Genomic DNA, 71,776 nt, shown 5'->3' on the forward strand with positions numbered 1-71,776 from the left:
CCTCACTTTTACTGCTCCAAGACGGATGAAAGCTGGGGACGCACGCCTGCTGGGTGCAGGGAGCGTCACGGCACCATGGATCTGCTTTCCTGCAACTCAGTCAGGACCCTAGTTCCTTCTAAGGGTGACAGGTGGACTATGGTGAGGTCTTGTGTGTAGAGGTTAAGGTTAAGGGCAGAAGATCTGGAGCTAGGCTACCCAGGTTCAGACCCTGGTTCTGCCACTTATTAATGTCATGTAAATGACATTAAATGTCATGTAAATGATCTTGGGCAAAGTCATGCCACCTCGCTGTGTCTCAGTTTCCTCATCAGTGAAATCGGGATGACCCGCCTCATAGGGTCGCTGTGAGGATTGAATTCACGAGAACTCTGGCACCTAGTAAGAGTCTAATAAATGCTCATTCTCATTTGTATTATTCTATGCAATACTTCCTACTGGTCGGTCTTATGAGTGAGTCTTAGGCCTGGGGTGAGCAGCGGCTCCACAAGCATTCACTGCTTTCACTGCTTTCAGAGGAGGCCTGGATCCGGGGTCAGCATCGTCCAGCAGAGCAGGTCCGGGCTTACGCAGCCAGGCAGACCTGGGTTCAAAGCTACTTACAAGGCATGTGACCTTGGTTAAGTGACCTCACATCTCTGTACCTCAGTTTTCCCATCTGTAAAATGGGGACAAATCTCATCTCCTAGAGAAGTTGTGGGAATTAGATGAGAGGATGTGTGGAAGCTCCTGGCTTACCATCTGTCTGGCATAGCCTCCAGATGATTAATGTGGTTTTGTTCCTTCTTGCCATTCAGAATGGCCACGACAGGATAGAATCTTCACTCAACCTATTTTTCTTTAACTGCCTTGACTGTTTGGATGGCAGTGATAATAAAGCCAGTAATAGTCATACCCACTATGTCTAGTAGTGTGTCAGTTGCGCACTGTTCATATATATTGTTACCTGTCCATCATGTGTGAGGGCAGGTTGTGAAGTATGTGACCTCATTACCCTCACTTTATTGAAAAAAAATTATTTTTTAGGGGCCTGGGTGGCTCAGTTGGTTAAGCGTCTGACTTAGGCTCAGGTCATGATTTCACGTTCGTGAGTTTGAGCCCCTCATCGAGCTCTGTGCTGACAGCTCAGAGAGTGGAGCCTGCTTCGGATTCTGTGTCTCCCTCTCTCACTGCCCCTCCCCCACTTGCACCCTGTCTTTCTCTCAAAAATAAATACACATTAAAAAAAAAATCTTTTTTTTTTTTTGAGAGTGCGAGTGGGGGAGAGTGGCAGAGGAAGAGAGAAAGAATCCCAGGCAGTCTCCATGCTCAGCGTGGAGCCAGACACAGGACTCAATTCCATGACCCTGGGATTATGACCTGAGTGAAAATCAAGAGTCAGATGCTCAACCTTGACCAACTGAGTCACCCAGGCACCCCCATTACCCTCCCTTTAAAGATGAAGTCAAACCACCTTGAGATAAGGCACCAGGCAGGCTCTGCAGAGGGAGACCCTCTCCAGCAAGCAGAGGCTAGGCTCACTGGGCTCTGGGGGGCCTCTGTACTTATGCAAATAGATGAGTGCTAATCTCTTTGCTAATAGAAAACACTTGGGGAGATAGGATCTGCAGCAGAGCGGAAAGGCCTTCCTGAAAAGCAGAGCTGGGAGAAGCCGAGAAAAATCTGGGAAGATGATAAGGTACTGCCCTGAGAACTTGCCATGCTGTGTGTGGGGGTGCGGGGCAGGGTGGGGCCAAGGGAGGTTGGGATGCGTGTAGTTAACTGGCTGTCTTGGGCCCAGAACAGTGTGGACAGCAGGATTCCACTTTCTGAGCCAGGCCTGCTTGCCAGCCAGCCTCGACAGGATTCTGAAACACCTCCTTTTTGCTTTGCCCTGTACTGGGTCCTGGTGTCACCTCCTGAAGGGTTCAGCATAGGAGTGCCTGGGCTCTAGAGCCAGACTGCCTGGATTCAAATCCAATTTCTGCCAGTTACTTGTTGTGTGATCTTGGGCAAGTCACTCAACCTCTCTGTGCTGCAGTTTCCTCATCTGTAAAGTGGGGGATGCTATATGTTAGTAATGATGGTGTAGTGAGGATTAAGTAAATTGATCCACGTAGGGAGCTTAGAAGAGTGGCTAAGACATAACAAGTGCTGGATGATAGATGTTGTTGTTATTATATTATTATTCTAGGAAGGTAATACAATTTCTTAAGTCCTTCCCTTGCTGAAGCTCTTTCGATATTGTGCCATTGCCCTCAGGGTCAAGAGCATTCTCCATGCTGTCCTACATCTGGTCCTTCCTCATGCTCCAGCTTTGTCATTCCTGATCCACTACCCTTTGGTAGCCCAAATGACCTGTGTTTTCCTGAATGTACCATACTCTTACCTCTGGGCCTTTGCATATTTGGTTTTCTTGGTTTGAAATTCCCCCTTACCAAGGGTGTACCCCACCCCTGACCATGTGTGTGGCTGTTGCCAAAGAAGCTTTATTTCTGATGCTCATCAGGTTTGATGTCCGCACCTGGGTCCTCCTGGCCTCCTGCGTCCCACGATCCCAGCACTTACCACCTGTTGTGATGGTTCAGGATTTGTTGTCCCCCGGGCTGTGTTGCCTCTCTGTGCCCAGTGTGCAGAGCAAGTCCTGACCCGGAGGAGGTTTAACAAAGACTATTTGCTGAATGAATCTAGACGGGGGCACAGACAAGTACACCAAGCTGTCTGTCCTGAGGTTCTGTGAGCTTCTACAGAAGAGACAGTGCAATCTGAGAACATGGAAGTTTGATAGGCAGTGAAGGGTGGTGGTTGCAAGAATGGGCTCTTGAGGCCAAGAGACGGGTTGGAATCTTGGCCCAACCACCTGTGAGGTGTGTGACCAAGGGCAAATTGTGTAGCCTGCCAAAACTTCAATTTCTTCCTTGGTAAATAGCAATAATAATAGACACTTGAGCATGAAATGAAATAATGCTATAAAGCTTTGTCCTATGTCTGGCACACAGTAAAGGCCATTAGGTGGTGGCCATGGAGGCAGAAGCCAGATGCGGCAAACTGCGTCCTGAGGTAGTAAACCATCTCTGGGCACTGCCTCTCACACTGTCATCCAGGAGAGGCCACCTGGAAATTTATAGTGGAGACAGGACCTGCTGGGTGAGCCGACAACTAGCTGTCTGCCCTGTAGGAACAAGCCAACCATTTCCAGAGATGTCTTCTGGCATTTGGGTTCTGAGGGTTGGTCCCGTGGCTTCTAGAATTTTGCTTTATTCTGTCTAGGATTCTACCGTATGGTTAAAGTCACCTTGTGGACGGACAAGTGCTGACATTCATTCATTCGCCACCTGCTGAGCACCTGCTCTGGGGCTGGGGTTGGAGATGATACCAAGACTGATTGCTGCTGGGAGCCTGTCCTCGAACTGCTCACAGTCTGGAGGGGCAGGCAGAGATGTAAACAGGAAAGTAAAGAGCTAGGTGTCAGGGACTGTGAAGCGGTCTGGGGCTGTGGCAGCGCTGACCCAGATACCTGATACTCCCGAGCCCTTTCTCTGTCTCAGATGCCATGCAAAGGGATCTCTACGTGGATGCTATTTATTTGGCCCTTACAAGAGCCCTGCGGGTAGACATGAGCGTTGCACTCATCTGAATTCCTTTCCTGTTGCTGCTGTCACAACAAATAGGTTTGTTTGGTAATCCACAAATTTAGTGGCTTAAAACAACACAAAGTTATCGTCTTACAGTTCTGGAGTCCAAAACCAGTTTCGCTGGACTGAGGTCAAGGCATTGGCAGCGCTGGTCCTTAATGGAGGCCACGAGGGAGGAATCCATTCCCCTGCCTTTTTAGCTTCTCGAGGCTGCCTGCGTTTCTCTGCTCCTGGCGCTTGCCTCACCCCAGTCTCCGCTTCTGCCGCCACATCTACTCTGAGCCACCCCCCACCCCTTCTGGGGATCCTTGTGACCACATTGGGCCCGCCCAGATAATCCAGGATAATCTCCCCACCTCAAAAATCCTTCAGTTAATCACACCCACAAAGTCCCTTTTACCATGTAAGAGTGACATATTCACGGGTTCCAGGGATTAGGATGTGGACACGGACGTCTTCATGGGGAGTGCGTTATTCAGCCCATCAGACCGTGTCACAGATGAGAAAACTAGGGTTGAAGAAGGTTAAGGGATTTACCTAGATCACTCAGCCAGTGACCAGCGAATCCAGCACTCCCCGGTGTCAGGCCTCAGGCTCTCAGTCTCAAAACAAAAGTTGTCTGGTGGAGGTGACTTCGTACCAGGTTTTGAAGAATGCATCGGAGTGAAAAGGGGTGTCAGGTAGAGGAATGGTGTGTGCCAAAGCATGGTGGTGAAAATAAGCGTGGTGCCGGTGTGTTTTGGGGCATATGCTGCTCTGATTGGCTGGAGCAAGAAGGGGTGAGAGGGGACAGGTCAGCAGGGTCTGGAGCGCGGAGACCCCAGGCTGAGGCGTCGGCAGAAGACCCACTGGGGTGGGGGTTACCTGGATGTCCTGGCTCACATCCCCTCCCCTCTCTGAACCTTTATTTCCAGGCAAGAGAAGTGGTGGGCCAGCTCCTCTGCTGGCACTGTGAGTCTGCCTCACCCTCCCACCCTCCCCTGCCCCCTGGCCTTCTGCCCCCTCGCTTGCCTGGCTGGGTCCCATCCGTCCCTGGGCGGAATGGAGGGCTGGATGAACCGCCCCTCCCCCCACATCCAGGACAGCGACGGTTTCCAAATATCTGTCTGTTGAAATAATGTTCTCCGGGTGCTGGGCCTCCCTCCCTCACATTCCTGGGCGAGCCTGCCTGTTTGGCTTGCTCGGACAAATATTGACTTTCTCTGTCCTTCTCACTCTGGGTCTGTTTAAAAGGCATCAATCTTTGCCGGGGTGTGAGCTCCCTCTCCGTAACCTGTGGCCTCTGAGGTCCTGTCCGGGCAGGGAGTGGTGGGGAGGGGCTCACAGGCCCCAGGGACACCCCTTTCTTGCTTGGCCGCACAGAGAGGCTTTTAGTAGAATGCTGTTACTGGTCAGGTGCCTTCCATCCGTCCCACCAGTCCCATTTACTGAACGTCTGCCACATCTGCTCCAGTGGGTCCTGCCTGTGGCAGCGTGGCAGAAACCCTGAGACCCTCCACACACCTTTCTCCAGACTTCATGAGAACCGGGCAGGATGGTTATATGATCTCCTGTCAGAAACCCTGTGGACTCTGCCTTCAAAAATGTCTTCACAATCCACTCACTTCTCAGCCTCCACTGCTGCCAGCCGGGTCCAACACACCATCGTCTTGCTCCCGACTCTTAAATTAACCTCCTAACTGGTCTCTCTGCTCCTGTTCCCATTCCCTCAGTCTGGCCTCAACAGTGGAGCCAGAATGATCCATGAGAATGGTTGTCAGATCATTCCTGTGCCCCAGCCCTCCAGTAGCCTCTCAGTCACTCAGAGTAAAAGTAAGATTCTTCCAGGGGCTTAAAAGTCCTCTGTCCCGCACCCTCCTGCCCTGCCCTCCCGTCCTCCTCACTCTGCTCTGGACACACTGGGTTCCTGGTTGTGCCTCAGCCCGAGAAACCTAGTACCTACCGTTCCTTCTGCCTGGAACAGTTGCTCCAGGGTCTGGCAGACCCCCTCCCATACCTCTTTGTTGTTTCTGCTCAAAGATTACCTTTTCAGTGAGCCCTTTCCTGGACAGCCCTCCATGGCCCCCATCTCCCCGCGCTGGCTTTGCCTCCTCCGGAGCACTCCCTGCCATCTAGCCCATCCAGCGCGTTGTCAATTTCCACCATGTGTCTTGTTTGTCGTCCATCTCTCTGCTTTACTTGTAGCTGCATCCCTGGAGCCCAGAACAACGCAGGAGCACAGCAAAGGCCCCGAGGGACCACGGGCATCCCCGCTCTGCAGGCGCGAGTTAGTGGGGTTGGTAGGGTAACAGCCACGTCCACTTACTCACTAATGCTCACAGCAACCATCCATAAGGTGGGCACAGCTACTGTCCCTCTTTCACAGATGAAGAAACTGAGGCACCAAGTGGTGTAGGGTCAGTCCTGGCTGCACTGCCACCCAAAGTCCCTCTCCCTGCCTCACCATGCTGCGTCTTACCCGGAGTGCCTTAGTGGGTCACGACATGGCAGCGGTGGGGATGAGCTGGTGTCCAAGCCCATGAGCCTTCGCCACTCCCTGCCCTCCTGGCCTCTCCGCCTGGACTCACCTGTGCGCGAGCTGGCGAGCCCTGCTTAGTCCATCCCATCCCGTGGCATTCGGCCAGGCCTCTTTTCCTCTTTGGTTCCTCCCTTCTTCCAGCCCCTCTCGGTCTCTCTGTCTGTCTGTATCTCTGTCCCTGTCTTTCTCTGTGTCTCCCAGAAGCACTGCCCCATCTTGCTGCCCTGTGAGTCGCCCTTAGACCTCATCTCCCTCCTCTCCTTTCCTCAGAGCTCTTGGATCGTGGCTAACCCCCTTTCTGGATCTCAAAGCCCTGTGTCATCTGGCTCAGGAAACCCACCGCCCCACACTCCATACTCCATACTCCGCCCCACCCATACTCCCTCAGTGAAGGCTGGCCCCATTATCTCCCCACCAAGCCTGGAGTCACATCCATCACTGCTTTGGGGATGACTTCTGTTTTCTCAGTCTAGCCAAACTCTTACCCCTATTTCATTCTGAAAAATTGTGAAGAACAGAGAAGTTGTAAGAATCATCAACAGACCTACCTATACCCTTCCTGTAAATTCACCTATCAAGGTATCCTCTCTCCTTCCCTCCCTCCTCCCCTCTCTCCCTCCCTCACCGTTTGTGAGTAAATAACAGCCCTCACCCCTCGGACTTCAATATGTAACTCTTAAAAAAGGACATTCTCCTACATGACCACAATATAATTATTGCCATGAAATTTTAACCTTGATACTATGCTATTATCTACTACTTACACCACATTCACATTTCCCCAGTTTTCTAAATGATGTCCTCTAGAACATTTTATTTTAGTTGTCATGTCTCCTCAGCCTCCTCTAATCTAGAAAAGTTTCCCAGCCTTCTTTCTTGTCATCTTTCACGACACTGACATTTTTTGAGTCCAGATCAATTATTTAGCGACATGTTGCCCGCTTTGGATTTGTCTGAGTGTTTCCTCATGATTAGGATCAGGTTCACCATTTTTGGCACAGGTACTCTCATCCCTGCCCCTAGCCTTTCTCTTCTCTCTCTCTCTCTCTCTCTCTCTCCCTTTTTCTCTGGATCATCCCACCCACACTGCTGCCCCATGCTCTGCCCTTGACCTCACCAAATCCTGCCAGTGCTTCTCCACCCAGCCCCAGCCCCACCTACCAGGTCAGCAAGAAGTTCTGCTCTGGCACCAAAGAATGGCATGAGAGGAGCGGGGAGGCCACCCTGCCCACCTACTAGGAAGGTGAGGGAACCGGGGACTCTTTCCTTGGAGAGGCTCAGGAGGTGATAGTTTGCTCCTCAGATAGGTTTTCACAGCAGAATCTTCTGTTCAGACACATGGAAAAGCAATGGAGACCGGCCCTGCTCTTATATGTATGTGCACACGTGTGTGCATGTGTGTGCATGTGTGTGTGCATGTCTGTGTACATGTACAACTATGTTCTTGGACTTGAGTTTTGAAACTCCAGCCACCCAGGTTCCCTCTCTGCCCCAGAATTCCCCCTGGAGGCTTTCATAGAGCCTTTGGGGCCCCACTGATCCAAGGAAACTGAGCCCCACAAACATCCATGAGATTTACTGTGTGTTGAGCCTGGTGCCAGGCCCAAGGGAGGAGGGATTGAAGGTGGTATAAACACACTGGCTTTGGAATCATGTAGATCCGGTCTCCAGTCTCTGCCCTGTTTCTTTCTGGATGTGTGGTCCTGGGCAAGTTACTTAACCTTTAAGCCTTGGTTTCCTAATCTGTAAAATGGGCATACTAATAGTATCTATCTCTGGACGTTCCTTGTGGAGATGAAATAAAAAGTGTCATTGCAGGCCTGGCACATAGTAAGTGGGTGCCTCCAATAAGCAGAGTGAGAAGAGCAGCGAGGGGTTCCTTGGGCTGGGATGCTGAGTTCCCCTACCCAGCAGGTTGAGGAACTAATTGTCAGAACAGTTGTTTTTGATACATAGAAGGCTCCTTGCTTTCCCCTCCAAGCCTGTCATTCTGTGGTGGGTAATCAAGTGGGGCTTTGATGGTAGCTGCAGTAGATTAGGGCTGGGGGAATTTCCAGGCCCAGCCCTTGGCAGTGACTTTGGCAGGAGAGACTGTCAGTGCCGAGGGAAGAAGCAGGGAGGCAGGGAGCCGTAATTCCCATCAGCCTCTGCCTTGGACCTTACCCCACCCTGTGCTTGGAGACCACGCCAGCTTGTCCAGATGTGGGAGAGGAATTGGGCCCATAGCTCAGCAGTTGGGGAGTCTGAATTCTAGTCCTGGCTCAACCACCAACTCTGTGTGAACCAGGGTATCACTTCCTGGCTCCCAGAATATTCTCCTCATCTGTATGTGTATGTGTGTGTATTGAATTCATTTATTCATTCATCAGTATTAGTTGAGCACCTCCTAGGTACTGGGTGCTGGGAACAGTGATGAACAATAGAGACAAGGTCCCAGCCCTTACGGAACTTACATTCTAATGGGAGAGATACACAGATAAGTACAGGTGGCCCTTGAAGTATGGGTGTGAACTGCACGGGTCCACTTATATGTGGATTTTTGCCCATAAATATAGTATCGTACTGTAAATGTATTTTATCTTATGATTTTGTTAATAACATTTTTCTCTAGCTTACTTTATTATAAGAATACAGTACATAATACATATAACACACAAAATAGGTGTTCATCAACTGTTTATGTTATTGGTAAGGCTTCTGCTCAATGGTAGGCTATCAGTTAAATTCTGAGGGAGTCAAAAGTTATATTGAGATTTTTGACTACAGGTGGGGGGAGGGGCTGTGAGCACCCCTAGCCTCTGCATTGTTCAAGGGTCACCTGTAACAAGAACTGTGATGAATGCCACACAGGAGAGGTACAGAGTGCTCTAACAGTGACCAGTGGTGGTGGGGGAGAGTCAAGGAAGCCATTCCTGAGGAAGTGACGTCTATGTGGGGCCTGGAGGATCTGTGGGAGTTGATTGTGCAAAGGGAAGGCAGGGGTGTGTTGTTAAAGGCAGGAGAGAGCTCCAGGTAGGGAAAACAGTGTGTATAAAGGTCCTGGGGCAGAAAGAGCACAAATGATCTACAAGGACTGTTTCAGTTTTGCCACCTGAGAGTGCTTGACGCTAACCCTCTCCATCTTACTCAATTCATAGGAAACGGCTCTCACAGTAGATGGGATGCTCAGAGCTCACCTTCCTTTCCACTGTTTTCTGTGGCCCCAAAGAGTGGAAGGACGAGGGAAGAAGCAGGGAAAGGGGGGTTCCGTCTTCCCTGCCAGCCTCACCAAAACATTTCTTGTAATTTGGGCTCTCCCTTCCATTTCCTCACTCCCATAATGACATGATAGTTGGGATTTTCTTATTTCTTATTTTTTCTCCTCTCCTTCTGCCTCTTTCTCTCTACTTCCTATCAATGCCTACTGGGAGGAGAAAGGCCTAGAGATTTTTGTTTATTTGTTTGCTTGTTTTGTTATTTGCGTTAAACTGACTCATTCTCCCGGCAGGTGACCCAAATGTGCATGTGTGTTTGTGCTCCATGAAGTCACGGCCTCCACAGAGTCCTAGGGAAATCCCACCCAGTTCTGAGAGTCGATGGGAGGAACCCCAGCAAAGGCCGGGAGGTGGTGACAAGACTGGGTGGTGGTGGTCACAGCCAGGAGGCTGCAGGGGGGAGAGCCCAGCCCTCAGCCCTGCTCAGGCTGTGGAGCTAGCATGTGGATGGCAGGAGGAGGGGCGAGAAGAGGCCCTCTGGACCTTGAAGTGCCCCCCTGGGCAGATGTGGCTATGATTTCGCTCAGGGCTCAGCTGGGAGGGGAGCAGGATGTTGTCTTGGGTTGGCTCATTCCAAGGAGCTGCTGCTGGTGCCCCGGGGCCGTCACTGAGGGCAAACTGCTCTAGCAGACCCTTGCTAGCATTCGAGGGAGTGGGGGCTGCTGCTGGGATCCCCACTGCGTGTTGCACGTGGTCAAGGAGGCTGAGTGCACTCTGCAGCCGAGTCTTCCTGAGCCTGGGGAAGCGGACGCCAGTCAGGGAGTGGATGGAGAGGCTGGCGAGCGGAGAGGAATCTGTGCACACGCAGCCTGTTACTATCTGCCAGTGTCTGTGGAAAGAGGATCAGGGTAGGGGACGGTCTACAGATCTGGGTTTGGGGACCTCCAAGGGACTCGTCTGAAATAGTGGTCAGAACGGTTTGAGGTTGAGGAGCTGGAGGACTTGGCCTCTCCCAGCCTGGTGGGAAGGCAGCCCTCCACGGGCTGCGGCCAGTTCCGGAGCACATTGTGAAGAGAAGGAGTGGCCTGTCCCCCAAGCCACCTGAGTCTGGGTCTGATGGCAGTGGCATTATTTCAGGACCTTGAAGGTCTGGGCAGCCTAGCTCAGCACTGATCCAGCTGTTCATACCTTCTCTAACCTGAACTCCAGCCAGCTTTCCTCAAGGCAACTTGACTCAATATGACCCAACTTGACACAGCTCACTCAGCGCAAACTCCCTCCTATCCAACTCAGTGGAGCCCTGTTTAATCCAACGTTACTCTGGACAATCCATCCCAACCTCCAGACTTAACTCTTGGGGCGCCTGGGTGACTCAGTTGGTTAAGCGACCGATTCTTGATTTCGGCTCAGGTCATGATGTCACAGTTCATGGTTTCGAGCCCCGTGTTGGGCCCTGCACTGGCAGTGCAGGGTCTGCTTGGGATTCTCTCTCTCCCTCTGTCCCTGGCCCTCTCCTGATTGCACATGCACACACTCTCTCTCTCTCTCTCTCTCTCTCTCTCAAAATAAATAAGTAAACTTCGAAAAACAGAAAAAACCCTTCACTCTTAGCTCAATCTATCTCACATCTCTTCAATTATTATCTTGACTCAGTTTAGCACAAAAACAGTTTTTTCAGCACAAATTGCACTTTCAGCTTGACTCAACTAACTCCATCCCCCCTCAGCTCAACCTGATTTAAATCAATGCAACCCAACCTAATTCAACCCAACATAACTCAGTTAACCTTAGCTTGGCTTGGCTCAGTTTTAAGTCCAGTCCAAGTTAACTGGGCCCAGACCAGCCCTGCACTGCCCAGGCTACCCCAACCCAGTCCAAAACAAGTCAGTTCAACTCGAATCAACCCACATTGACTCCATTAGGCTCAAGTAAAATTTTCTAGATTTGATTTAATCTCAACCCTTCAGCAGCTTTCCTTAGACCACGAGCTCTATGAAGGCAGAGATTTTGTATGTTTTAGTCACCCATGTATTCCAAATACATAAATGTAGTAATGACAAATATGGCAGGGTGCTGGTGGCCCTTGAGAAATGTGGTGGTCACAGAAACCCTTTCTAGGAGATGATGTGTGAGCAGAGACCTGAACAAAGGACCAAGAGCTTTGGTTATCTGCGGCAGGTGTTTCTCGGAACAGGATATAGCGAATGCAAAGGACCTGAGGCCGAAATGAGCTAGGTAGTATTCATGGGACAGGAAAGCCCGTGTGGCTAGAATAGTGTGAGATCCAAGAGACTTGTTTAAAGTTGGTCTCTCAGCAAAGTTAATCTGTTAACTTTGAGACTGTCTTGCACATGGCCGCTTTCCCTGCTTCTGACACACGCTGACACATAGGAAGCACTTAAAAACTATTTTTTGAACGAATGGATTCAACTGAGCATGATGCAAATGGATTTAACCCTAATCGGCATATTTAACTCAATGTGCTTCAGTTCAGCTCAATTTGACAGGACTTTTTTGTTTGTTTGTTTTCTGGATCTTCTAACCTCTGGAAACGAAGGCTGCGATTCTACACATTGAGGAAAGATTCTCTTAAGCTTTCTTAAACCTCAGTGGACTCATCTGTTGGGGGGGAATCTTAGCATTTGCCTTGCGTCTCCTGCGAATGCGGTGAGGCTTAGCGGGTTATGAGTGTGGAAGGGCTCTGTGGACAAGAAAGCACTGGGGGCCTCCCGTCCTTGGAGACGATTGAGTGAGAGGAAGGGAGGACAGACATGTGGTCTTCTGCTCATGACATTCCACAAATCTGTGTTCCTCTGAGAGAGGTCTCTCTGTAGTTTCAAGCCCCCTCGGGGATACCCAGGGGACAGAAGTTCCCCTCTGGCTGGCAGCTGGTCTCTCCGTGCTCCCTCCCCTGGCCCGTGGGCTCTCCTATGTCTCCTCCCACAGGCCTCTTTCCCTCTGGGTCTCTGTACCTAGACTCTGATTCCTTTTTTCTTTTTCCATTAAAACATTTTTTGAGAGAGAGAGAGAGAGAGAGAGAGAGAGAGAGAGAGAGAAAGAACGCGAGTGTGGGAGAGGGGCAGAGGGGGAGAATCTCAAGCAGGCTCCACGCTCAGTCCGACACAGGGCTTGATCCCACGACCCTGGGATCGTGACCTGAGCTGAAATCAAGAGTTGGATGCTCAACTGACTGAGCCCCCCAGGCACCCGTCTCTTTTTCCTTTTTCAGTCTCAGGTAGGGGCAGCAGGTTTAGTTAACAGCCCTTCTCCACGTGGCAGACCCTCGTTCTGGTCTTTCCCGCAAGTCCCGGCTCTACTGCTGCTGCATCGGTGCTTTTCTTACCCCTTCGTGGCCAGTTCTGCCTCCCATTTCCGCCTTCCCTATATGTCCCCACCCTCATGTGTTTGGTGTATGACCTTGGAAACGAACGTTTCTTTGAAAAAATATATAGTGTTGTTTTCTTTGTGTATGTTTTTAATTTATATAAATGGTATTTTGCTTTAGAGCACCTTCTGTTTCTTATTTTTTTCCACTTAACACATGTCTTTAAGGTCTATCCATATCATTGTATGTCCCTCTGGAGTCTGGTTCATTGCCACTAAGTGTGTGTGCTGCATGCCTACGCCACGTTTTTCTTGCCCACTCTCCGGTGACACCTTGCTCTTCAGGAGTGCCCTAATGAACACTCTCATACCTCTCCCCTCATGGACAGGGCGTGACACCCAGGAGGAGCGTTGCCCGGAGGGCCCTTATCTGGCTTTCATTTCCCTTAGTCCTGCCTGACTGTACCTCTGGAGCGCACAAGGGTTCAGGTTTCCCTAAGTCTTTGCCAGCATTTGGTATTATTCAACTTTCACGTTTACAGTCTGATGGGTGCAAAATGGCATCTTGGTTTTGATTTTACCAGTGAGGTTGAGTATCCCTCCTAAACTTCTTGGCCCTTTGGCTTTCGGCTTCCCTCACAGACTGTGGGGGGCCGTGTGGGTGGCATCCAGGTCTAACTCACCTCCGTGTCTCTGGTGCCTGGCATGGCACCCGTCCTGGGAAAGTGCTGGGGAATGCTTGACCAAGGACCGACCAAGAGAGTCCGTGCTGTGGTTGTGAAGGCGTGAGAGGTCCCAGGGGGCAGGGTGAGCAGGTCAGAGGGCCGGGACATTTATGGCTGGAGACAAGAGGGGGAAGCAGAGGAGACTATAAAGCTAGGTTCAGAGTTTGTCGGTTGAGCCACAGGCTGGAGACCCAGCTGGAAACTTGCCCCAGCTTTGGGGTATTCATTCATTTGCTGTCTCTCGTTGGAGAGCGCGTTGGCCTGGGGTGAGCACGCCGAAGGGACAGGGGGAGCCCTGGTGCCTCATGCCTGCTCTTTATTGCTTTTCTCACCTTTCCTGACCATGTGTCACTTCCTACCCAATTTCATTACAGCTCTTACTTTCTCTAGCCCCTTGCCCAAAGGTTCATCCCAGATGCATCTTCCTAACTCACTCTTTGCCTTTATCTTGGGACCAGAAGCTGCCGGGGCTCTTGGCAGGACCCGGCTTCGGGCCTGGGTCGCATCAGAAGCCCCGGCAGCCCCTGGCAGCGGGGACCGCGGCTGCTCCAGCAGGGGGACGGGCTCTGCACAGCCCACGGCCCCAGCCTGTGGCAGAGGGAATTCTCCACCGGAGTCTGCTCCCTTCTCTTCGGGGCCCTTCTTTTCCTTCCACATGGTTTGGCAGAGGCTGAAAGGCAGAAGATTATAGGCATGCAGTACAACCCCACAAACCAGCGTGAAACCCCGTGGTTGTCTTTTTCCACCCTCTGCCTCTACTTAGTTTTTCCTTTCTCTGAGGAACTGGGTTCCCAACATCTCCTCCTTCCCCGGGATCAATCAGTTGGCAGCCTGCTGCGGGAAATAAATTTGCATTCAATCATGCCCATGGCAACCGTCATAAGCGGGGCCTATGTTCCTGTCCTGGCTCCGTTCGGTTTAAAAGGCTTGGGGTTTACTAAACTAAGTGGACTAGAACCTAACTCTTAATAGCACATTTGAACAGAATTGAAGGAGGTTTTAGGACAGAACTATAAAGTGGCTTTTCTTCAAGGACTATTATTAATCATAAGAATAATTCCAGCAGTGCTTCTCGTTTTCCCGGCATGTTCCGACAGTCAAAACATGTTCCATTAGCCATCCTATGTGACACCTAACTCCCCCGGGACGACAGTAGGGCCGCATCATCTTCCTCGAGGCTTAGAACCGTGTTTCTCAATCCTTACCGCGCATGCGGATTACCTGGGGATCTTGTTACCCGGCACAGCCTGATTCAGTAGGTCTGGGGGTGGCCTGGGGTTCTGCATTTCTAGCAAGATGCCAGGGGATGCTGATGCTGCAGTTCTGCGGCCACACCTGAGTAGTGAGAACGAGTGGCCCAAAATATGTGTGGATAAATGATGTCAGAGCCTGAGTGTATTCCTTTCTTCTTCCTTCCTGTTTTTCTTTCTTCCTTCAACATACTTTCTTTTCTAAAAAAATTTTTAAAGTTGATTTATTTATTTTGAGAGAGAGAGAGAGAGAGAGAGAGAGCACAAGCAGGCTCCACATCATCAGTGCAGAACCCGATGTGGGGCTTGAACTCAAACTGCGAGATCATGACCTGAGCCAAGATCAAGAGTCAGATGCTTAACCGACTGTGTCACTCAGGTACCCCTCTTCCTTCAACGTACTTTCTTACTTTGTGCTAGCCGTGGTTCTAGCTGTGGGAGTGAGCGACCTTAAAAACACTTAGCAATGTTGGGGCACCTGGGTGGCTCAGTCAGTTAAGCATCCGACTTCGGCTCAGGTCATGGTCTCTTGGTTTGTCAGTTCCAGCCCCGTGTGGGGCTCTGTGCTGACAGCTCAGAGCCTGGAGCCTGCTTCAGATTCTGGGTCTCCCTCTCTCTCTGCCCTCCCCTGCTTGCACTCTGTCTCTCTCTGTCTCTCAAAAATTTTTTTAAAATAATAATATTATTAAAAAAATTTTTTTAAATAATAACAAATTTTTTAAAAATAATAATTAAAAAAACCACTTAGCAACACACACAAGCACTGCCACATCAGATCACATCACCAGCTTTGGCACTGGGCATTAATGCTTTGGTGGTGGATGGAGGCAGGTCCGGAGGGTCTCAGGGGAGAGTGTGGGTAGCCAGGGAGTTTAGGGGTTTGCAGGGGGGCTCAGTGCGAGAGCTTCTCAATATTCACTACCAGTTATATAAAAGCCCTGGGCTATTATACAACAAGAGAAGTATCAGGCAGGGCTTCTGGCCTTGACGAGCTCACAGTGCAGCGGGAGAGCAGACATGAAACCACAAGGCTGTAGAACATTGTGGTAGCATTTAGAAACGCTGTGAGGGTAGGCCATTGCCTTTATCTGTCACCTTCGCTGGTGTAGCCCCAGTCCTTGGGCAGTGGATGTCCTTCCTAGTGTAGAGTGGACATTCCATAAATGTTTGGGGGGCAGGGAATGAATGACTGAATAGGACACGGTGGGTGCAAATGAGGGAGTGGTCGGTTCTACCTATGCAGGGTGCAGTGAGGTGGGGAGGAGTTGTTGGGGAAGGCTTCCCAAAGGAGATGAGGTTGGATCCGGGTCTTAAGTATCAATGGGTGTCTGCCAGGCCTGGTGAGGGGGAGTGGAGAGATCTGGAACAGGAGCTCCTGCTCAGCCCCACTGCCGCCTTGGTGCAGGAAGCTGGCAATCATGTCCTGGATTTGGAATGCCGGCCACTCACCCGAAGCTCTCCTCCTTTCCCAGGTGCCTGGGCCTTCTGGGTATGACATCTGGGTTCTCCTGGCTCCCTAGGAAGTCCTTATTTTGGGAGACAGGGTCCTCCCTTTGGGGACTACCTTCCCTCCAGGAAGATGACTCAAACCTGCTTGAGCATACTGTGTTTGGCACGTGGGCTCAGGCCCAGGAAGGGATGTGTTGGCCGCTGGGGCCGGAGAGATGAATCAGTTGGCCCTCCAGGAACTCCCGGCAAGCCCTCCCCAAATTGGTCTCCTACTTCCTTCTCTCTCTCTCTGCTCCCCCTTTACATATTCAGTAACATTAATTAACTCATAATATAATAATTTATTTTTTAATATTTTTTATTAATTTTTTTAATGTTTATTCATTTTTGAGACAGAGAGAGACAGAGCATGAATGGGGGAAGGTCAGAGAAAGAGGGAGACACAGAATCTGAAACAGACTCCAGGCTCTGAGCTGTCAGCACAGAGCCTGACGCGGGGCTTGAACTCACGGACCGCGAGATCATGACCTGAGCCTAAGTCGGATGCCCAACCAACTGAGCCACCCAGGCGCCCCAATAATAATTTAATATATTAAAGAGGTTTATCAAAACTTCCTTTGCCTTTGGGAACGAGCAGCTCTTATACCCCCACTTTATAAATGTGAAGACTGAGGCTTTTTGACAGACAGAGTATTTGACACAGGACATAAGGGAGAATTAGAACTTCAACTCTGGACTCTGATTCTGAGTGCAATGAACCTGCCTAAGAGGCAGCCTTTTAATCAACCAATTAGTCAATCAATAAACAAATATTTATTAACTGTCCACTGTGGGCCAGGCTCTGTTCTAGGCTTTGGTCGGGGGGCGGGGGTGCTCATCAGTGAACAAGAGACAGAATCTCTGCCCTTGTGAACTTTCTCTTTAACGGGGGAGACAGGCAATTACAAATCTGACATAAAATATAATATGGCAGATGATGATCCTGTGAACAAAAATAAAGCTGGGAAGGAGGATGGGGGCGGGGGTGCAAAGGGGTTGTGTTTATAATTTTAAGTTGGAGTAGTTAGGGACTGCTTCCCTGAGAAGGTGACTTTTGAATGAAGACTGGAAGGCAGCAATGGAGCAAGACTTACAGATATCTAGAAGAAGAACAATCTGGGCAGAGGGAAGTGCAAAGGCCCTGAGGTGAGTGTCCCCTTGCTCAAGGGCTCTAGAGCTCCTTTTGCTGTGAGTCTGTCCTCAGGCCTGCAGGGACAAGATTCTTTGTGCACCTGTTTTCCCCATAGCGCTCGGCATGTGGCTCTGCTAAACCAGGGCTCTGGAACCTCTGCAGCTTCTGGAGTGGGTGGTCACAAGCCGGGAGGCTATTGAGAGGCCACGGTGCTGGGATGCCCACTCTCCTGCTGCCCTGGGACGTGTCTCTTGAGCAGCAGCAGTCGTATTGAAAGGTTGATCTCCCCATTAGAAGGGATTTGTCAGCACGAGCTAAGGCTTAGCAGCCTAAGCCGTGGGTCTCAAGGCTCAGACAGGTTCAGGGCCTGGAGGAGCTGACTCAGGCCTGGCTCCCCTGTGAATCAGGGAAAGGCCACCAGCTGAGACCGCTGGGGTCAGAGTCAGGAGGAATTGCTTGGTGACTCCAGGGGCATTGCCAAAGCCACTTGCATGGCCAGTATTCTTCCTGAGATCTGGGGGTAGCCCCAGTGCCCACGCCTGGCATGCGGAGCTGAGCGACGCCCTGGGGCTCAGCCGGGTGCTGGAGCATAGGACTCTGCAGTCTCCCCAGGCACGTCCTCCTCTTCCACGGCTCTGGATACCATCTGCACACCAGTCATTCCCCACCTTCCTCCAGACTGCTCTCCTGAGGTCCTGCCGCCCACCCGATATCTCCAAAGGATGTCCTTAAACCTCTGCAGCCGAACGCTGTCAAGATGGGACTCCCACCCTCCCCGCAGAGCTGCCCTTGTCAGTAGTAGCTAAGTCACTGTTTCATACACTGTGTAATGTATCCGGCTCACTTACGTACTTTCCACAAAGTAAGGTCCTGTTACAGCCGCATCGTATGGACTGGAGGACGGACGAAAGGAGGTCCAGTGACTGGTGCTACACTGCTTGACGCAGTCAGTTTCACCTCGGAAACCTACAGGAGGCTCCAAACCCCTCCATCTCCCCTGCCGTCGCCCCGTCCAGGCCACATGCCTGCTCGACTGAATTCCTCCAAAGGTTTCCTGCCTGCTCTCTGTGCTCATTCTCTCCAGTCCCTTCTCCCCCAGATCATTAGGAATGCACAGGGCTGATTACGTCACTTTCCACGGTTCTTTGGATAAACTGCAAACTCCTTACCGTGACCTAACAGGCCACGTGCAGTGTGGCTCCTGGGGGCCCCTCCTGACTTGTCCTCGGGCTCTGGCTCAGCTCACACCAACCCCACTGGCTCGCTTTTGGTTCCTTAAATGACACACTCCTTCCCACTCAGGGCCCTGCCACGCGTGGCTTTCTCTGTGCGCAATACTCTACCACTGCCTGGCTTGTCACTGTGCAGGTGTCAGCGGAAACGTCATGCCGTCAGGAAGCCTCTCTTGTCTTCTTTTCAGGTCTCATCACTGTGTCAGATGTTCCCCGGGCTCCCTGGACTCCACGTTGACGATCTCTGGGTAGACTGCAATTAGCCAATTACCTGGCTCCTTACCTGTTGAGTACCTGGCTTCCCTGCAGGGTGCTGAGGCCCGTGAGGCAGGGCCTGGGTCTGTGTTCCCAGCTGGATCGCCGGCACGCCGCCTGGCATGCCGTGGGGGCCCAGAAGATGCCAGAGAACGAGCCAATGGCATTTTCTTTTCACTGCGTTCCTTATCGTTCCCCTTCACACACCGCACGCTCGGCCTAAGCTGCCTTCCTGTTGCCCTTCACAGACCCCGCTCAGTCCAGCCTCTGCCTCTGCTCTTGCTGGACCTGCAGCCTGACGCCCGCCACTGCTCTTCTGTGGCCCACGGTCTCCGCTCTCTGGCCTCGCCTCCGGCGGGCCCTCCTTCCATGCACCAACAGGATGAGGGTCGCTGGTTCTCCCCGTGCTGTTTCTCCTCCAGGGCTGCCCGTGCCGGAACTCTTGACCTGAGCTCCGCGCAGGCAGGAACCACGTCCTGTCCCCAGTGCCCTCCCCAGAGGGGATAGGCTCGGGCCGGGTGCAAGCGTGTGCAGGGGAAGGTGCGCCGAGTCAGGCTGCGGGTGGCCTCTGCTGCCTCCATTTCTCTGGCTCCCTGGGAGGCGAGCCCCTCATCCCTACCACCTCTGTCTGGAGCATCTGAGTACAGCTCCTCATGCGGTAGACCCCGCAAGCGAGTTTGATTGTGAGAAAGAGACGGTGGAAACAGCAAGAGTTTTGGAGTCAGACAGTTCTAGACTAAAAACCTACTTCTGTTAGGTTGAACCACACGAAATGGCCCTTTGTAGGCCCAAAGCTATTGACTGTCAGTGGCTCAGTTTAATATGTACTCCGAGGCAGCTGATCTGATCTCTTTTATTTCTTTTTCTTTTTTCTTTTTGTTTAAATCCAAGTTAGTTAACATAGAGTGCAATAATGATTTCAGGAATAGAATTTAGTGATTCATCACTTACATGTAATACCCAGTGATCATTCCAACAGGTGCCCATCATCCATTTAGCCCTTCCCCTCACCCAGCACCCTGCCAGCAGCCCTCAGTTTGTTCTCTGTATTTAAGAGTCTCTTATGGTTTGTTCTTTCCCTGTTTTTATCTTAGTTTTGCTTCCCTTCCCCTATGTTCATCCATTTGTTTCTTAAATTCCACAAATGAGTGAAATCATATATTTGTCTTTCTCTGACTTATTTCGTTTAGCCTAATATACTCTGGTCCATCCATATTGCTGCAAATGGCAAGATTTCATTCTTTTTGATCACGGAGTAATATTCCATTGTGTATATATATATATATATATATATATATATATATATATACATATACATCTTCTTTATCCATTCATCCGTCGATGGACATTTGGGCTCCTTCCATAACTTGGCCAAAATGCTATAAACATTGGGGTACATGTGCCCCTTCGAATCAGCATTTTTGTATCATTTGTGGTCTGATCTCTTTTAGACTTAGTTTTTTCATCTGTGAAATGGGAGTAGAGCTTCATTTACAGAGGTGAGAAGAGGAGAAAATGAAGCTGTATGGCACTGTGGGTAAAAGCTTGAGTTCTGGAGCCAATTTTGAACCCTGGATCCAACCAACCATTGTATTGGGGTTCCTGATTGCAAACAACAGCGTCCATTATAGCTGGATTAAGCAGAGAAGAAATGTATTACAAGATCTTGGCCAGCTCACAGAATTTCTAGAGGGCCCCAGAAATGAGGTCTGACTAAACTATAGGGGAATTTTTAGTGAAAACACCACTGCCCCATCACTCAGTCCCTACGGCATTCAGAGATGGATGACAGAGGCTCTGTCACTGCTGTCCCCAAAGAACTGGATGCCTCTGCCACTGCCCTGGCCACAAGATCAGTCCTTCCACCTGGTGGCCTCCTTCTGAACCCAGGTTTCACATAGGTGTGTCTGATTGATGGCACCTGGGTCATGTGTCTGAATCTGAGCCACAAAGGGGTCTGAAGATGAGGCATTTCTGACCTTAACCTGGTGAATGTTGGACTCATGATGCAGAAGCAATGAAAATGCAGAGAGAGCATTCAGTGATGACAGCCATATGCTATTGCTTCTTACTAGCTCAGGCAAGAAATTTATTTTCTGTGAACCCCACTTTTCTGATCTACAAAATGGGGGATAATAGCAATATCTATCTCATAGGGTTGTTATGGGGATTAAATGTACTGACTTGTGAAAGACCCTTAGAAGAGAACCTGGCCTTTAGTAAATTCTGAATAGATGCTAGCTATAGTTATTATGATATTTATATTAATGGATTTGAGCTCTCTTGGCACAAAGTCAAGCACAGAGAAGATGCTGTGTAAACTTTTGTTGATTGAAAATCCTGGACAGAGATGTTAGTGTCCAGGATTTCTCTCAGCAAGCCCGGAGCACTGTAGTGCAGTCTGCACTGGCTGATTGTTAACTTTTTCAGGAATTCCACGAGCGGGTTAACGTCACGTTGGTAACTTGAAATATGCCATCTTGGGAGAATTTACACCACGGCAATTGGCAAAGGCTACAAATCAAGGCTTCCCTCTTGCTAGAAGCAGCTTCACTCACCAGTTAAGCATTTTCTGGCACACCGCAGACTGGGAGCTGGGGTAGGAGGGACGTAGAGCACCCAGCATTGTGTGCCATCTTCCTTGGACCTTTTGCATGTGGCCCTTCTCCCTGGTTAGCAAATTCTTAGCATCAACTTTATTTTCCAAATGTCAGGACACACGGATAAACCCCTGGATTCATGGCTTCTCCATGTTTCCCTGGGTGGATACCTCTTTTGCACTGACGAGTCCTCTGTCAGTACTCTGAGGGTGGCTCCAGCCCCGAGCACGAAGTCTGGCACATGGTAGTTCAGGAGGCATTTATAGAATGGCTAGGTGGACAAGGTCTCTAGAGCTGGAACCCCGCCCCCCTCACCCCCTACCCCCCCGGCCCGCCCACTGCTTGACAACAGTTTGCTCTCCTTCCCTGTTGCCCTCAGAAAGAAATCAGCACTCCTGACTTCCTTCCTCATGCCCTTCGCCATGTGGATCATGTAAGAAGGGAGTGTGGTAGAAGTCGGGAGGGGGAAGGGCCACGCCAATGTTGGTGAACCTTGTAAGGGAGGCTTGGGGGGGCTGCCTCCTGCTTTGGAAACATTCCTCTGATTGCTCTGCACAGCTCAGCAGGCTGCCCTGGCTTAGGAAGAAAAGGAGGGAGAGGCAAACACCCTTCATTTTAATTAAAGCCAACTTTACATTGTTATTCCATTTGCCTGTGTTATTGCACGAGCTTACAATAAAGTTATATGGTGCCCCCAGGGCTGCTGGAGTTGCGTGATAGAATGTGTCCAAGTTCAGCACTCCAGGACTGTGCTTGGCTTCTCTGCAGGGTGAACCAGAGCCAGCCCCGGTCCTCTTTGGGGTTTCAAGTCATTGTTCAGGCTCGAGTCTGTTAGCAGTGCCTTTATTTACATTTCATTCATTTGAAAAACATTTATCGAGTACTTTCTATGTGCCCAGCGGTGGACTAGGTGCTGAGTCTACCTCTGGCACACTGCTGGATGCCCCCTGGAGTACACATACCCCAGGCTCCAGGACCTGGCCCTGATCATTCTCTCTCCAACGACACAAATCTCCATGTGGACACTCCCCGCACCACTCCAAATTATTCTGGTCTTCCTTCCTTTGTTCTGAGGAGGCATCCGTAATTGAACTAACCAACCTTTTACATTTAGCAATTTCCTAAGTTCCTTCCTATCTGACATTTCTTCCGATTCTCACATAACACTTGCCTGCTCTTCAATATTCAGTGCAGATGCCACTTCCTCCTTGCAGCTTCCGCTGGTCACACCTTTCTCCAGGCCCCCTTAGTGCTCTCTTTGCCCCCTTTTCATGAATTTTATCACAAGTTTTAAAACTCTTTAAAATTATGAGCAGAAGAGATGAATAGACGTTTTTCTAAGGAAGACACGCAGATGGCCAACAGACATGTGAAAAGATGCTCAACGTCACTTATCATTAGGGAAATACAAATCAAAACCCCAATGGGCTATCACCTCACACCTGTCAGAACGGCTAAAGTCAAGAGCACAAGAAGCAACAGGTGTTGGTGAGGATGTAGAGAAAGGGGCAGCCTCCTGCACTATTAGTAGGAATGCAAACTGGCCCAGCCATTCTGGAGAACAGTATGGAGATGCCTCAAAAAGTTAAAAACAGAACTACTCTATGATCCAGCAAAGAATTTACCCAAAGAATACAAAAATGCTAATTCAAAGGGATACATGCACTTCAGTGTTTATAGCAGCAATACCTACAATAGCCAAACTATGGAAACAGCCCAAGTGTCCATCGATTGATGAATGGATAAAGAAGAGGTGGTATATATTTGCAACAGAATATTACTCAGCCATAAAAAAGAATGAAATCTTGCTATTTGCAACAACATGGATGGAACTGGAGAGGATTATGCTAAGCGAAAATAAGTCAGTAGGAGAAAGACAAATACCATGTGATTTCACTCATATGTGGAATTTAAAAAACAAAACAAAGAACAAAGGGAAATAAAAAAGAGAGAGGGAGGCAAACCAAGAACAGACTCTTAACTGTAGAGAGGAAATTTGATGGATACCCGAGGGGAGGTGGGTAGAGGGATGGGTAAAATAGGTGATGGAGATTAAGGAGTGCACTTGTGATGAGCACTGGGTGTTGTAAGGAAGTGTTGAATCACTATATTGTGCACCTGAAACTAATACTACACTGTATGCTAACTAACTGGGATTTATTTATTTTTAAAATTTTATTTTTTATTGAAAATATTTTTAATGTTTATTTATTTTTGAGAGAAAGAGAGAGCGTGCGTGCAAGTGGGGGAGGGGCAGAGAGAGAGGGAGACACAGAATCCGAAGCAGGCTCCAGGCTCTGTGCTGACAGCCTCAGATGCAGGGCTCAAACTCATGAACTGCGAGCTCGAAGACAGACACTTAACTGACTGAGCAACCCAGATGCCCCCACAGTATGCATTCTTTTGTGTATGCTTTCTTTGTGCTAAGTTTTTGTATTTTGTTTTTTTCCCCTCATTTTTGCCATTCTGCTGGGTTTGTAGTTATATCATTTGGTAATTTTAACTGGAATTTACAGATGATTAATGACTTTGAGTACTTTTAAATGCACTTATCGGTATATCTTCCTTTGTGAATTGACTGTTCAGGTGTTTGCTCAGTTTTCATTGGATTATTTGTTATTTTATTATTAAGAATTCCTTATTATATTCTGAATATAAGTATCAGGCAAGCTATATTGATCTTTCTTTCTTTCATTATTTTTTAATGTTTATTTATTTTGATAGAGCATGAGCAGGGGAGGGGCAGACAGAGAGGGAGAGAGAGAGAGAGAGAGAGAGAGAGAGAGAATCCCAAGAAGGCTCCATGCTCAGCACAGAGACCAATGTGGGGCTCAGTCCCTTGACCCTGGAATCATGACATGAACCGAAATCAAGAGTTGGACACTCAACCAACTGAGCCACCTGGGCGGCCTTATATTGATTTTTCTTAATCTCTCTCTCTCTCTCTTTTTTTTTAATTTTTTTTTCAACGTTTATTTATTTTTTGGGACAGAGAGAGACAGAGCATGAACGGGGGAGGGGCAGAGAGAGAGGGAGACACAGAATCAGAAACAGGCTCCAGGCTCTGAGCCATCAGCTCAGAGCCCGACGTGGGGCTCGAACTCCCGGACCGCGAGATCGTGACCTGGCTGAAGTCGGACGCTTAACCAACTGCGCCACCCAGGCGCCCCCCTCTCTCTTTTTTTTTTTTTTTATTTGAGAGAGAGAGAGAGCTAGCAGGGGGAAAAGGGACAGAGGAGAGAGAGAGAGAATCCCAAGCAGGCTTCACAGCCAGCATGGAGCCTGACGTGGAGCTCGATTCCATGACCATGAGATCATGACCTGAGCTGAAATCAGGAGTTGGACGCTCAACTTACTGAGTCACCCAGGAGCCCCTCTTAATATCTTTTGCTGAACAAAAGTTTTAAAATTTGAGGTAGTTCAATTTGTCCATTTTTTTACTTTATGTTAACGTTTTTTGTATCCTAGGAAATTTTTGCTTTGTTCAAAGTCACAAATATATTCGTCTCTGTTTTCTTCCAGAAGTTTTAGTTTTAACTTTTAAATTTAGTTCTATCAGCAATTAAAAACAATTTTTTTTTAATTTTACATTTATTCATTTTTGAGAGACGGAGACAGAGCACAAGTGGGGGAAGGGCAGAGAGAGCCGGAGACACAGAATCTGAAGCAGGCTCCAGGCTCTGAGCTGTCAGCACAGAGCCCGACACGGGGCTTGAACCCACAAATCGTGAGATCATGACCTGAGCCAAAGTTGGGCGCCCAACAGACTGAGCCACCCAGGCGCCCCTCAGCAATTTTGAGTTAATCATTTTTGGTATGGGGTGAGGTAGTGGTTGGTGTTCAGTTTTTCCCAGTTATTCTAGCACTATTTGTTGAAGAGAGTTTCCTTTTCTTATTAAATTGAATTGGTAAAAAATCAGTTGAGGATATATGTAGGGATCTATTCTACATTCTGTGCTCTTATACCCTTGTCTATCTTTATGCCCCTTCCAACTTTTCTTGGTTACTGTAGCTTTGTAATAACTCTTGAAATTAAGTAATCTTAAGTCCTCTAACTGTTCTTTTACAAGATTGTTTTGGTTATTCTGGGTCATTTGCTTTTTCATATAAATTCTTCAGAAAGGGCTGTTGTGCTTTTGATTGAGATTGTATTGAATATATCAACTTATTTGGGGGAGAATTGATATCTTAACCACATTAAGCCTACCAATTCATGAAAATGGCATGCCTTTCCATTTCCTTAGACCTTCTATTTCTTTCAGCAATGTTTTTTAGTTTTCAGTATAGAGGTCTTGTACATATTTTGCTAAATTTATCCCTAATTTTTTTATTTCTTTGATGCTATTTTAAATATTAAAAATTTTTCATTTTAATTTTTCAATTTTAGTATATATATATATACACACACAGATATACTTGATATTTAAACTGACCTTGTATCTTGCATTCTTGCTAAAGTCATAAAGTCATTAATAAGTTCTAATAATTTTTTTTTATAAACTTCTTAGGATTTTCTGTGTTCAAAATATGTCATCTGTGAATGAAGACACTTCTACTTCTGCCTTTGCAATATTTATGCCATTTTTTTTTTTCTTGCCTATTGCATGGGCTAAGATCCCCTCTACAAATGTTAATAAAGATGGTAAGAGTGGCATCCTTGAATTATTTCTGATTTTAGGGGAAAAAAGAGCTTAATATTTCATTATTAAGCATGATATTAGCTGTAGGTTTTTCACAGATATCTTTTATCAGATTGATAAAGTTTTATTCCTAGATTTCTGAGAGTTTTTATTATGAATGTGTATTGAATTTCATCAAATAATGTTTTTACTATCTACTGAGATAGTCATTTGATTTTCTGCTTTATTGTGTTAATGTGAATAATTGCATACTCTTGAGATGGAATAAACTGTTTTTTAAGTTTATTATTTATTTTGAGAGAGAGAGAGAGAGCAAGCATGAGTAGGGGAGGGGCAGAGAAAGAGGGAGAGGGACAATCCCAAGCAGGCTCCATGCTGTTAGCACAGAGCTTGATGCGAGGCTTGATTTCATGACTGTGAGATCATGACCTGAGCCAAAATGAAGAGTCAGGGGCTTAACTGATTGAGCCACCCAGGCGCCTCTGTAATTTTCCTTTCTTATATTAAAAACATTTTTTTAATGTTTATTTATTTTTGAGAGAGAGAGAGAGAGAGACAGAGAGCATAAGTGGGGAAGGGGCAGAGAGAGAGAGGGAGACATAGAATCCAAAGCAGGCTCCAAGTTCTGAGCTGTCAGCACAGAGCCTGATGTGGGGCTTGAACTCATGAACTATGAGATCATGACCTGAGCCAAAGTTGGATGCTTAACCGACTGAGCCACCCAGGCACCCCAATTTTCTTATAATGTCCTTGCCTATTTTTGGTATGAGGAGTATACTAATCTCATTTAATGAGTTGGAAAGTGTTCCCTCCTACTATATTTTTGAAAGAGTTTTGTATTATTGATTCATGAAGGGTTTGAAAGAATTCATGATGAAAATAGATGGAATTTTATTTGTGGGAATTTTTAAAACATTACAAATTCAATTTCTTTAAAGATATAGAGCTAGCCAGATTTTCTATTCTTGTGTCAATGTTGGCGAATTATTTCTTTTAAAGAATGTTAGTTTCATCCACGTTGTTGAATTGATTAGCAGAAAATTGTTCATAATATTCCCTTATATCATTTTAATGTCTGTAGGATCTGTACTGATGTCTTCTCTTTTATTTCTGATATTGGCAGTTTGTGTCTTCTCTCTTTTTCTTGATCAGTGTAGCTATGGGCTTATCAATTTTATCCATCTCTTCAAAGCACCATATTTTTATTTTGTTGACCTTTCTTTATTGTTTATTTTCTATTTTAATGTATTACGCTCTTATCTTTAATAATTTTTTTTCTTCTAGTTACTTGGTGACACTTTTTCTAGATTCTTTTAGGATGGAAACTTGGATAACTTATTTTAAGTCATTCTTCTTTTTCAATATAAACATGTAAAGTTATAAAATTTCCTCTAAGCACTGTTTTAGCTACATCTTACTAAGTTTATGTTGTATTTTTGTTATTCTATGCTCGTGCTGTCTCTCCATTCAGGTCTGTGCTCAACTGTCAGTTTCTTACAGTCTTTCCCTGGTTAATTTATATAAACTAGCCCCTTTATCCCTATAAGTCTTTATCCTTTTACCCTGCCTTATTTTTTCATATCATCTGATATTATATTCTAACCCATTGATATATTATATTACACATGCATATATTATACATGATGTGATAGTGTTATAATTTAGTTGTTCAACTTTTTATTGTCTATCTTCTCTACTAAACTCCTTGAAGGCAGGGACTATTTATTTTGTTCACTGATGCATCCCAGCACTTTAGAAGAGATCCGTAAATATTTGTTGAATAAAGGAATAAATAATTTAAGACCCTGTGCAGATATTCCCTTCATGGAAGTCTTCTCTGACAGCCTTCTCCAGTTCTCAGACAAGTTCTCCTCACTTGTTTATAATGTTTTTATACTTGCTCATACTTCAACTGATTATAACTGTAACTTTATTGTCTGTCTCAGTCTCCCCCACTGGCCACCTGTCCAAGGGCAAGGACTATGTCTCAATTCACCCGTGCCCCAAACATAGCCCAACACAGAAGAGATTAGCAAATGTTTGACAAATGAGTAAATGAAGTGTCACCAATCACTCCTGCCTTGCAAATCAGCTGTGAGCTAGATTTGTCTGTTAGACCAGAGGCCACCCCATGAATCTGGAAGATTTCAAGTAGAAAAAGCTTTGAAGTTTAAAAGCTGATATTGTTTATCTGTGATTTAGGCAATGAAGGAAGCCTGCACCATGCGTTCCAGTTTAGAAAGCACTTTCGTATACATTATCCCATTGGGCCTTCACAACATTCCTGGGAGGAAGACATTGTTATCCTCTTTTTCCAGATGAGGAAGTACAAGTTCAGAAAGTTGAAACCATGTAACCAAGAACTGGGGAATTTGAGGCTGGATCCAAGGTTTCTGAATTTTCTAGTCTTTTCACAGCACCATAGAAAGAGGCATGTATGTGACACAGAGGCAGGATGGGTTCCAAGCCCTCATTGACTAGGTTGCGGGAGGTTTGATATCTGTTGAGCTGGATGGGATTAGCAGGGGTCAGGATGCATGCACAGGCTGATGTGGACACTGGGCTCAGTCTTTGTTGCTTTGATCCACAGACTCAGTCTTACGTAAGGAAAAGAGTTCCTGAATTTGAAACCTGGCCTCTCATACTTACTATTAGTGAGGACCTGGTGCAAAGGACTTTCCCTCTCCAGACTTTGGTTTTCACATCTCTAAAATGGGGCTTAAACACCTACCTCCTAGAATTGCTGTGAGAATAACGAGAGGTTTGTGTAAATGGATCTTCTAGGGGCTTTTGTAAAGCATCCCCTCTCCCTAAGGTAATTTTCACTGGGTCCCTGAAATGTCCTTGCATTCATAATATTTCCCCTGATGGTTTACCTCTCATTGATATTGGACAAAGGAGAGAGGAAAGGATGGCAGAGCTGGGTAGGGGGTGAGTTCTTCCAGGGACCACTGTCCTATTATGTCTGGGCTCCCAGTTGGTAAGAAATGGCTCCAGTCCCATGGGGGCAGTCCGGGGGGGGGGGTACTGGTTGGTACCAGTACCAACTATGGGGTAAGGTCAGTTGGTACCAAACCACAGCATTTATTGGGAACCTAATAATAATAACAACAGTGACCATTTACTGACTGCTATTTATCATTTATTCTGTACATAGAACAGGTCTGAGCCCCAATTTCCTGGCAGATCCTGGAGGTTCCTCCTCTCAGGCGATACCAGTTTCCTTTTCCCTAATCTCTGGGTGGTTTGATTCTGCTCCCTGCACCCCAATGTCTGGCTGTGATCCTGCTTCAACTCAGACCTCTTTTGGGCTCCCTCCCCTAATGTCAGCAGCAGCATGGATTGGACATGGTGTGATCTGACTGCACCTTATCTTTTCATGCGCATCTTGGCCACTTAAAGCCTACATCCCACACCTCAGACTCCTATCCAGCCTTTCCTGGAACATGCCCAATGCCATCTTACCTCTAGGCCTCTGCCAGTGCTATTCCCTTTGTCTGGAGCACCCTTTCACAAAATCCCCACTGGCTCTTGATCTCTGCCCAATTTGATGATTTTCCCCCAGACTACTTAATCTGTCCAAACCTAACCTGTTTTGGTTAGATGGACTATGAAGCCATAGCCCTTAAATCCCAGTGCATCCAGGGTAGGGGTGCCAGGCTTAGCAAATAAAAATACAGGACACCTAGTTAAATTGAATTTCAGATAAACAATGCATAGTTTTATTTTAATTAAAAAAATTAAAAAAATTTTTATTAAATTTTTTTTGACGTTTATTCATTTTTGAAAGACAGAGAGACACAGCATGAGCAGGGAGGGGTAGAGAGAGAGGGAGACACAGAATCCAAAGTAGGCTCCAGGCTCTGAGCTGTCAGCACAGAGCTTGACATAGGGCTCAAAACCATGAACCGTGAGATCACAACCTGAGCCAAAGTTGGACGCTTAACCGACTGAACCACCCAGCACCCCTAAAAAAATTTTTTTTTTAAAAACAAGCTCTAGCCAATTTTATTAAAGAAAAATTTTACATGATTTACTTTTCACCACTCTGTTCTGGCATGCTTCAAATGATATCAGAATCACCTAGAAAATAAAACATAAAAGTTTTACAATTTGTTTAATGGCAACTGGTAATCATCAAATTAGCAATGGTTATCTTCAAAAATTATTACACTAGCTTTGCTGTCATTTCTCAAGGATGACCAGATACTTAGAGTCACAGACATTTTCCACAGATGCATCATGTAAGTCAGACTTGGTTTATCACCAGCATTGATAAAACTAGACCTAGGGAAAGAACTAAGTCTGGGGACACATGCATGGTCTTAATATAGTGCATGTTTAGCCTGCCTTGATTATTACAAAATCAGAACAGTGAAAATATTCACATAAAATTTTTTTAATGCTTATTTATTTGAGAGAGAGAGAGAGTGTGTGTGAGTGGGTGAGGGGCAGAGAGAGAAAGAGGGAGACACAGAATCTGAAGCAGGCTCCAGGCTCTGAGCTGTCAGCACAGAGCCCAATGTGGGCTTGAACTCACAAACTGTGAGATCGTGACTTGAGCTGAAGTCAGACGCTTAACCAACTGAGCCACCCAGGCACCCCTGAATAGTTTTTAGTATAAGTATGTCTATACAATATTTGAGATACACTTATGCTGAAAATTATTTGTTGTATACCTGAAATTCAAGTTTAACTGGACATTCTGTATTTTATCTGGCAACCCTAATCCGAGTTTGTATACATATAGTAGCTCTGCAACCTTCTGGGAAGGGGGATGCTTCTGTTATGGCTCAAACTGAGGAGGACCTGGGAGCCTGGAAAAGAATTGGCCTGAGGGCCCATCTGGTCTAGGGCCCCTGCATTATAGACCACTGTCCAGAGAGTGGAAGGATGTGCCCAAGTTCACACAGCAGGGTGGGGGTGGGGTGGGGTGGCAGAGGGGAGGCCGGACTTGGGCTCCTAATTCCCAGCCCCGGCTCCCTCCTGTGCCAGCAGCCCTGTGCTCTGAGCTGATGGAGCAGCTCAGGTTCCCACTCCCCTGCCCCTGACCTGCCCTTGGCTGGCTTCAGAGGGGGGTCTGATGACGAAATGTGATCCTGCCATAAAATCTGTACCAAACCAACTCTTCTCACAGCCCACCCGCCCGCCTCAAAGGGGGGCGCCTAATCCTCATTTATGGGGCCTAGCAGCTGGGTCTGGCCTGAGTCTTTGAACGTGAGCTTGGGGTGCCCTGGGTCAGCCCAGCCGTGGCCAGAGGAACCTGAGAGTGAGGGAATTTAGGGAGGCCAAGCAAGGGGAGGGGCCAGCCAGTCACACCCCTACCTCCAGCCAAGAAGCACCAGCAGGGTGAGCGCATAAAATTACAGGGGGCAAAGATGGAGGGCCAGCATGGACATGTCTTTCCAAGTGTGTATGAGGAGGCCGGGCTCCAGTCTAACAGCAGAGAAGAGGTACTGGGTTGGAGCAGGGAGCAACAAGGGCCAATAGAAAGAAGCGCTGGGGGGCCTGTAGTCAGCAGACTCTGAAGAAACCGGGCAGAGCCATGGCAGCTCCAACGGTGTGGCAGGGGGAGGAGTGGAGGGATGCCAGAGAGATGAGATAGTGACCAGACAGCCAGGCCCTGGAGCAGGCCCCAACGGCGCCTCTTTCTGGTTTGGGTGATGTGCTGGCAATGCACAGGGCAGGAGCAGGGAGGGGGTTCTCTTGGCGTGTGCTGAGCAGGAGGGGCCTGTGGGACCCCAGCGGAGGCACCCTGGGGAGGAAGCTGGAGAGCTGGGATGCAGAGGTGAGGCTGGGCCTGTGGACCTGGAAGCCACTCTTCCTGAGGGGAAGCGGGAAGAAAAGGGGGCCTTGGAGTGAGCTCCCAGGAGCGCCAACACCAACAGCTGGGTAGGAGCAAAAGAGTCCACAGAGGAGGTGGCAAGAAATCAGAGGTCAGCCGGAGGAGAGGAGGCCAAGTGGGACCTGAGGACAGAGTCTGTGCCTTGTGTGTGAGCCCCATAGGCAAAGCTTTCGCTGGATTTAGGAGCCTGCTCGCAGCTCCCGTTGGTTCCAGGGGTGTGCTGATTGGCCAAGGCATGGGAGGTGAGGGCATGGGAGGTGAGGGCTTGGAGATACTGAATGCAGGCAACTCTTTAAGGAAAACTGGTTGTGAAGAGATTTGGGGGGTGGTTGGGCAGAAGGGGTGCAGTGATTGGAGAAGCTGAGCTTACGGGAGAGGCTGCTTGTGTGATTCTTCAGGATGTTTAACCACAGATGGGAAGGAAGAGGTAGCAAAAGAGAAGCAGAAGGGTGCCTTTCACCCTTTCCCAAATGCAGCCACAGTCAGACCTATGTTTCCTGCCGGACCCGGACCCGGGATACCTACACACATGGACACACACACACACGAAACCAGGTTCGTGACGCTGGATGTGACACCCTGATATTTTCTCTCCTGTTTTACTTAGGTCAACCGCTGGTCACAACACCCCAAACTGGATTTGTATCTCTTGAACACTTCACAATGGTCCATTTGACAAACGTGGAGGTAGAAGGTTTGACAGAGAGGAGGTGGGGTGAGCTCCCTGGGGTAGCAAGGAGGGGGTGCAGAGGGGAGGGTTTGGCTTCCCATGGGGAGGGGAACCCTACTTGTCATTCCAATGGGAGGGAAGGAGATGAGACTGGAGGAGGCACGCCTAAATATGTAGGTTTTGTGGCTGAAAGTTGATGGCTTTTGATTACTCCGCGAAGGTCACCGCTGAAAGGGCAGGGTGAGGAAGAGCAAGGTCGGAGGTTCCGAGGGGAGAGGGGAGATTTTAATAGCCACCGTGGATTTTAACAGCCACTCCTGGTAGTTTTGAGGCTCCGTGGAGGTGGGAGGCCATGAGTTTAAAGGGGTGCCCATGTCCCTCCAATTTTAGTGAAGCCTAAGTAAGAGTTCCTTCTTCTCTGGTGGGGGCCCGGTAAGGCCTGGGACAGGACAAGGGCACCAGGGTTCTTCGCTGAGTGAATGAATGAGTGCTCAATGAGCACATTTATCAACCTAACAAATAAGTGCCAGGTACTGTTCTAGGGCGAGAATACCGTACAGAGATGATGAAGGCAAAATTCTTGTCCCTTCGGAAACCATGTGTGCACTGAACATTTAGGACTTCATGAGGCTTTTCTGAGGATTGTTTGATTCCTTCCTTCCTTCCTCCCTCCCTCCTTCCTTTCTTTTCTCTCTTCTTTTCCTTTCTTCCTTCCATCTTCTTTCCTTCCTTCCTCCCTCCCTCCCTATTTCCTTCCTTTTTCTTCCTTCCTTCCTTCCTTCCTTCCTTCCTTCCTTCCTTCCTTCCTCCCTCCCTCTTTCTTTCTTCCTTCCTTCCTTCCTTCCTTCCTTCCTTCCTTCCTTCCTTCCTTCTGGCAGCTAATCCAGTTCAGTGAAAAATTTGGAGGGATGATCATCATCTGCCACATCCCTGTTTGTGTTCTATTTCAGCCTAAGATGAAAGAGTTGGGAGCACAGTCTTCATTTTCCACAGCTCAGAGAGGCAAACCAAATTATCCAAGCCACACAGCACATCAGCAGAACAGCCGGGATGGGTAGGGCAGCAGTTTCCCACTCCCAGGGCCCAGTGCCCCTGCTCTCCACTCAGCAGTGTCTCCACAGTCTGGGACTTAGGTAGGGTGGTGGGGGGGGTGCCTGGATTGCAGCTTTCTGAAGAAAAGTCTTGCCATGCTTTTCTTTTCTTATTTCCCTGGAGTGGAGCAAACAGAATGTCTATGGCCTCGGAAAGAAGTGGGTCCATCAGGCCGAGGAGTACCAGTTGTAGACATTGCCTGTCTGTGAGCATGTCTGCTGTCCATGGAAGGCAAGTGTATGTTCGGGACCCAGTCCACCCTAGCTCCCACACACAGATAGCAGACAGGGTGAGGGAAGTAGGGAATTCGTATCTGTTGAAGTGTGTGTGAGTGCAAGTGCATACACAAAGATATCAAGGAGCACAGATGCGTGTGCCAACACTAACATACAAGCCCTCATTCAGACTCACATAAATGTCCCATCACAGGTATAGGCACACCCACGAATAGACTCCTATTTATATCTATATGCTTACCCATTTATACTTGTGCACACCGCCAAAAAGACCTACACATTTTATTTATTTTTTATTTATTTATTTATTTATTTTTCAATATATGAAATTTATTGTCAAATTGGTTTCCATACAACACCCAGTGCTCATCCCAAAAGGTGCCGTCCTCAATACCCATCACCCACCCTCCCTCCCACCCCCCATCAACCCTCAGTTTGTTCTCAGTTTTTGAGAGTCTCCTATGCTTTGGCTCTCTCCCACTCTAACCTCTTTTTTTTTTTTTCCTTCCCCTCCCCCATGGGTTTCTGTTAAGTTTCTCAGGATCCACATAAGAGTGAAAACATACGGTGTCTAAGACCTACACGTTTTAAACAAGCATAAAGCATCCACGTACGGGTACATATTTTGGGGCATAATAAAATCTGCATACATTAAGTGTTTACTCTTATGTATATAAGTATGCATGGACATGTGTGTGCATCCGTACACACAGACCCCAAAGACTCAAATCCAAAAGTGCTCATGGAAAGTTGTAGGCATGTACGCTCTTCCAGCCCCTCTCCATCAGCCTCATTTCTGCCTCAGGGCCTTTGCACAGGCTATTTCTTCCTGAAATGTCTTCCACCACCACCTTTGCCACTTCTCATCTTTGAGTCACAGCGTATGTATCTCTTCCTCTGGGACCCCTCCTCTAGTGCCCACTCTATATCCTCTCTATCCCCTTTCATGACACTCAGTGTTCTGCTACCTTGCCTGTTTCCCCCTAAAATGCCAGGTATTTTTTCATGGCTCTGCATAGGAGGGCCTCAACAAATACAGGTTGACTGCATGAATAACTACTGTGTGTGGAGCACTCATGGTATGCCAGGAACTGGGGTAGGTGGTACAGGTGTTAACTTCCTATCGTTGACCCCGTTTTATAGAGGAGGAAAGGGAACTAGCACAAGTGTCAGAGGTGGGATTTGAAGCCAGGGTGGACTCTTCCACTCCCAGGTGTCTGGTTTCCGTCTTCCCCTTCAGTCTGCATGTCCAGTCTCCGTTCTCTCCTGAGAATGGAGCCCACCCTCCCCTCTTCTTCGGAGCAGCCTTCCTCTGTCCTCCAGCTTGGCTCAGGTGCTTCCACACCTCCCGGGCCGAGGGCCTGGAGGTCCCTGTGTTCACATCTCTGGTGCCCCCCGGCCTGCCAGCTGCACTGTGGCATCCAGCGGGGGCAGAGCTAAGCCCTTTCCGGAAGGAGCAGAATGGCTCCCCTGGGCGCGGGTTTGCAGGGGTGCAGCTGGAGCTGTGTTGTTTAACGCCCCTCGCCCGCGCCCCCGCCCCGCCACAGCTCGCCCTCAGGCAAGTCCAGCCGGAGCCCCGTGGCCGGGCTTCACCTGACCCGACCGGTGTCACGCGTCGCCAGCCCGGCCCGCGCCCAGCAGACCGAGCGCACCCGTTGCCGGTGCGCGCCGGGCGGAGGGACGGCGCGGGGCCCCGGCTCCCGGGCGTGCGGCGGCGGGCCGACCGGGTGGCGAAATGGCTTTTCCAGATTAGGGGCCCAGGCTGCGCTGTTGACACAGTCATAAGTTTTAATGAGAAATTTTGAGTATTTGTGTGGGAGACGCAGCCTCTGTGCGCACAGATGCCTGGGGCTGGCGGCGCGGGGGGCCTCCCCGGGGCGCCCTGCCACAGGCCCGCGCCGATTCCTTGCAGCCAAAGGGGAAACATTTAAACTCGCTCACCTTTGAACTGCCGGGGACGCTGTTTACCTTGGCTGCCCGAGTGGCAGTTTTACAGATATTAAATACCGTCCTGAGGGGGATCTGGGGCCTCCTCAAATCCCCCCCGCCCCGTCGGTCTGGGGGCTGGCCTGGGCACAGGCAGGCGGGGGCACCCGTCCTATCAGAGGTCAGTGGCGTGTCTTCCCGGGACACCATCCTAAGGGGGTCCCCGAGCCCGCTCAGCAGATGGCGTTCTGCATTTTGTGCTGGGGAGCCGCCCTGGGGCTCCCCCTTCTCATCCACTCCCCAGCTCATCCGTCTCCTAATTTGATTTTCTGTGTCAGGGGGAGCCGCGTGGAGGAGGCGGAGGGCAGTCTGGGTCCTGCTCACACGTTTCTTGATCTCTGCGGCTAGAAAGGGGATGTCTCAAGTGTAGGCGCCGCCTAGGCAGGACCCAGGTGGCCTGGCTCTCATCTTCTCAGGGGATGGGGGAGACCCCTCTCCCCCAAGACCCCTATGGGACAGAGGCGGGCTCTGCCTCAGTCCTCCGCTTCAGCCTGGCGGTCAGAAGGCTCCCTGCAGAGGAGCAAGCCATGTTGATTTTACGGAGAAGGCTGCTATGCACATTTCACTGCTGATTTATTGGTTTTTAACTAGATCCTTATGCTGGGCTAAAAAAGCCATCTTGCACTTTGCAAGGCTCTGCTGACTGCTGCCGAAAATGACACACAGGACTCCTCCTGCTCTACCCAGCCCTCCCTGCTCCACCCGGAGGGCAGGGCAGCGGTGGAGGTGTGAGCCTGGAGTCCTCCCAGCCACTGACCACCTGCGGTGTGCACTGGGGTGAGTGTATTTGTGTGTGTGTAAGAATTTATGGACTTGAAGGGAGGGGCTGGGAGCGGGGGAGGGCCCACATCGAGCCCTGGAACCTACTGCCCACCTTTTTCTCTCTCAGGCCTCACAGAGCACTTGTCATACATTTTAATGGACTTTGGAGTCAGACAAACCTATGTTGATGTCCTGGTTACTATCCTGGCTGGTTGTGTGATTTGGGAAAGTTAGGTAACTTCTCTGATCCCTGATTTCTCCTCTGTGGAGTGAGTGTGTAACTTTCATCTGGGATGGGGGCATCCTTTGAAATACTTGTATTAGCTGCAGTAACCCAGTGCCCAGCACACACAGGGGGCTTACTGATTAGCTTCCCTCCCGAATTCCTCCTTCGGACCTTGGCTGGTCACTCCTGGTAAAGGGGGGATTCCTTAAGACAGGGCGTGGATGACTTCTTACTGTCTCCTGGTGCTATATACAGTGCTTCATGATTCGCACGGAGAATTGTGTACAAATATATACCGTCAGTTATAAATGATAAAGCACTGTTAATCCCTTACCTCTTCAAATATCGTGAAAGTTTTATGAGAGAAGAGACAGGACAAAAGGAAATAGCAAAGTCATTTTACCCGGAGGGACAAAGGGATTTTATCAGAGAAGCATGCTTTGAACTCAGGGCAGACAATTTCTAGCCTAGAGCTCTTTTCTCGAAGTCACAGCTGCCTCTCTCGTTATTCAGCATTGCTCCTCTGCAGCGCGAGAGGACGGCTTCGTGGGAAAGGAGGATGTTAGGTACAGGCATCTTGCGTCCACAAATCTTGGGGTCCCTCTGGGCATGGAAGCCAAGGGCAAGCTGCTGAGTCACAGGAGCTGCACGTGGACACCGGCCAGTAGGAGATGCCGCTTTGGCCAGCCCTGGAAGAGCAACCAGAGAGCAGGGTGGGCACGGTGAGGACAGGTCTGATTGAGACCCCCAGAACTCAGGGAACCTAAGGAGAACGCTGGCCGCATCTGCAGAATCCATCAGGCGTCTTGATGGGTCGCCGTTAAACAAAGATGGGATAAGGTTACATGTGTTTTCCGTGGGAGTCGGCTCCAATTTCAGCCTGATGATTTAGTCAGGTGTAAGCATGAAGTTTCCAATTTAGAGAAATAAATCTCCAGTGATTTTATTATCCCCTGTTTTACCCTGACACCCAACTTCACCCCGGCCCCCTGTCAAAGCCCTCATGATGTGTTTATATAGGGCGCACTGTAATTGATTGGCGTGCAATAGAACATGACACAGAAAATGTGGCCTTCCCCACCAGGCCCAACTCTGGGAGCTTCCATATTTCACCATCCCCCAGGTCCAATCTCAGGCCCCCACTCGCTGTGGCCGCAAATTCCTGGGATTCTGGGTTGTCTGAGAACAGGAGCGAAGGGCCAAGGGGTCCAGCCAGACACCCCAAGGGGGGCTCAGAGGCCAAAACATTGGCCTGCCTATTGGGGTGAAGGACACTGGAGAGGGGCACCTGCCCTGGGGAGAGGCTGAATGCGGTGGCTGGACTCATGATCTCAGAAGTCCTGGGAGTTTCTGGGAGTTGACGAAATGAACCATCCGTGGCTCTGAGCTTTGGTAATTCTACAGTTCTAAACTGAGATGGTCAGTTTCTAATAATTTGTTATTTCAATCCCTGAATCTGAGGTTCTAGATTTATGAGCCTGTGGCGATATATGTAATATATGTTCTACCATGATCATATTTCTAATAAATATGAATACAAATACGGATGTGGATTTGAATACTGACATCAGTGCTAAAACCAGTTATCAGTTTCGGTACCGTAATTTACTGAAGACTTTCAAATGCGCCCAGCGCTGCACGAGGCACATTATGTAACTCTCTCATTTCATTTTGCCAGCAACTCTGGAGGCAGGCATGGGTATCTCCACTTTACACATGATACCACTGAAGATCAGAGAGGGTAATAACTTGATCAAGGCCACACAGTTGGTCTCTGGGTTTTAAGACTCTGGGATTTTAGCATTCTGATCTATAAGGCAACCTAGACAAAGGAGAAAAAGCAGACAGATAGAAGGGTGAGGAGCAATCCAAACCTCATTGGCTGTTGTTAAGGGGTGTGCCTAGTAAGTGCTCACAGTGTTAGCACAATTGTCATCGACTTTGTCCTCAGCCCTAGGAAAAGGTATTGAGGTAGAAAATCCCCAAGATTCAGGGTAGAGAATGAAGGCCTAGGATCTAGATTCTTGCCTGCCTCAGCCTTTGATGGGGGAGAGGGATGCCTAGTTTTCTATTTGCACATCTCTAGGACAGGACCTACTAATGAGCTGAAAACTGCTTTCCTATATCTTTAAGGATCCTAACTCTTTCTTGTAGGGAGGCAGAACAAATCTGCTCCCTTTCCTCCATGCCTTTGGAGATTAAAAAAAAATTATTTTTAATGTTTATTCATTTTTGAGAGAGAGAGAAAGAGAGAGAGAGTGAGAAGGGGAGGGGCAGAGAGAGAGGGAGACACAGAATCCAAAGCAGGCTCCAGGCTCTGAGCTGTCAGCACAGAGCCCCATGTGGGGCTCGAACCTACGAACTGTGAGATAATGACCTGAGCTGAGTCAGATGCTTAACCAACTCACCCAGGCGGCTCCCTTTTGGAGATTTTGAGACACAGTAAACCAAATCTGTTTACTTACTTATCCACTTATCCATCCATCCATTTCCCCCCTCATCCATAAATTATTCATCTGTTCTGTCTCTCCGTAATCTAGCTATTCACCCAATATCCACTCATCATCCATCCAATCAATACATTGACTCTTTTTTCCTTTTTTCTGTCTCTCCATCCATCCATCCATCCATCCATCCATTTATCCATCTACAGTCCACTCATTTGCTCACTCTCTCGGTTGTTCACTCATTCATTAATTCACTGAGGGACAACACTCAGATGACATTTGTTAGGCACTGTGGGGAGGGACACAAAGATGAATATGCCCTCAATAAGCTTGGGAGAAAGACCAGACTCACCCCTACAGTGCTTGCTCATTTCAAAACATCAGCAATGGGGGTGCCTGGGTGGCTCAGTCGGTTAAGCGTCCGACTTCAGCTCAGGTCACAATCTCGCGGTCCGTGAGTTCGAGCCCCGCGTTGGGCTCTGGGCTGATGGCTCAGAGCCTGGAGCCTGCTTCCGATTCTGTGTCTCCCTCCCTCTCTGCCCCTCCCCCGTTCATGCTCTGTCTCTCTCTGTCTCAAAAATAAATAAACGTTAAAAAAAAAAACCATCAGCAATGTAGGGACTGTCTTGGCAATTTGTAAATCAGTGGCGAGTGAGGGGTTCAGGGTCTAAGTGTAACCAAGAGCCACAGGAGAGGGGGGCCAGTGTCGGGTGGGCTGCTCAGAACGGTCATCCTACACATTATTTTCTTCACTTTGGAAACTGATATCTCAGACATGATCCGGGATGAGCACTGAAGTTGTGCGCTGTGCTTAGTTTTGATTCCATCCATTCATTCATTCATTGGTGCAACACCTATCTTTGAGCATTTTTTTAAAATTAATTAATTAATTTATTTTTTATGAAATTTATTGACAAATTGGTTTCCATACAACACCCAGTGCTCATCCCAAAAGGTGCCCTCCTCAATACCCATCACCCACCCTCTCCTCCCTCCCACCCCCCATCAACCCTCAGTTTCTTCTCAGTTTTTAACAGTCTCTTATGCTTTGGCTCTCTCCCATTCTAATCTTTGAGCATTTCTATCCAACTCTTCAGATGGTGGCAAATAACAGATCCTTGCTTATCACTTAATGTAGGAAACAGATGATAAACAAGTAAACTAATAAATGTCTAATATAATTTCTGACAGTGACAAATGCAATTAAAAAAAGAGGAGCAGGAGAAGAGGACAGAGAGGGAAGATGCCATTTTATTTTACTTTTATTTTATTTTAGGAAGATGCTATGTAAAATTTTGTTTAATGTTTATTTATTTTTGAGAGAGAGAGACACAGAGTGCAAGTGGGGGAGGGTCAGAGAGAGCAGGAGACACAGAATCTGAAGCAGGCTCCAGGCTCTGAGCTGTCAGCACAGAGCCTGACGCGGGGCTCAAACTCACGAACGGTGAGATCAGACCTGAGCTGAAGTCGGACGCTTAATTGACTGAGCCACCCAGGCGTCCCCAGGAAGATGCTATTTTAGATTGGAAAATTGGAAAGTCTTCCTTGAGGAGGTGACATTTGGGCAGGGATAGGAATTCCTGGAAATTCCTGGGGATGAAGGCCCCTGCCCTTGGCTTCCTATTTTCCCTGGAGAAAGGGAAGGAGATGGGCAAGAGGACTGGAATGAGGGGGTCTTAGACCCTTACTTAGCTGGAGACAGAGGCATGGCTCATCAGGAAGCAGGAGCTGAGGTTTCCCTTGGAAAAACTCTGCCCAGGAAATCACCCCTTCGTGGTCCTCAAAGGGCAGTCACTTAGTCCCCTCACCTGTCGGAGCGCTGTCTTCATTTACAGTGAGGAATGCTGCACAGGGTGTGATTTGCCTAAGACCCTAGGGTGGGTGAGGGGAAGATACACATCAGGACACAGTGTGGAAGCCAGCTCCTGCTGTATACCCCACCTTCTGAGGCTCTGAGCCTTGGGTGGGTGGTGTTGGGGAGGCTCCTCACTCTGTCAGTCTTCTCCTGGAGATAAAGGCATGCTGGGGTTCGGTACCCGGAGAATTCTGCTTTCTCTTCTTAACCTCTCAGACCGAGGGGGGTGGAAGAGGTGAGTCTTAGAACTCTCAAGGGGTCAGGACAGGGTGGGGCCCAGGAGAAGTGGGGAGCCAGGGCAAAATGAGTGGCTTTCCTTTGGGGGCAGAGGAGGGAATGGTGCACTGAGCATAAAAACAAGAGCTGAATGGAGGCAGCCCTAGCCCGGGAGTCCAGACGCCTGGACTTGAAACTGTAGTTTCTGGGAAATTTCCCTTCTCCTCTTGAGACCCTCACTCTAAATTAAGGGGTTGAAACTAGATGACTCTTGTGAATCCTTCCGGTTAGAACATTCTTGCTCTGAATTGACATGAAATAGGTTGGCATGTCAGCAACAGGGAATCAGATAAGATAGCATATGCAACTTCCGCTGAAACAGTCTACCTACATGGGGGTAGACTTGGCCGTCTAGAAACTTGGTGGTCACACACAGGGGTCTGTTCTGGGTCCAGGAGAGATAGAGGCCTCAGGGAGTTGTCTGCACTTGCAATTGCTTGTGTCCGAAGATGGCCCTAGATGAACCATTCCTCTTGGTATTCACATCCAGTGTGGACCTCACACTGGACCTGGGCTGGCCCTACGACTCCTTTAACTGATACAAACCTGCAAGGTTTTCTGTTGCCGCATCACAAATTTCTTAGCGGCTTGAGACAACCCCCGTTAATTAGCTCACAGCTTTGTATGTCCAGGCATGGGTTCTCTGCTCAGGGCCTCCCCAGGCTGAAATCAAGGTATTGGTTGGGCCTGTCTGATGTGAGGCTTGGGGTCCCTCTCCTGGGTTCTGTTGGTGGCCTTCATCTCTGGGGTTGTAGGACTGAAGTCCCCATCTTCTTTCTGGCTGCCAGCCAGGGGTGTCCCTCAGCTCTTAAGGCTGCTCTCTGGTCCTAGCGACATGACCCTCTCTTAACATGGTGGCTTAGTTCTTCAAAGGCAGTAGGGGAATCCCCTCCAGTCTGCTGTGAGGGAGGCTCCCATCGTATAACATAATCTATGCCACCATCTTTGCCATGAATGTAACCTAATCAGCGTAACCTATCCTATTTCAGGTCCAGGGGAAGGGATCCTACAGGGCATGTACACCACTGGGTGGGAATCTTGGGGGCCACTTTAGATTTCTGCCTCTCACCCTGGCTCAAGCTGTCAACTCTACTCATGTCCTTTTGAGTGCCCTGACCTATGGTGAAAGAAGTCTGGCGACCCTGAAAGAGACACCGTGTAGAGAAGTCACCTGGAGAGGGGCAGGCCCTGAAGTTGCACAGCCCAGCCTTCCAGCCATCCCTGCTGAAAGGCTAGACGAGCTAGACAAGTGAGCTATCTTGGATGTTCCCGTCCAGCTGAGCCCCTTGAAGACTGCGGCTCTGGCCGAGTGCAGTCAAAACACTGGGAGTAGTGAATGGACCCAGAGCCTTTCACTGATTGCACCTGCCACAGCTCCTCATTCTGGGAAGAAACATGGTTCTGCCTGCTGTATTTCTGGGTGGTGGGATACCTGTCTCTTGCGTGGAAATTGTCCACAGTAGAGTGTTGATTGTGGTGGGTGGGTGGTGGTACCATCATTGAGGGGTATATCTGGTTCCAAGGCTGGTCCCCTCCTAGTTCTCTTGAAAGGTAGTATGGCTGAATGGAGGCAAATTCTAGACAGGAAGGCCAGGGACCTGGACTATAGCACCAACTCTGCTCTTACCTTGCGGTGTGGTCTTAGAACTATAACTGCCATTTCTATGTGGCCTTCCATGTGCTGGGCGCTGCTGTAAGTACTTTGTACACATGAACATATCACATGTTAACAGAGTAACTCACCACAATTACCCTAGGAAGTAGGTACTCTTATTACCCCATTGCACACATGAGGACGTGGAGGTATAGAGATGGTGAACAACTTGCCCAGAGTCATGAGGTTAGGAAGTGCTGGAACCCGTCTCTTCCCTGGACACGACGATTCTGACTTGGAAATTCTAGAATTTCATGGTTCTAGTAAGTTTAAGATTCCACAAGTCTTAAGGTCCTGGCAGCCTGAGATTCCCTCAGTTTGAAGATCGTAACGTTTTCGGATTCCAAGATTCTGGGATTCTCAGATTCCAGGTTGAAGCAAGCAGCAAATGCCTGCTATCTGTGGGTGGTGGGAGTCAGGGGACATGAGGGGGATGTCACAGCTCGAACCTTCAGTCCTGCTCGGTCCTCTGCTCCAGCACTTACGGACGGCTGTCCCTTTAGGCCCTTACTTCATTTCTCTGAAACCCGAAACCTCCCTCGGAACTGGGAGCCCTTGGTGGTACCAGAGCAGGAGGGAGACCTCCGCGCCCCATCGCGCCTGCAGCACCCGCGGAGAGGGGCCAGAATAAGCACTGGGAACGGGACTTGGAGTTCCCTGAGAATGATAACATTCTCTGCATCCCGCAGACCCCAAATAAACCCACGTTGCCCTCAGGCTGCCGAGGCCCAGAGGCCCCGAGGAGGGAAGGGAGGCTAATGTTTCCACAGGGCCCACCACCCTGGGTGTTGTGTTTCTGCCGGAGCGGGGGGCCACATGTCTGGTGGCCCTGGAATAGCTGTACGCTCCAGAACCGTGGGGAGGCCGTCCAAGGCCTGGAAGCGGGGCTGGCTGCATTCTGCAGGCAGAGATAAGGAGGCAGGGCAGGGTTACATGTGGAAGCACTTAGGAGTCGGGGAGATTGAGCGCTGAAGAATGAAGTGTCGTGGAGAGGCTGGGAGCCCGGGGGTGACTGACTCCAGTGGCCTCATTCTACAGATGGCGAAACTGAGGAGAAGGGGGTGGCTGCCACGCACCATTTGGCACAGTGTGCACCAAGGCCTCCGGAATCGGCCCCGATACAATCAAACCCCTGTGCCTCAGCTACACCTGACTAGTGGCTTTAGCCCAAACACTTCCTTATCTCTGGGCTTTTGCTCATGCTGTGCACCCTATCTTGAACGCCTTTCTACCTCTTCTTTGCCTGTTGACATACTTAGCTTTCAAGGCACAGCTCTGATGCTACCTCCTCCAGGAAGCCCTCCTTCATCCCCTACCTGTCTCCAATATCCTCTCACCCCCTTTCCTGAGCGCTGAGAGCATTTCATCTGCCCCTTTCTTTTGCTACATATTACCTTTTCCTTTCAGGTAACAAACAATGGTTGCTATTTTTGTTCAGATACTATAGGCCAGGCAACTTACATGCATTTTCTTTTCTTTTTAAAAAACACCGTCATTTTATAGACTGGCAAACTGAGGAACGGAGAAGTTAAACAACTTACCCAAGGCCGCACAGCTAGTGAGTAGCAGAGCCTAGGTACAAATTCAGTCTGGCACACAAGTCCACATTTCTAACCATTTTCTATATTTTCTTTTTATTCCAGGACCTCTCCTGGTGTCTTGCACCTATTAGGTATGTTCAATAAATATTTATGTCCTCAATTAAGGAAAAGCTTTAAGAAGAAAATAAATTTTACCTGTAATCTTACCACATAGGGATTCTGGGAATTCATCCTATAGATTTTTTTCTCATATGAGGCTAGACTTTGTATCATCATTTTGAGGAGCATAGATCAAGCATCAATGTACACTATGTTTGATATTTTATTCATTTTTTGACATTTGATAAGTCTTTATTGGATGAATGAAAATTCATAAACAATAGTCTATGCATATTAATAAGATTTGAAGAACACTACAAGGCTTGCCAAAACATTTCCTTTGCCTGACTACAGTGGTCCTAGAAATTTCTATCATTACACTCACTCCTGGATCAAGTCACTGCTTCCAGGAGGTCCTGGTTCAATATATCAGTTAACTGAAAGAAAGTAAACCAATCAGCATTTGTGAACAGAACTGTTCTCGGTCTTACTACAATGACAGTCATCTTTTCTGGGGTAGGGACATCCTCCTTTATTTCTAACTTGCTAAAAAGCTCTTCATTTAAAGAAAAAAAATTTATTTATTTATAGAGAAAGCACGCAAGCAGGGGAAGGGCAGAGAGAGAGAGAGAATCCCAAGCAGGCTCTGCACTGTCAGCGCAGAGCCTGAAACAGGGCTCGATCCTAATGAACTGTGAGGTCGTGACCTGAGCCAAAATCCAGAGTTGGACGTGCAACCCACTGAGCCATCCAGGGGCCCCAGCTTTTCATTTTTTAACCATGAACAGGTGCTAAATCTCATGAAATACCTGTTCTGCATGTGCTCACACGGTAAGTGAGCAGTAAGCATTTCTGCCTGTTGAATCATCTTTGCGTGCCTAAGATAAACCCAATGTGGTTATAATGGATCATCCTTTCTATAGATGTCTGCATTCAGCTTTTTACTACTGTTTAGAAGTTTTGCCTCTGTATAAAATTGGCCTACAGTGATCCTTTATCATACCTCTCTTAATCAGATTTTGATATCATGTTTGTGACAGCTTCATGTGATAAGTTGGGAATATTCCCTCTTTTTCTATATTTTGAAGTAGCCACATAAGTACTGGAGTGGCTTGTTCCTTCGGTAAAAACTCTGGGTCTGGATTCTCTTTTAGGGAAGATTTTAAACTACAAATTTTAAATATTTCAACCAGTGAATTCTGCTCCAGGAACCAATACCGCACCATATGTTAACTAACTAGAATTTAAATAAAAATTTGAAGGAAAATAAATAAAGTTGTTAAAGGTAAAGAAAAATATCTAGGGCTACCTAGATATTTTATTTTTTTTCTTGAGTCAGTTTTGGCAAGTTGTAATTTATTCATTTCATCTCTATTTTTACATTTATGTGCAAAAATTTGTCATAATATTTTTTTCATGTTTGTAGGAAATTGAATTATAACTCCTTTCATTCCTAATTTTCTTCCCCCACCTTTATTGAGGTATAATTGACATATAACATCATCTTAATTTCAGGTGTACAACATAATGATTCGATATTTGTATATATTGTGAAATGATCACCACAATAAAGTGGTTAACCCCCATCACTATACAGAGTTACAAAATTTTTTTTCTTGTGATGAGAATTTTTAAGATTTGTTCTCAGGGTGCCTGGGTGGCTCAGTCAGTTAAGCATCCGACTTTTGATCTCAGCTCAGGTCTTGATCTCAGGGTCGTGAGTTTGAGCCCACATTGGGCTCTGTGCTGGGCACGAAGCCTACTTAAAAAAAAAAAAGACTGATTCTTTCAAATACGCAGTACAGTGCTGCTAATTGGAGTCACCATGCGGCACACTAGCATTCTCTAATTTAATCATCACAATCATCCTCAGATCAGGAAATTGAAGCCCTAAGAGATAAAGCTATTTGCCTATGATCACACGCCCAGGAAGTTGGAGAGAAGAGACTCATACCTGGGTCTGACTGGTTGTGATACCCACATCCAGATTTCTCAGAGTTGAAAGCAACTGGCCTATAGGAGCGCCTGGGAAGGATGGCCATCCCTACAATGGTCACTCACTGTCATCCATCCTTATACGTCTTATCTCTCTACCTGGGAGCTTAGGTCCTCCTGTGTTCCTAGTCCCAGTCCTGTGCCAACAACTACAAGCCCCCATCTGCCTCCAGAACTTTCTAGAGTTGTAGATGGGCTGTCAGCTGCCTACTGGTCAGTGGCTCCTGGATTTGAGACCTGGAGCCTGGGCCAACTGCCAGTGTTGTTTGAGTCTCTGGTTCTTTGGGTCCAAGGTTTGCAGCTCCCTGCTTTCCTCTCCACCCTTTCTCCTTTCCCCTGTCACCTCTGTCCCCTCAGTGTGACTCTACTGACTCTTCTGCCTCCCAGCCCTTGCTCACACTCATGCTTCTTCCTGGAGCGCCCTCCCCCTCACTGTCCATCCAGCTACCTCTTCTCCTTTTGATTTGGATGACACCACCCAAGACCCACATGGCTTGGTGCTATGGCTCTTCCTCAAGACTGCAGGGTGGGTGTTGCATGAATGTCTTTAAAGGGCCCAGGAAAGAAGAGACATCTTCAAGTGTCCTGGTGGTGGGCAACCATTCATTCATTCATTCACTTTTTCATCCTGCAAACATTCAGGAAGCTCACGCTCTGGCCAGGCCCTTGCATGGTGCTGGAACACTGAGGGGAGATGATACAGTGTAGGCTTAAGAGCAGCAACTTATGTGTTGGCCTGAAAGTGTGAGTCCTGATTCTGCCACTTCCTAATTTTGTAACCTTGGCAACTAATCTACCCTTTCTGAACTTTACAGTCCACATATGCAAAAAGGCGAAAACATGGGCCCTGGTCTCTTAGGGTCTCCATGGGTCTTCCCATTGCTGTAAAGATGAATGGGGATAAGCCATGTATTGGTTTGCTGAGGCCAACGCCACAGACCGGGTGACTTAAACCACAGAAATGCATCTTCTCACAGTTCTAGAGGCTGGAAGTCAAGATCCAGGTGCCAGCAGGGTCAGTTTCTGATGAGGCCTCTTTCCGTGGCTGGTAGATGACTGCCTTCTTGTTGTGTCCTCACGTGGCCTTTCCTCTGTGCACCTGTCCTTACGACCTCATTTAGCCTTAATTATCTCCTTGAAAGCCTTTTCTCCAAATACAGTCATATTAGGGAGCGAGGGCTTCAACCTCTCAGTCTTTGTGGGGGGACACAGTTCAGCCCGTAGTACCATGTTAAGTGGTTGGCCAAGCTGAGCACAGTGCTTAGTGATTGCTACAATGAAGTCTCAGCTCAACAGCTGCAAGATATATCATCATCATCATCATCATCATCACCATCACTTTATTATTAAGATTTGGAGAGTGCCACATGGCTTGCCAAAAACAGTCCTGTGTCTTTCAGAGTCTCTAGATCTGCTGGCAGAAACTGGCCTGAATATAGGCATGATAACAAGGGATGGTGGTACCCAGAGAGGGGTTTGTAAGGGTGGAATCAGGCCGCCACCCGGGTCTCTGACCGCAGTTGTGATCTCACAAGTTAAGTGTGTTTCACTAGCAGGCGGGGAGCCTCGTCTGATCCGACTCTGTGGCGCAGCGCATGGTCATGCCCCAGAGAGAACGTTTGATGACTAACTGGATGGATCCACCAGAGAGTGAATGAGTGATGGAGATGGGTGGCTGGAAGGGAAGGAAGGTGGATGGCTGAGTACATGACACACTGGGAGGAGGAGTAACTGCTCAGGTTAAACCTTAGCTCCTTCAGCTAGAGGACAGGGGTAGCACCTTAGCTCCTTCAGCTAGAGGACAGGGGTAGCAGCCGTATGGCCCATACAGGTGGCCTTGAGGACTTAATGAGACAGTGCGGGCAAAGCCCTTGGCATTATTGAGTGCAGCTTTTAGGCAAAGGAGCAGGATGAGGTCCTGGACCGGGGCCAGGGCCGCTGACCACAGCAGACCAGGTATCGCCCGTTCAAGCCTTCCAGTGCCCCTCCATCCTCCGAGGGGACAGTCAGGGTCTGGGGAGACAGGACTGTGTTTAGCCGGGCAGGGAGCTGTAGGAGCAAACAGTCATCCACTGTGACACTACATAACTAACTTCCCACTTCAGCTCCTTTACACGCCTTGGGAGGTAAAATCGCATTTTTATAATCATGTGTTAGAAGATGAACCTGAGGTCCTGAGAGGGGGCATGACTCGCCCAAGGTCAAAACCACAAGCGAGCCCCAGGCAGGGCTGGCTCCAGGACTCCCTGTTGTCCCATCCAGGCGTCTTTGCCCTGCTCCCATGGGAGGGGTCTGTGTGGCCAAGCAGACACTCGTGGTTGTCCCCAGCTTCCTGGAGGGCCCCAGGCATTGGGTGCACTGGAGTCAGGGTCTTTTAGGTTACCCCTCCACTCTTTGGGTGGCCATCTTCCTTTGTGAGGATTTCCTCTGTCCCTTAACTCAGCAGAGACTCGGGAAGGGGTCTGAAGTTGAGGTTTTGTGCAGGGAGAGCTGGGCTAAGTGGGGACTTTGGTGTCTCAGTGCCAGTTCAGGCACAGGAGGCTCTAATGCCCACTGCATCACCCCTCGCCGGGAGCAAGTGACATCTCTGCCTCAGTTTTCACAGACTTAAAATGGGCACAGTCAAAAACAGTTCTTAGCTCAAGAGGGTCAAATGAAGTAATCCACTTAAATATCCAGGAAACATTAGATATGACTATGATTTGCTTCCGTCCAGGAGAGAGGAGGAACACACATTTTATAACTGGGTTCTTTCTTCTTCACCTCAGGGAAGTCCACAGCTTGGGGGTGACGTGGGGGGAGGAAGGGTGGCCATGCCCATCTCCCCACATGCCCGAGCTGAAGCCGGAAGAGGCCAGGCTGCAGGCAGCCCCCCACCCAGTTGATCCCCAGTGATAAATCATGACTGTGTTTTTAATGATTATTTAAAGCTCTTGGCTGGGTGCCCGTCCTGGAAGGGCCACCTCGGCCTTTGTCAGGCTATAGCAGATCGGGGGAAACTTGCACATCCCTTATTGAGGGTGGCTTCTTTTATTCCATTATTTTCATAATAGACTCACTGACACAATATTATTCTTGGCCTCAGCTCAGCCCCTCTGCTTGTGTTCAGAGGCAACAGGCCGGCCTGGCTGGGGAACGGCAAACTTCCCATGAAGCGGGTGGCGGGCACAAAGGCTCAGCAATTTCTTGTCCACCAGAGCGTTACTGGCAGGGTGAGTTGGGAGTGAGTCTTGCATGGTTAAGAGCCTGGTGTTAGTGAACTGCGGGCCTGGGGCTGGGCTCCCTCTATCCAGTGCTGAGGGGAGAGAAATGAGGCAAAGTGGGAGAGGGAAGGATGTTGGATATTTTTCCAGGTCATCCTTCCATTAATTTAGCAAACATTTATATCGAGCACACCTGTTGGGCATTGTCCCCCCGATATACATGGCCAGAGCCTGGAAGCACTTTTGAGGATCATCTAGAATGGTGGTTGTCAAACTGTGCCTCGTGGAACCCAAGGGTTCCTTAGAAGGAAGAAAAGGAGTGGTGCTCTAGGCCTCTCATGCCATCCTGAGACCCGGCAGCCCTGATTTGAGTCTACCTTTACCTTGGGCTTCTTTGTAAGATTTTATTCTAAGAAATGATTCTGCTGGTTAAAAGGAAACTTTGAGTACCACTGGTTAACTCCCTTATTGTACAAAAGGGGAAACTGAGGCCCAGAGAGAGCAGAGACTTGCCTAAGATCATGAGACATTTGTCGAGTAAGGACCCACCTCCTGGCCCCTAGTTGTGTGAGGAGGCAGAGCCCGTCTGTCAAACCATCAGAGACCAGGACACACTGCTCTGGAAGTAAGTGTGCAGATGGTGTGCTGGGTCAGGACTGCCTCATGTGTGGACATTCTGTTCAGGTGTGTGTGGGACCCCCAGGAGTCTTCGTTCTCTTCAGCTCTGTTGTCTTGGTCTCCATGGGCGTTCGGCAAGAGCATCACCACAGGGTATCCGGCTGCCCTGCCCAACCTCGAGGCTCAGCTTCCAGAAACCCCCATGGGAGGAGAGGTCCAGGGCTGGGAACTTTGGACCCACTAGGGGAAAAACGCTGCGAGGGAGAGTATCTATCAGGCAGGGTCCCAGGAAGAAACAGATGGCACTCTCAGGCTGGTTAATGGAAGTATGTGGGTTTTTCTTTAAATTGTGCTAAAAGAAACATAAAATTTACCATTGTAACTATTTAAAAAATTTTATGTATATTTGGTTTTTGAAAGAGAGATAGAGGCAGAGAGAGAGAGAGAGAGAGAGCAAGCACAAGTCGGGGAGGGGCAGAGAGAGAGGGAGAGAGAATCCCAAGCAGGCTCTGTGCTGTCAGCGCAGAGCCGACATGGGGCTGGAACTCACGAACTCACGAGATCATGACCTGAGCTGAAGCCAAGAGTTGGACGCTTAACCGACCGAGCCACCCAGGTGCCCCCATTTTAACTGTTTTTAAGTGTACAGTTCAGTGACATTACGTAGATCCACGTTGTTGTGCAACCATCCCCACCATCCCTCTCCAGAACTCTTCACCTCCCCACGCTGAATCTCTGTCCTCATGAAACACTCACGCCCCACTGCCCCCTCCCCGCAGCCGCTGGTAACCGTTGTTCTACTTTCCGGCTCTATGCATTTGCCTGTGCTAGGTATGAGGGTGAGTTTTTAAAAGGCACTATTTACAGAGGTGTGGGGAGGGTTTAGGAAGAGCGGCAAGGTATGGGGCTGCAGCCTGGGGCTGGTAACTTAGGAAGCCGTCACTCCCCTAGACCTGATGAGGGGAAGGCGGGAGCGGGCCCTGCAGGGGCCCAGGATGAGGGGTGTGTGTGTGTGTGTGTGAAGGGGCCATGGAAGATGGTGAGCTCAAAGCAAGCCCATGGAAAGCCTCAAAACTGTTGAATTACACTAAAGTAAGCCGCAGAGGGATGGAAAATTAAAAGTCTCCTGCGGCACGTTGTACATTGTATGGGAATGACACCGGGAGGGCCTAGTGAATTTCCACTTCTTCTCCCTTGATCCCTTGCAACTTCTCACACTCAGTGATTTGCCTGCAAATTTGTTTTGCTTTGTGGCAGATGATCTGCATGCTGAGAGGTGCCCCCCAGTGTCGGATCCTCCACCCAAGTGGCCTGTGCCACTCTGATTTCACAATGTGGCAGCGTTGCTGACTTCTGCCTGCCCTGGCCTCCACCCCCGAGATGCAGAGTAGCTCGGATGCTGAAGAAAGAGCAAGATGCAAGTGGCCTTTATTTAACTTTTCACAGCTGGGGTGAGGAGGTGTCTCTTAACTCCCCTCACCAATACCTGGGCCATGGCCTCTTAGCTGTGTCCGTGTGACGGACTTCTCGCTAAACCTCTCATCACCTGTATGCACATGTGATGTCTCTCTCTGTTTCTTCCGCCCCCTTGAATATCCTAGCTCCAGCCTATCCATGTGAGAGCTTCCCCTCCGCACCCTCTGGTCCCCTGCTGCCCGGTGCCTCCTGACATCCTTGAGATGCTGGGTGAATTCTGATTTTGTATGTCTGAGAAGAATCCTCGGGGGTCCTGAGCCTTGCAGCCCTGATGGGTGGATGCTAGGGGGCTGGGGGTGGGGGGAGGAGGAAGCGGGCAGTGCTGACAGGTGGCATTCCTGTGTTCCATCCTGTTCTCACCTCCTGCCAGTGTAATACAAGTTGTCATGTGCCGATGACTTCCTGGGAACCTTGCGCCCATTTAATTATCACAACTCTACTTGGGAGGCACTACTTCCCTTTTGAAGAGGAGAAATTTGAGATGTAGAAAAGCGAAATGACATTAAAGGTTGCATAGCTATCTGTCACAGAGATCTGTCTCCAAAGCTCTTTCCAACCAGTTCAGGAGGTAGTGAGTCCCTGGGCTCTGGAGGCAAGTAAGCAGAGGCTGAATGGCCTCCTGTCATGGAGAGAGCAGGGTGGAAGAGGCTCCTTCTTGTCCAGAGCTGCCAGGATTCTAGGTGTAGGTCAGGTCTAGGTTCTGATTTGAATATTCTCTAATAGGCATGTGCCTCTTAGGAAGTGCAGCTGGGCCTGGCACCTCACTGAGGTCTGTGTCCTATGGGGAGGCAGGAGTCCTGGTGGACAGGGGTGGGGAGAAGGGTAAGAGGATGGTACACTGGGAGAAGCAATCAGGTAATGAGTTCACCTCTTCCTTTCCTGTTCTTCCTGATTTTTCCTTGTTGCCCCGGGGCTGGTCTCTGAGTCCTAGATGGGCAATACGGGCATACTTTAGAGATACTGTGGGTTCGGTTCCAGACCACGGCAATAAAGCAAATATCACAATAAAGTGAGTCAAATGACTTTTTTGGTTACCTGGTGCACATAAGAGTTATGCCTACACTGTATTATAGTCCGTTGAGTGTGCAGTCTAAAAAACGATGTATATACCTTAATTAAAAATACATTATTGCTAAAAAATGTTAACCATCATCTGTGCTTTCAGCAAGTTGTAATCACTGACCACAGATCACCGTTAACAAGTATAATCATAATGGAAAAGTTTCAGATATTGAGAATCATCAAAATGAGACACAGAGACAAGAAGTGAACAAATGCTGTCAGAAAAATGGCACCGATATACCTGCCGGAAGCGGGGTTGTCCCAGACCTTCAATTTGTAAAACACGCAGTTATCTGTGAAGCGCAATAAAGCAACATGCAAGGAAAGGAGCTACGCCTGTATTTCAAAATACATTCAGTTGCAAACAGAAGTGTGACCAGGGTTGCAACGTGCTCTTTGTATATTGCAAAGAAACAAGCCCTGGGCGGGGAGCAGGAGCGCCGCCAGGTTTCATGTTGCTGCTTCTGCTGCAGGTTTATGGTGTGGCTTTGGGCAAGCTTCCCCCGCGTTTTATGAGGGTTGCGGAGGCTCACTGCCGAGGACCCTCCGGGATCTGATGTTCAGCTCCCCAGGAGGGGAGGGGGCTTGCACGTGTGCTGAGCCGCGGCTGCACTCTGGGGCTCGGGGGCTGCGTAGTAAAGGCAGGGTGTGGTGGGTGCTGACTGGGTTTCCCCTGCTCTTGCTAGCCCCTGGACCCCCATTCCAGCTACACTTCTCCCAGCTTCCTGAGCCTCAGAAACCGAGTGAGATAATAAATGTCGTTTCAAGCTGCTTTGGGGGTAATTTGTTATGCAGCTATAAATAAGGAAAACACTCCTACATCTGGGATCAGATGGCAGTGATGGCCTGGTGGGTGGCTGGCTGAGGGCGGCAGCAACAGCGGTACCTGGTCACGTGTCTCATCAGTTAGCAGGCCGGCCCGGATTCTTCACATGGTGGCAGGCACAGGCTCCCCAAGGCAGCGACAGGAGCCAAGCCCCAACGTGGGAGAGCTCTGCTTGCATCATGCTTGCTAACAACCCGTTGGCCGAAAGATGTGACATAGCCAGCTGGGACTGAAGGGGTGAGGAGACAGTCTGTTCCTTGATGACTGGGGAAGAACGTGGCAGTCGCTGTCTGCCATTACAGAGTGGGAGGCTCGTGTATAGGCTCCCATTGCCCTGAACACCCCTTCCTTCTCCGCGTCCTCACTCTTAGCCTCTCTTTTGTTAGATTCTGGGTCTAGATCAACATGCATTGAGTACCTGCTTTGTGGCAGGTGGTTCCCCATCATGGCCTTAATTCATTCCTACCAGCAGCCCTTGCAAAGAAACTTTTCTTATGGGTGAGGAACGGAGGTTCAGAAAGATCAGGTGGCTTGAAGTCATAATGCTGGTAGCTGGCAGAATCAGGACTCACACTCGGGTCAAAGAATTCCAAGTTTGGTATTGTTTCATTTTCCCTATCAAGATGCCCAGAACTTTCCATTTAACTTGTTCTTTTCAGAGACACACAGGCAGCATATGTGGAGACCGGTCTCTGGCTGGGTTCTCCCCAGGGACTCCTGTTCTGGGACTGCTGATTGGGGCTGAAGGGGATCAGTCTGGGGCAGGAGGTTTGGGCAAAATGAACAGACTCTAGGGGGCGACAGAGGCCAAGGTGCCTTCTCACTGCTGCCCCATGTTCCTGCATTCTGCCTTCCTTGCCTGTGTCTGTCCTCGGAGACAAGAAACATGCTGGCCATTAGGAAGAATCCTTTCATCTTTAGGCACTAAGAAGCCAGGGGAGGAGTGAGAGAAGAGGGAAGGAGGGAGAGGAGAGGAAAAAAGGAAGGAGGGGGAGAGAGAGACAGAAGGAAAGGGAGAGAGGAGGAGGAGGAAGAGGGAAGGGGGGAGGGTTTAAGTGATACTGTGTGATCTTGGCTAGGTCAGTTCATCTCTCTGAGCCCTATTTCCTCGTCATTAAAAAAGGACCATCTTATGGGGTGGTTGTGAGGATGGCATGAGAAAATATGAAGGAGTACTTTGGAAACTATAAAGTGCCATACGAATATTCATGAATATTGTTGATAGTGTTATAATTATTATGTCATGGTAGGAGGACTTAATGCTAGAAAAGAGTGTCATGTCAGAACAGGTGCTAATGACACATTTAACACCTCATCTCTAATGAGGAGCTTGGTGTCAAGTGAAACTGGAGTTTCTTTTTTATTTATTTTTTATTTTAGAGAAAGGGAGAGTGAGTGGGGCAGGAGGAGAGGGGCAGAGGCAGAGACAGTGAGAATCTCAAGCAGGCTCCACCCCAGAGCAGAGCCTGACTCCAGGCTCTATCCCACGACCCTAGGAGCATGACCTGAGCCGAAATCAAAAGTCGGGTGCTCAATTGAGCCACCCAGGCGCCCCCGGAGTTTCTTGAGAGTAAGACGCTATGACACGTAAGATGCCTCGTTGAGCTAATTAGACTTGCTGCGGGGCTCAGTTGCCACCTTACAGGTACATAATTAAGAAAAATAACTGATAACATACAATTGTCCCTACAATTGTTCGCTTTGTCTTCGGGGTCACAGGCAGTGTCAGAGAGTATACTGGCACATCTGTAAGCCCTGCAGGTCACCAGCAATTATGCAGAACATCGGAGGGCTGCTTTTTTGCATCCCATGTATATGAAATTTATTTTTTTAAGATTAAAGTATGATCTCAAGACATACCGAAGCATATTAGCATTTCATGTGCATTTCTGCTTTGGATAAACACATAGTTCCCTTCCTTTCTCTGTTAACTGCATCGCATATTGTTGGAGGTTAAACAGCTTTTCTTGAAAGTTAGCTAAAAGCCTTTGACAGGTAAGTGTTTAGTGTCTAAGTTATAGGACTTGATGGATCAATTTGTCAGACCCACCTCATACCACTCAGAAAATTCTCTGACCTATTCAGGAAGACTGGGCAATTTTTACTGTTGGTAACTGCACTGACTGGTGGGTGGCAGGCCATCTCCCACATTAAACGGTACCTTTTTTGTGCATCACGATGAAATCTTTTTGAAGACATTTACAGCAGTAATTAGGGATCTAAATTTAAGTTAACAACCAACTCTGTGTCATTACTATAAAACACACATCAGAAGTCTCATGGCTTAAACATGAGAACTATCTGGCAGCTTGTTCCTTCTCTTGGAGGCTGACCCATTATTATAATATACATTCTGATTTTGTAAATTTTAAACTGTAAAGAAGCACAAATATAGGAAATGCTAGTGGCCGACAATGATGGAAATGGCCTGGTGTAGCTTATTGATAAGACAGAAAAAACCAAATGTTTTGAAAGGCCTTGATTATATCTAATATATGAAAACAATTCAAAACTGATACTTGGGACACCTTTGCCTCATTTGAAGGAGATGCTATGCCTGCAATACTTGTTGCTGCCACCAGGGAGTGGTAGTGTCTTGAATGGCCTAAGAGTCTGAACTTTGTCCGTATGGTTTAGTAAGTGTCAGAGATTCACACACACTGTATCTAGCCAGAGTGGGTGCTCTCCTCATCCACTAAAATAAGTTTTGTTTGCGCCATGATTCTGGCACCTAACTAGCTGTGTGGTCTTGGGTAAGTTAACTTTCTCATATGAGGAGAGGGGGATAAAGTAGTGCCTTCCAGGACTTAGGCATTTCATATTCGTAGAACACGTCCCACCTTCCCAAGAGTCCTCTGACTAGGTACCTCCATGTGCCTACACACCCTGGCATGAGGTTAACATCCACAGCTCTGCGATGAGCTGTGTAGGGCTCGGAGCATTTGTTCTACCTGACAGTGGTACATTTATTTATCAATCCATACTTCTACCATAGTAGTAGCTACTGTGTATTGAGCATGTAACCCCTCTCAATACCAGTTGTTTAAATCTTCATGGCAACCCTATAAGATCGGTATCATTATTATGCCTATTTTACGAGGAAATCCCCAGGGTTGTGGGAAAATGAAATGAGTTAATGCATAGAACCTGCTTAGCAACGGTGCCCAGGACATGGCAAGTACTCATTATTTCTAGCGCTGGTTGTTCACAGATGAGGGGAGATAGGCCTGTAAACTGAGAAGTATAAAGCAGCAAAGTACAAGGGCCGTGGAAGAGGGCACAATGAACTCTCTTTGGTGAGGAATCCAGGAAGGCTTTGTAGAGGAGGCAACATACAAGCCGGACAATGAAGGACAAGTAGGGATGGCAGAGTCGTTGCTTGTTTTCCTAGTTTGATTCTTCTCTTCTTCCTTTTAATAACAGAAACACCCTTCCTAGATTCAGCAGGACACATGGCCACCTAGCTAGAGATTACAATTTCCATTATAGTTTCCTTGCAGCCAGTAAAGCCATGGGACTGGATTTCTACTTCTTATTTATTTATTTATTTATTTATTTTATGAGAGAGAGAGAGAGAAAGAGAGAGAAAGAGTGAGCAGGGGAGGGGGGCAGGGAGACAGAGAGTGTGCACACACACATGCATGAGTCGGGGGAGAGGAGCAGAGGGAGACAGAGAGAATCCCAAGCAGTCTCCACACTCAGCATGGAGCCTGATGCAGGGCTCGATCTCACAACCCTGGAATCATGACCTGACTCGAAATCAAGAGTTGGATGCTCAACCTACTGAGCCAACTGGGTGCCCCTAGATTTCTACTTCTTAAATGTGAGTGGAAGTGAAATTGCTTGCCACCATTTCCTGTGGTTGGAATGTAGATGTGGTGTGGGTGAACTAGTTTGGCCAAGAGCGGATGCCATAGCAACCACACACAAGGGGGAAACTCACCAAGAGCAAAGAGAATGAACTCAAATAAATATAATCAGAAACGAAGGATGTTATAACTGACATCACAGAAATACAAAGAACCGTAAGAGACTACTGTGAACAATTATACACCAACAAATCTGACAGCCTAGAAGAAACTGATAAATTCCTAGAAACATACAACCTACCAAGACCGAATCGTGAAGAGAGAGAAAATCTGAACAGACTGATTACTAGTAAGAAGAATGAATCAGCAATCAAAAACCTCCCAAAAAACCAAATTCCAGGACCAGACGGCTTCACTGGTCAGTTCTACCAAACACTCAAAGAAGAATTAATAGCAATCATTTTCAAACTCTTCCAAAAAGTATGAAGGAGAAAATGCTTCCAAGCTCATTTTACAAGGCTAGTATTATCCTGAGGCCCAAACCAGAATATGCCCCCAAGAAAAGAAAAGTACAGGCCAATATTCCTGATGCACATAGGTGCAAAAATCCTCAACAACATATTTGCAAATTAATTTCAGCAGGACACTAGAAGGATCATATACCATGCTCAGGTGGGATTTATTCCAGGGATGCAAGGATGGTTCAACATCCACATCATCTCAGCAGATGCAGAAAAAGTTATTTGACAAAATTCAACACCCATTTATGATAAAAAATCTCAACAAAGGGGAGATAGAGGGACTATATCTCAACATGATAAAGGCCATATATGAGAGGCTCATAGCTAACATCATATTCAGTGGTGAAAAGCTCAAAGCTGTTCCTCTAAGGTCAGGAGACACAAACTTCCAGTTATAAAATAAATAAATCACAGCAATGTAAGGTATAGCATGGTGACTAGAATCAATAATATTGTATTGCACATTTGAAAGTTGCTAAGAGAGTGGACCTTAAAAGTTCTCTTCATAAGAAAAAAATGTTTTGTAACTGGATCATGACAGATGTTGACTAGATTTATTGTGATCATTTTTGCAATATAAATATTGAATCATCATGTTGCACACCTGAAACTAATATAATGTTATATGTCAGTTGTACCTCAATCAGAAAATAAGATTTCCTTGAAGTAAGGATCATCAAAGAAAAAAAAAAAAAAAAAAAAGGAACCTGGGTTCCTGGATGACCTTGGGGAGGACAGCTATCTCATTCACCTGGGACCACATGCTTGTGTCCAAATCATAACATGGGAGAGACGTAAACTTCTATCCTATTTGAGCAACTCTAGTTTGGGCTTTATTATCTGAAGCCTATTATTTGTCTGAAGACTAAATAGCACACTAGGCAAAGAACAAGGAGTACTTGTAGGGCCGAGGAAAAGCATGTCCAAAGACATGAAATGTAAAAGAAGTTATAAAGTTTTAGGAAAGCATTTCATAGGATATTTTTGAGGGCCAAATGGGAGAAATGTATATGAAGTGCTTACTATACAGTGCCTGGTGCATGTTAAGTTCTCAATACATAAGAGTCATTTTTTTTTGCCTGAGGTAAATGTCTTTTCAGGGTCTCATCTATAAAATGGGGGTAAAAGGGGTGCTCAGTTGGTTGAGCATCTGACTTCGGCTCAGGTCATGATCTCATGGTTTGTGGGTTCAAGCCCCACGTCGGGCTCTGTATTGACAGCTTAGAGCCTGGACCCTGCTTTGGATTCTGTGTCTCCCTCTCTCTCTGCCCCTTCCCCACTCATGCTCTATCCTCTCTCTCTCTCAAAAATAAATAAAAAACATTAAAAAAAAATAAAATGGGGGTAATGTCACCTGTATGATGAAAACAGAGATCTGGGCCTTTCTGTTCTAAAACAGTATGGATAATTTGGAGAAACTCTATTGGGAGCAAGATTAAAAAAAAAAAATTACCAAGGAATGACTGAGTACTCTGCCTTCCCATTAATTTAAATAACTTAACTTAGGGACTCCTGGGTGGCTCAGTTGTTTAAATCCGACTCTTGATTTTGGCTCAGGTCATGATCTCGTGGTTCATGGGAATGAGCCCCGTGTCTGACTCTGCACTGACAACAGGGAGCCTGCTTGGGATTCTCCCTCTCTCTCTCTCTCTCTCTGCCCTCCCCTCCCCCACCCCCGCTCACCCCCCCCCCCCGCACCAAATCAATCAATAAATAATTTAACTTAAAGTCTCTGGTGCTTGTCTCTTACTCAACTCTAGCTAACACTCGTCCTGCTCAGTGGGCCTTAAAAAGTATTAGCAGTTCTTTGAAGGAGCTGTGCATATTCAGTGCTCTGTATTCTTTGTAGGCAGGTTTTTTAGTTCTTTTGCCTCCCAGGTAACTCCTTGTTTCACCCTGCGAGACTCTGCGCAAACATCGTGCCTGCTGAGGCCTTCTGGGCAGATCTGTCTGATTCCCTGTGTTTAGTGGGCATCTCCATCAAGCTTTATATTCCTCATTATTGGTTCAGTCCTTCTCTTTCTCTGCCACCCTGTGAGCTCTTCCAGGGCAGGGGGGCATGAGTGTTTCCCATTGTTTCCGCAGCGCCCTGCCAGAGCGGGGGCTCAGCCCATCTTTGCTGAATGAAAGAGGTGTTCTTGGGCAAATATGCATGGTCAGTTGGGGCAGGAGTAGATTTTAGGGAGGTGAGAAAGTCAGATGTAAAAAAGAACATGCTTCTCACTCATACCTGAGGACCTGAGCTTTGCCATTTAGGCGTTTCTTCTTTTGGCCTTCTGGAAATGCTGTTTTGTGGTAGTGGGAGTTTGGGAAGAGTGAAGGAACACCAGCTCAGCATTAGACCTGGGTTCTAATCACAGCTCTGCACCGACTTGCTGAAGAAACCTGCTGAGACGGAAAGGGACTTTTTCCTCTGGGGTTCAGTTTCCTCCACTGTGAAATGAGGCCCAAAAGCCTGTCTCATAACACTGTTGGGAGGACCAAATACATGTGTAATAGCAGCTCACAGGCTTTTGTAGAAATATTAGTGCTATTAGTCCTGTCCCTTCAGCAGCTCCCTGTCCCTGCCTTCCCCTTGTGAGTTTCAGACTGATCAACAGTGTGGAGTTTCAGATCAAGCTGTCTGGGTTACCTGCCACTCACTAGCTGTTGACCTTGGACAAGTCAGTTCACCTCTCTCTGGTCCAACTTCCTCATCTGCAAAATGATGAGCACTGACCTTAAAGGGTTTTTGTAAAGAGTAAATAGACATGATATGTAAGCATATTTATATATTATTTTCTTTATATTTCTAACATTTAATTACTTATTTAATATTACTTATATATATATAAATACATATAATACATGTATTTATATATATAACTTTCCATAGTGCCTGGCATGGCAGCTACTGCATAAGTATTTGTCAGTACTTTGTCTCTCTCCTAGGAGGGAGGGAGGTAGCAGGAAAGCACCAGGCATCTAAGAATATCAGAGGGCGGGGCTCCACAGAGGGTGAGGCCCAATGGGAGACAAGGGGCACTAATGGCACACTCTCTCCGGTCAGATCTTAACTTGGGAATCTCTGCATGCTGGATTCACGAGGAATCTGCTGCTAAAATTAATGAAAGAACCCAAGTTTGTAAATGACTTTAAGAAACTTGGTGTAATTCCAGGTCACCTCTCTAAAATACTGCCCCCCAACTCCCTTGCCGGCTGCAATGCTTGCTTGGGTGTCAGGAGTAGGCATGGGGCCCTGAGTGTGCACCAGGATTTACGGGAGCCTTGCAGCCTGGGTTATCTGCTGCAGTCCCGGCCCACTCTGGACCCTCCGGAGGCAGTGAACCATTGCTTGTTTGTATTGAGGTAGTAATATGGCTGAGAACTCCTGGAATGGATAATGCAAATCCCCAGATAATCCCAAATTCCATATTAGCCAGTAATTTTCACTTCCCTCTGCAGCTGAGCCTCTACCAGAGCTTCCTGATGAGGTCCGATTACCTTGCTTGCCTTTTCCGTGCAGGGACATTAGCGCTTACATTCCCTGGCACCAGGTGGGCATTTGGGAATCGCTTGTCGAATGACCGACAGGATACATTAATTGTAGTGCTGAATAACCACAGCTGTCATTGCAGAGGGCTTACCACGGGCTACACACCGTGCATTAGCTCATTTAATCTGTACGGTAACCTAAGGAGATGCGAATTGTTATCTCCTAAGGAGATGCGAATTGTTATCTCTGTCGCACGGGTGAGGAAACTGATTCTCAGAAAGGCTGAACAGCCTAGCCAAGGCAGGGGCAGAGTAAAGAAAACTGTGCAAACATTGGGAAAATATAGGACCAGTTAGAGGGGACAGAAGACTTCAGAGATGTTAGAGGGTCAGATGTAAAAAAAGAACATATTTCTCATCCACACAATAGTGTGGGAACTTCGCCATTTACATATCATTAGAGGAAAAGAAGAGGGCATTTGGTAGAATGGAAACTGTCGAGTTTAGGAAACAGGAGGCCTGGCTGCCAGGATTGGTCTGTGTGACCCTTCTTAAGTGTCTTTCCCTCTCTGGCCCTTCGTTTTGGCCACTCACTTCCCAGTCTTCTAGGAACTCCAGTCCTCTCAGTTTTGCTCGGGTCACTCTTGAGATTCCCCCAGGACCCTATTGGTCCGGTGGGGAGAACGTGCCAGGCTCTCTCAGTGGCCCAGATGGCGCCTCTGCTACCTTCCAAAACCCAGAGGTGGCCCTGGGCAGGGGCCACTGGCTCTTCCTCTTCCTCTGTATTCTTCCTCTCTGTTCCCTCCCCTTCCTCTCCCTCGACCCCTCTCGTCCCTAATCGTCCTCCCCTTCTTCCGAGCTTCTTCCCCAATCCTCCCCTCGCCCCTCCTCCCCGGCCCCCCCCCCCCCCGCGGTCGGGGCGCGGGCCGGGCGCGCGCTGGGTGGTCCGGCGGCCGGGGGCGGGCGGTAGCCTGCAGGCGTAATTGGCATGCACGCCGTTGTAGCTGAGACCGCTTAATAAAGCATTACATATCTCACCGCTTCCATATTTCATTACCTCACGCGGAGCCTGTGAGAGGGCCCTAATGGGAGTCAGCTGTGTTTTTACTTTCTGTTGTCGGCCGGGGACGGGTTTCTCTGCGGATTCTTTGAAATGAAATAATGTGATGCACGCCGCGATAAGGGCTGGCCCGTAATGAGGCCCAGGCCGCGGGGCGGCTGCTATTGCTCCAGGTGTCGCGTATTTGGGCTCCGAGGACTGCGAGGAGGAGGGGGCGGCGCCGAAGAGGAAGGGGAGGGGAAGACGCGTGGGGGAGGGGGGGAAGGGGAGCAGGGAGGGGGCGGGGGCCAGGGGGAGCAGTGGAGCTCGTCTGGAGGCGGGGCGGGCGGAAGCCGGGGAAGGAGGAGGTGACAGCGGGATGAGAGAGAAGGAGACAGATTGGGCGAGAGGTGGGGGCAGTGTCTGGCTGGAGAGCCAGCCGCCCGGTGTTCAAGTCCCGCGTCCGCCCGGACTGTCAGTGTGCTCCTTTGCACCCTAATACCCAAAGGGTTGCTGTGCTGAAACAAATGAAGGGGATTTGTGAATAGGAAAGGGCAGCAACACCCCCATGGAAAAAAAATGGAATCATTTATTGTGACAAAGGAACTAATGCCCTTTGAGCACCCCCTCCGCGCATGGCACCTGCCATCGATTTCAGCATCCTTGCTTGCTAAGTACTGTTACCTTCCCTTCACAGAGGAGACTGAGGGTCAGAGCAGTGGCCGACTGGCTCCAAGACACGAAGTAAGATGCAGAGGACAACCCCCGGCGCAGAGCCAGATGGCGAAGGAAGAAATGGGGAAGGAGATAAAGTTGGGCCGCTGCCATCTGATTTGTCCACCCCCTGCTCCCCCACACGCCCACCAAACTGGGCTTTCTTCTGTGTTATAGGCCTTCCTTGCCTGGGCCTGAGGCTTTTGGCTTCCTCATTGGGATAGAGTGGAGGGTGGGCAGGCTCCTGGGGATGGGATGTGGTGCCACACCTCGTAAGGGGGGCAGTCTGGATGCCTGGGAGGGGTGGGACCCCGGGAAGCCCACCCACCTGGGCACTCTCTTCGAAATTCGAAATTCTGTAGCCACAGCCCCTTGAAGTGAAGGTGGCTCTTTTTTTTTTTAATTTAAATTTTAATTAATTTATTTATTCAAGTTTTAATTTATTCTTGAGAGATAGAGACAGAGCACAATCAGGGGAGGGGAGAGAGAGAGGGGGAGACACAGAATCTGAAGCAGGCTCCAGGATCTGAGCTGTTAGTACAGAGCCTGATGTGGAGCTCAAACTCATGAGCCCTGAGATCATGACCTGAGCCGAAGCCGGAAGCGCCACCCAGGCGCCCCTGAAGTTGGCTCTTTGGAACTCAGCCAGCCAGACTTAAAATCATCTTTACTTTTGGGTAAATAACTGCTCCTCATACAAGGAGTCTTGTATCTCCTCAAGGTCTCTCATATCCACCCGCCCTGCCCCGCCCCACCCTGCCCTGCCTGGCCGCATGGCCCTGGGTCAAGCCTCCAGTTTTACTCCTAAGCCCTCACACTCTCCTTAAAATGCTCACCAAACCCTGCTGCCCTTCAGGGCTCTCTATTGTTCTCAGGAGGGTCTGGTTTCCCAAACATGCCTCACAGGGCCTTCCCCCCCCCCCCCCCCCCAGGACTCAAGGACCTGCCCCCACTTCCCCAGCTCCATCTCTGTCACACTCCAGTACAGACCCTGACAAACTAGGTGGGGGTCCTCTTTCCCCTGCGTCATCAGTGATCTCTCTGAGGACTTGTTCACCCTGTTCCCTCTGCTTCAAGTGCCCTTCCCGCATGGACCCCCCTTCTGAGTCCTGCTCACTCTCTGCACCTCAGCACAATGACCGGGCAGCCCGGGAAGGCTTCTCTTCCAGTGCTCCTTGCCCTGCTTCCAAGCTGGATCTGCTCTCTTCCTTCTCTGAGCCTCAGTTTCTCCATTTGTCTGAGGAGGGGGAAGGGGGCTGATTTCTGGGCCACACAATCTCATGAGTTGGCCTGATTGGGTGTTAATTTCTTCTTGAAGTAGAAACAGGCAGTGTGGGTTTGTGGGTGGGTGTGTTGGATGATAACTATACTGTGTGCCTACTACGTCATCATCCCAGCACTTTATATGCATCGTATACTGGCGCTGCTCAGCGTTAGGGAGTGGTAAATGGAGAAGCTGGGATTTGAAGCTGAGTCATCCTAATCCCCGAGCCCGTGCACAGGAGTGTGTGTGTGTGTGTGTGTGTGTGTGTGTGTATGCATGGGTACAAGTGTGCATACATGTACGTGTCTGTGTGTGTGCATGTAATATAATGGTACCCAGTGTTGGTGGGGCACTTTACCCTTCTTAAAACTGTCTCACCTCCAGGACCCCTTTGAGGCTAGTTGGGACAAGGTGATAGGGATATATGGACACAGAGAAGCCGGCCACTGCTTTAGACACACAGCTGCTGGGAGGAGAACCCAGGGGGCAGGAGTAGGTGCTCCCTTGGCCCAGGGAACCAAGTTGGACCCTCTCAGTGCTGGATTCTCTGCGCTTTGACCTAACCTTGACAGTTTTGTGTCCCAAATGACCCTCTTCCCCACATCCTATCTTTCTGCACACGAGGCTTATTTTTGAGCCTTTGCTTGAGCTGGTTTCCATGTGGAATGCTTTTCCCCAATGCTTACCTGTGGACATTTACTCATCCTTTAAGACCTGAGTCAAATCTCCCCTCTCCACGGAATCTTGCTGAAATCTCTGCTCAGAACCCTCTTTTTTTTCTCCCTGTTCCTTGCCGTGTGCACATTTCTCTCAGCTTGCAGTCTGTCACTCTGAGATCCCTGTGTCAAGACCATGAGCCCCTGAGGGTGGGGCTGAGCTCCAGTCTTGATCGAGAGAGAGCTCGCTGGACATAGGGGCATAGGATATGCGTGTGGATGGCTGGCCCAGCAGGGAATGCTTTGCAGATCACTGAAAATGTATGCAAGTCCCCACTCACAGAAGAAGTGCAATCAATGGCCACTCATAATATTGTCGTGATTTATCACTGGGCTCTTGCTTCGGGCCAGGTTTTGTGTTGCAATCTGAATTTTGTTGAATTCTTACATCTTTATGAGATGAGTGTTACAACCCCATTTTACCCATGAGAAAACTGAGGCCAAGGAAAGTTAAATAACTTATGCGAGACTGCAGAGCTAATCAGTGGCAGGGCCAGGGCTGAAATCCAGTTCCCTGCGCCCGTTGAGTCCAGTCCCTTCGGCAAGCATCACCGGATCGGATTGCTAGATGCTTGAGTTCTCCGCGCCTGTCAAGCAGGTCTGCTCTATTGATTAACATGCAAATGATTTTTGGAGAGAGGGCTTAAGTGTAGTTTGGTCCCAGCCAGCCACAGCTGAGATTTGCAACCCAAGTCCCAGCCCTCACCAACCGCTCTGCTATCAGGTTTTCATCTCTAGAGTGATTGACGGGTATTTTTTTCCCTCCCTGACCCAGAACGCCAGGCCTCCAATACTACTGAAATGTTTGCACAATCTTGAAGCATTTATTTAAAAGTTGCTTTTCCCCAAAGGGCCCGGCCTCAGCCAGATCCTGAGCCAGATCCAAAAAAACAAACAAATCCTATCTTTACAAGCTCCTCAGCTGGGCTGCGTGGGGCGGGTGGGGGTAGGGGTCTCCTGGGCCTACCTTTCCCTTGGCTGGCTGACAGGCCCGCCCTGGGGGTGAGGAGCCCGCCTGCCTGTTTACAGCCCTTTCCAATTCACAGGCCAAACAGGAAAGGGGTGGGGGCTTAGGGAGGGGGCGAATGTCAGAAATCACAAATAATACAGTTGCTCCTCAAAGCAACGGGCCGTGGAGATGTGATGGGGATGTGGCTGAGTGGCTTTCTTGAATGAACATGACAAACTCGGATCCCAGCCCCAACTCTTCAGGCCTCAGCACTAAGTGCTCAGCCCCTCACAACCCCCAGAGCATCGTGGTTGGAGCAGGGGGTCCCTCAGTGGGTGTCAGAGCACCCGAGAGCTGCATCAGGCTCTGTGAGCTAGGAAAAGTCCCTTCTCTCTGGCCTTAATCACTCTGGGACCACAGAGGTGTCTGATCTCCAGCTCTGGCACTCTGCCACTGAATAATGCCCATTCTAGACCTTTCTCCTGGGCAAAGCAAGGGGGAGAAGGGGAACTCCCATTCATGGAGGCCATTTTTGTGTGGCTGGCACTGTGCTTGGTACTCATTCACTTATCACAGCCGCTCTCAGACTTCCCCCCTGTGAATCCCTTTTATAGGCGAGGAATCCAACGTCAGGATTGGAGCACCGGGTCTGTCAGGCTCCCTTCTCTCTGTCTCCTGGTACCTCCTGGCAAAGCACTGTTGCTGGGCCAAGTGGAAGGCCTACTTGAGAATGAAGTCTAGTGTGTGCCAAGCATGGCATTGCCTGCCTTTGTGCGCCCGGTCATGGGACCGAGGCGCAGGGAGTGCTCTGCAGATGGGGAAACTGAGGGCTGGCTCATGGCAGTCTCTCACCGAACTTCTCACGGTTACCGAGGGGCCATCTGGTCATAGATGGGCAAATTGAGGCGTGTCGCTAGGAGGGCTCAAGCCAGTCCCCTGAAGTACTGCCCAAGAAATCAGACCCAAATGTTTTGATTTTCTCCCAAAGCCCCCTTAAAATTTTTTCTTTTAACGTTTATTTATTTTTGAGACAGAGAGAGACAGAGCATGAATGGGGGAGGGGCAGAGAGAGAGGGAGCCACAGAATCCAAAACAGGCTCCAGGCTCTGAGCTGTCAGCACAGAGCCCGACGCGGGGCTTGAACTCACGGACCACGAGATCATGACCTGAGCTGAAGTCAGACGTTTAACCCACTGAGCCACCCAGGCGCCCCGCAAAGCCCCCTTAATGTGCAGCCCGGGTGCAGGGTTCCAGTTGGACAGTACCCACCCCTGAGTCTGGCTCTCTGCTACCTACGGGGAGAAATCCAGCTCCTGATGGCCTCCGTGCCCACTTCCCTGCCTCAGTCAGTGCCACGGCCCCTTAAGCTGTGTGTCAGGTCTCACACAGTCTAGGCATTCCCACACCTGGCTCAGCCTTCTGGAGTACTTCCTGTGTCATCTTGGGCAGGTGATTTCCTTCCTCTGCCAAAGGGGGACCTCATGCAATGGCAGATGTGCTTCGTGACCACAAGTCCGAGCTGATGTATGGCAGGTGACGGTCACTATTCTTGTTTTCAGCCGGCTGTTCTGAGTCTGGCCAGGAGCTGCCGTTGAGCGACTGGTGGCTTGACTGGCTTCTCCTCCTCACCCTAGCCCCTCTCTCTGCGAACAATTTGTGCTGAGTTTGGGCCAGAAAGATGATCTCAAAACAATTGTGTGCACAGGCTAGGAGCTCTGGGAAGAGGCTCCACCTCTCCCCACCTGGGACCCCTGGTGGGGTTAGGTCGTTCTGACTGCCCCCCCCGCAGTAGTTTGGTCCCGCCCCCAATCCCGGCACCTGCAGAGCCCCGCACAGAGCCTGGCACTGAGCAGACACCTGCTGAGTATGTATTTATGAGTGAACATAGCCCCAGGCAAGTTATTTCAGTTCTCTGAGCCTCAGTTTCTCATCTGTAAAATGGGGGATAATAACACTACTTAACTCATGTTTATTATGAAAAGTGTTCAGGATAGTGCCTGGTATATAATGATACTGAACTCACGTGCCTAGAGAAATGGAGTCTCCCCGAAGTTTTGTTCAACATCACACAGCTAGCAAGTGGAAGAGGTAGGAGTGAAATGCAGACTTGTCTGATTTTAGAATCTGAGATATTGACCACTAACGTGTGTCACCCGAAGTAGAGATTGCTGGCTGACCTCCGGCATCCACTTTCTCCCTATTTCAGAGTCATAGAACTTCCAAATTTTAGTTGAGCATGCAGCCAGCAAGAATAGACTATGTTTTCCAGGCTCCCTTGCGGGTAGCTGTGGCTGTGTAATCAAGTTCTGGCCAATAACTGCAGTTCTGTGTGGAACTACCCAGAAGAGTCCTGAAAGGGAATGGGAATGTGCCTCCCTTCCCCACCCTCCTCTCTCATGGTTGGGATTATGACCAAAGAGCGATAGTACCAGTCGTCATCAGACACTAGGATCATGAAATGACAGCAGGAGAATGAAACCATACATAGTACAGTGACCAGACAGAAGGAACCTGGGTCCTTGACAATGTAGGATCCATCCTATCAGCCTAGCCCGTTCTTGAAGTCGAAGAGAAGATTTACTCCATTTAAGCCACTGCTATTTGGAGTAGGAACATAATCCTAACTAATTCACTGCTTCTCTTCGGTAGACTCTCAATAACTAAATGTGTCCTACCATAACATTGACCAGGCTGTGGTGTTTTAAAAATTGTCACTCTCTCTTTTTTTAATGTTTTAAAATTTATTTTTGAGAGAGATAGAGAGAGTGCAAGCCGGGGAGGAGCAGAGAGAGAGGGAGACACAGGATCCGAAGCAGGCTCCAAGCTCTGAGCTGTCAGCAGAGCTGACTGTGCCCGATGAGGGGCTCAAACCCACAAACCGCGAGATCGTGACCTGAGCCGAAGTCAGACACTTAACCAACTGAGCCACCCAGGTGTCGCTAAAAATTGTCTGTCTTTGTCACTAGCTCAAGCCCTGAGATGGCAGGGACTCTGATTTCTCTCTGCTGGTGTCCACTGACTAGTTCCCTGCCAGGCGCCCCACCGCTTTGGGGGTTCTCTGTCACGACAGCTTAGCTAAGCTGGAACCCCATTTCCCAGAATTCCTTCCGTGCATGGTTCTGGTTAGCAGGGGCTGCAAGAAATACTTTGCTTGAGATTTGGAAGGTGGCAGTGAAGCCACAGCTGTATTTTTTACGTGTGCTGCAAAGGTCAGCGCAGGGCCCATGCTCCCACTCTGTCACTTCTCTGCTGGCTGGGCCCTGATGGGCTCCGGGGCTCCTCCAGCTCTCACCCCACCTCCTGCTTCAGAGTCCCTGACTCCCGCACCTGCCGTGTGTGCAGCTGCATGACAAAGGGCACCCAATTCTCCTAGAGGACATCCAGTTATCGAAGTTCGAAGCTTAGAGTAGTAAGAATCCTCGTGGTTCTAGTCTCTCCCTCCTTCTCCTAATTCAGTGACTTTGCTTCTCACTGCCTGCCCCGTGGACTTCAGGTCCTAGACTAGACGTGGAAGCATGCAGAATATCTAGCCAACTTTCATGACTGTGTAAGACCAAATCCTTACGATAAATCCCTTATTCTATAAGATGGGGCTGTGGGGTAATTTTTGGGTGGCTTGGATGCAGGTTCCAGCCACTCTGACAATACCTATCTCTGCCCCAGAATGGGGACCTGAGGTAACTTCTGCTTTTCTGATCAGCCTTTGTAGACAGGACAAGGGGAAATACCTCAGTTAATGTATCTGATTCTTCTATTTCATTTTTACTTAAAGGGTTCAAGGAATGTTGCTGCCTCTTTATAATGCCCAGAGAACCCTGTGCCAGCTCCCCTTCAGCCTCATGGTAAAGATCAAGCCCCTTAAATCTGTGTAAAGACTTTCTGTGACCTCATTACTTCCAGCTGGGATCCTCCTTGAATCATAGTCTGCAGAATAATGTGCTACATCACCTGGCCTTCGTTTCAGTGAATTTGAATGAATCAGATTTGCAGGTCTGTGCACCCATAGGGTGTTATCTTCAGTTATTCTTCGCCATCAAGAGCCTCAGTTTTTGAGATTGACTTACCCCCACCCCCAGGTCAGGAGACCCTTCCTGGAGGTGGAGGAGTTGAGTCTAAAGTTGATATCCCTTAAGAGAGAGAGATGTTTGTCTGCTCATCCATCCACCCATCTGTCCATCCACCCACCCACCCATCCATCTATCCGTCCATTCATGGATCCATCCACTTGTCTATCTTTCCAGTACTCTCTGATTTTACTCTGGACCTGGCCATGTGCTGGGAACTGAAGACCCAGAGATGAATCAAATAGATTTCCTGCTCTTGAGCAGCCCATGGAAGGATAGACAGAGATGATGCAAATAGATCATGAAATATAAACATGTAAGTGCCATCTTGAGAAAGGTCAGGAACTGTGGAAGCATAAAGGAGGTCCTAAGCCAGGCATGGGAGTCAGAGAAGGCTTCCCAGAAGAGGCGACACCTGAGCAGGCCTTGAAAAACAAGAAGGAATTAGCCAGACAGAGAAAAGAATGAAAGAGTCATGCAGAGTGCACAGCGTGTGCAAGGGCCCAGATGGGTAAAATAGCAAGTCCCATTGTTTTGCCAACTCTGTGTGGTGGGGTGGTGGAGTGGGGTGTGGGAGAGGTCAGAGCTAGAGCCTAGTCCAGATTTCTTGACCTGGGAATCTGCTCCAGATCCTTCTGGAAATAGCAGCCAGGAGACAGGGAGGGGGTGCACATGGAGACCCCATGGAACCAGTGGGGCCTATATTTGGCAGCTGGAACCAAATGTGAGTGTGTGCTCGCTAAGGCAGGGGTTCCTTGGGCAAGACGGATGAGGAGGCTCAGTTTCAGGCCATCCCAGTCGCGAGACTACAAGGGCAGCTTGAGGTCCGAGCTGCGGAGATGGGCAAATGGGAGGGACTGTGACTGTACAGGCAGGTAACGGCAGACAAATCACTTTTCTAGCCTCCGTTTCCTGTGGCTTGTTGGGGCTCTATCATTTACCCTAATGGGCTGCTAATGCTCAATAAACATTATTTTTCTTCCTTCCCTTTTCCTTACAAGATACCTCCCAATGCAGTCTAGTTAAGCCCCAGGGAGATGGCCCTCAGAACTGAGACATACTTTCCCCTGTTCGGTTTGGTCAGAGGGACCACAGAACAGTCTGAACATGCCATCCCCTCCTCAAGAGCCTTTGGGGACTCCTCCACCTCACTGCTTATGGAATAAAGCACAGATCTGTTAGCAATGCAGCCAAGAAATCCCAGACCTCTTAATAGTATCTGTTTCCCATCCACCCATCCGTCTGTCTATCCTCCATCCATCTGTCCATCCACATACTCACTCAACAAACACCGATGTGTTTTCTCACCTCCCCCTACTTCTCGTCTCTCTCCTTATGCTCAGTTTTCTAAACAGCCAGCTTCCTTGGCCTCATGCCTGTGTGGA

At 48.6% G+C, this 71,776-nt stretch overlaps 1 non-coding gene across 1 annotated transcript; it reads right to left on the minus strand.

The window, feature by feature from the left end:
* Positions 1 to 30,230: 30,230 nt before the first annotated feature.
* LOC122482330 lies at positions 30,231 to 30,362 on the minus strand. Its single transcript, XR_006297118.1, has one exon. It is a non-coding gene; the product is annotated as a small nucleolar RNA SNORA72 (small nucleolar RNA).
* Positions 30,363 to 71,776: the final 41,414 nt, after the last annotated feature.

This window comes from Prionailurus bengalensis, chromosome C1, assembly GCF_016509475.1.
Source record: "Prionailurus bengalensis isolate Pbe53 chromosome C1, Fcat_Pben_1.1_paternal_pri, whole genome shotgun sequence".
Classification (NCBI taxonomy): domain Eukaryota; kingdom Metazoa; phylum Chordata; class Mammalia; order Carnivora; family Felidae; genus Prionailurus; species Prionailurus bengalensis.